The 70,669-nt window shown below is 45.9% G+C and overlaps 2 protein-coding genes and 1 non-coding gene across 5 annotated transcripts; 1 reads left to right on the top strand and 2 right to left on the bottom strand.

Annotated features, from left to right (window-relative positions):
• Window positions 1-8,732: 8,732 nt before the first annotated feature.
• Window positions 8,733-18,449, bottom strand: FTSJ1 (FtsJ RNA 2'-O-methyltransferase 1). 2 transcript variants are annotated; one of them, XM_058292320.2, is made up of 13 exons: window positions 18,201-18,449; window positions 16,669-16,825; window positions 16,322-16,391; window positions 16,150-16,240; window positions 15,733-15,811; window positions 13,927-13,979; window positions 13,787-13,840; window positions 13,598-13,700; window positions 13,411-13,494; window positions 12,592-12,695; window positions 12,301-12,498; window positions 12,039-12,080; window positions 8,733-9,336 (listed from the first exon to the last, which is right to left on the bottom strand). In XM_058292320.2, exons 2-12 carry the CDS (start codon window positions 16,787-16,789, stop codon window positions 12,048-12,050), a joined length of 990 nt encoding a protein of 329 aa, XP_058148303.1. In that variant the 5' UTR covers window positions 16,790-16,825; window positions 18,201-18,449; the 3' UTR covers window positions 8,733-9,336; window positions 12,039-12,047. The 2 variants fall into 2 exon arrangements, with proteins under 2 accessions (XP_058148303.1, XP_058148302.1); XM_058292319.2 differs by having other exon boundaries at window positions 18,084-18,447.
• Window positions 18,450-23,994: 5,545 nt separating this feature from the next.
• On the top strand, window positions 23,995-42,582 carry SLC38A5 (solute carrier family 38 member 5). 2 transcript variants are annotated; one of them, XM_058291248.2, is made up of 16 exons: window positions 23,995-24,088; window positions 25,448-25,501; window positions 25,583-25,658; window positions 26,265-26,380; window positions 26,473-26,546; window positions 27,233-27,325; window positions 27,467-27,545; window positions 31,545-31,627; window positions 31,955-32,013; window positions 32,892-33,029; window positions 33,241-33,320; window positions 34,156-34,256; window positions 34,480-34,595; window positions 41,371-41,515; window positions 41,603-41,706; window positions 42,191-42,582. In XM_058291248.2, the coding sequence occupies exons 2-16, from the start codon at window positions 25,449-25,451 to the stop codon at window positions 42,290-42,292; spliced, it is 1,419 nt and encodes a 472-aa protein (XP_058147231.1). In that variant the 5' UTR covers window positions 23,995-24,088; window position 25,448; the 3' UTR covers window positions 42,293-42,582. The 2 variants fall into 2 exon arrangements, with proteins under 2 accessions (XP_058147231.1, XP_071069374.1); XM_071213273.1 differs by lacking the exon at window positions 23,995-24,088 and adding an exon at window positions 25,013-25,076.
• An 8,584-nt stretch (window positions 42,583-51,166) lies between these two features.
• LOC111763406 (U6 spliceosomal RNA) lies at window positions 51,167-51,273 on the bottom strand. Its single transcript, XR_002796284.1, has one exon. It is a non-coding gene; the product is annotated as a U6 spliceosomal RNA (small nuclear RNA).
• Between the last annotated feature and the right edge of the window lie 19,396 nt (window positions 51,274-70,669).

Below are 70,669 nucleotides of genomic sequence, written 5' to 3'. Positions count from 1 at the left end.
CCCATGTGGTAGGCACCCAACTGATTGAGCTACATCTGCTTCCCCAAATTAACTTTTTCTTTCTTTTTTTATCTTTTGAGTTTTAAAATTTTTTTGGCTTTCTAAATTTTCTTGTTTTTTAAAAAAATATTTATTTTTACTTTTAAAAAAAAGTATTCTTTAACTTCTACCCCAAATTAACTTTTAATATGTCATGGGAGGCAGATGAGAAAGACAGGGTAACTTTAAGGCATAAACTTAAGGCCTGCCAAATGATAGACTGAGAGAGACTAAAGCTCCCAAGGATTTTACTTCAGGATTCAGCAGTGGTCCACTGAAATAGTCCTCGCATTCCTTTTGTCAACTCAGCACCCATGCCCTCTTCCATTAAACACCACCCACTGTTTTTTTCTTTTTTGGAGGTACCAGGGATTGAACCTGGGACCTCATACATACATGGGAAGCAGACTCTCAATCACGGAGATACACCTGCTCCCACCCTCCATTTTCTTTTGACAACATACTCCACCCCAGCCCACCTCAGTACCGGTGGTTCTTGTGTGGCTAAACAGGAATGGATCCCATGACTAGCCCAGCCAATCGGAGCAAGCCATCACCCTGATTACAAGGATTGGTTCAGGAGTGGGTATGGGACCCAAGCCAGGTCCCAGGGACTTAAAACGAGGACTAAAGGAAAAGGAGTCTCCCCTGTCAGTTGGGGCTCCTAAAACGTATTCGGGAGGAGAGCCTCCTGAGGGTGCAGCTGTGTTACATGTGTGTGCCTTCCTGTTTTGCCAGTTTGGATGCAGAATGTGGTTACACACACAGGTCCACGGGTCCCTGGAATAGGCAGTTTAAGCCCAAGAAGATACTCAGGGTTCCAGGAGCCATGGGGAACTAGCGCCAACTGCAGCCCCTTCCTGGCTTTCCATAGTCTCCACTGTCAAATGGCCTCCCTGTTGGCGGCACAGGCCCAGAGAAGCACGTGGCCCGAGAGAGCAGCCCAGGGCAGTGCGGGGGGCCCTCCTATTTCTTGCTCTCCTCTGAGTCCTCATGCTCTGCTCCCAGGGACAAGACTTGGGGGAGCCAGTTGGCCTGTCAGCTTGGCAGAGGCTGGGCCTGGCAGGGATGCCACCCTGGGCTGGGAGGGGGCACCTCCACAGTTAGCTCTGCTCCCTCACGGCCCCACTCAGGCGTGTCAAGAGAGGCACAGGGACCCCAATCTTCCTCTTGGCCCTAGTTGGGGAAAGGCTGGCTGCTACTCTCTGAATTTTAAGTCTGGCCCAGATGTAGAGCAAATCTAGAGAGGGCAGAGGGACCTCCCCTTCCAGCCTCAGGCTGTTCTGGGGACTGTGCTTTGCATGGGGTGTGGAATGGGAGGAGGCCTGTGGCACACCCTGGCCCTGGCTGGATGTGGAATGACCCTCTGGGCTGAGGGCCCCCCCTGTTGCTTTCACCTCCTTCTACCACCACCCCCAACCCTGCCTGGCTGGCAATCTTTCCCAGCTACTGAATCTGCCAGAACATTCTTGGGAGGAGCAGGCTGTGACCCATGAGTCATTCCAGCTTTCTCCAGCCCCCGTGTCATCTACCAAGGCTCAGGCATTTGTTCCTTGTTCTGGGCTTGCTACCAGGCCTGAAATTACACCATAACAGCCAACTTCCTGAACCGAGGCATCGTGGCTCTAAAAACTGCCTATGTGTTCTATGCCAGGAACAATCTGGCCTGAACCATTTGGGTGGGGCTTTAGAGAGAGGTGGGGTAGTTCTGAAAGTGCCCCAAACAATTATTACTCATCTTGTAATGGCGGAGGGTGTTCTAAGGACACAGCTCTCAGAAGCTGAGGGAGTGCTACAGATTTTGTGTCTGGGTTCCACTGGGCCAATTGTCCCCTTGCTGGGCTCCAGAGCCCCCTCCAAGTAGACAAGGAGGCTGTGCCTGAATTTTCCTTCCTATCTCTCAACACTGGCTCCCCTCACGCAGGATCAAGATGAGTCTCCTTAAATCAGCTCTGAAACTGAAAGGCAACAGAATGCTTCCAGGAGTAGCTGCAGGATGCTCACTGCCCAGACTCACCCTTCTTCTCAGGATGTGTTCCTGAGTTGTGCCCGTGCAAAAAGCACATGCAGAGGAATAGCAAGCACTAGCGTAACAACTCTCCCTCCGTGTAGACACATCATTATTTATTGCTTACAAAGTGCTTCACATTCAAATGTTTTTTTAAAATTCCTGTAACATATATAATATGCAAGATTTCCCATTTTAACCATTTTCAAGTGTACCATTCAGTGGTGTTAAGTGTATTCTCAATGTTATGCAACCCTATCTACTTCCCAAAAGTTTTCATGACCCCAAAAAAGAAACTCTGCTCATTAAGCAACAACTCCCCAATCCCCCTCCCTCCTGCCCTGAGTAACCTCTAATTTACTTTGTCTCTGTGGGTTTGCTTATTATTTCACGTTAATGGAATCATACAATAGCTGTTCCTTTGTGTCTGGCTTATCTCACGCAACATGACGTCTTCAAGGTTCACCCATGTCGTCGCATACATCAGAACTTTATTCCTTTTTATGACTGAAGAATATTCCATTGTATGTATGTACCATATTTGGTTTATCCATTTATGTTGATAAGACACTTGTTATTGCCATCATTGCACTTTTTTAAAAAAATCGTTTTGGTGGTATAATTAATGTACAGTAAAATTCAACCTTTTTATAGTTCTGAGTTACTGACAAAAACAGTTGGATAAAACACCACCATCATTAAGACACAGAACTGTTCTCTTACCTCAAAATATTCCTTTGGGTGGCCACTTTGTAGTCACTGGCGACCACTGATCTGTTTGCTATTCCCAGTTTTACTTTTTCCATAATGTCATGTAACTGGAATCCTACAGCAGGCAGCCTTTTTATTCTGGATTCTTTCAATTAACATAGTGCATTTGAGATTCATTCATGTTGCTGTATATATCAGTAGTTTGTTCCTTTTAATGGCTGAGTAATAAGTAAGGATATACTGGCTTGTTCTCTCTTTCACCAGTTGAAAGACATTTGAGTTGTTTCCAGTTTGGGGGGTGTAGCAGTTTGATATAGTTATGAATTCCAAAAATAGATATTGAATTATGTCTGTAAACTGGTCTGTATCTGGCATGATTAAATTATGATTTGGGCCCTGATTGGGCCATGTCAGTAGGGTGTTGAGTCCCCACCCACCAAGGGACAGATAAAAGACATGGGAAAGGACAGAGTTGGAGATTTTGATGTTGGAGTTTTGATTTGGAGTTTGATGCTGGAATCTTGAGCTGGAGTCCTGGTTTATTAGCCAGCCAAAGGGGTGCTGATGCAAAATACCAGAAATCTGCTGACTGTTATAAAGAGTATTTATTTGGGGTAGGAGCTTACAGATACTAGGCCGTACATCGTAAGTTACTTCCCTCACCAAAGTCTATTTTCATGTGTTAGAACAAGATGGCTGTCGATATCCGCGAGGGTTCAGGCTTCCTGGGTTCCTTCCTTCCAAGGTCTTGCTTCTCTCTAGGTTCAGGGTTCCTTTCTTCCCAGGGCTTGCTTCCTCCTGGGCTCAGGGTTCCTCTCTTCCTGGGGCTTTCTTCTCTTTCCTCTGTGAGCTTATTTCCCGGGGCTCCAGCTTAAGGCTTCAGCATGAAACTCCAACATCAAAAACCCTCCAACTCTGTCCTTTGCTGTGCCTTTTATCTGTGAGCCCCCACCAACCAAGGGGTGGGGACTCAACACTCTACAGACCCAAGAGGTTTACTTGATTACTTATATGAAAATCTAATATAATTTCATATACCCAGAGGAAAAGACCAGTTTGTTGTGGGAAATTGACTTACCTGTTTGTTATTGTAAATGTTACACCTGTTAAATGTAGCAGTTGTTAGATGTTGCAGTTGTTCCCTGTTATTGTAAATGATGTTGCAGTTCAGATAGCAAACAGCTGCTTGGTAGTTTCCCAATAAATGTGATGGGAAAACTAGGGTTGAGGCTCTCAGTTCAGAAGCTGTGGGTCCCCTGGTCCCAGGTTTGTCTCCCCTCTTGTGTCTCTTCCTTTATTTCTGCATTGCCTTCCCTTTGAGCCAACCTATTGTAAGCTGAATGCAACACCAGTTTACAAACATAATCCAATTTTTTTTTAAATTCATCAATAATATCAAACTGCTACACCCGGGAAGTAAGCACAAAGGAAAGAGAAGCAAGCCCCAGGAAGAGAGGACCTGACTGAGAAGAACACAGAGGAACAGAAATGGCTCCTCAGACACGGCAGAAGCCCGGGGAGAAAGACAGCACCATTTGCCTGACCTTGTGGAGAGAGGCAAAGCCTAGAGAGCCTCATAGTCTTCAGCTGACCTTGTGGAGAAAACAGAGGACCTGAGCCCAGAGTGAAGCAGGACCTGGGAAGAGAGGAACTCTGGAAGCCTGAACCCTGGCAGACGTCAGCAGCCATCTTGCTCAAAGTCACTTGGAAGTGGACTTGGTGAGGGAAGTAACTTATGCATCATGGTTTGGTATCTGTAAGCTCCTAACCCAAATAAATACCCTGTATAAAAACCCACCAATTTCTGGTATTTTGCATCAGCGCCCCTTTGGCTAATACAGGGGGATTACGAATAAAGCTGCTACAAAGATTTGCATACAGGTTTTTGTGCAAACATATTTTCATTTCCCTTGATTAGATACCTACAAGTGCAATTGCTGGGTCATGTGATAAATGTATGTTTAACTTTATGGGAAATGACCAACTGTTTTCCAAAGTGACTGTCCCGTTAGCATTTCTATCAGCAGTTTCTGAGAGTTTCAGTTCCTCCACATCCTTGCCAATACTTGATATATCCGGTCTTTTCAAATTTTAGTCATTCTAATAGGTATGAAATGATATCTCATTGTGGTTTTAATTTGCATTTCCCTAATGACTAATGATGTTGGGCATCTTTTCAGGTGCTTGTCTGCCACCTGTTTCTTCCTTGATGAAGTGTACAAATCTTTTGTCCACTTGTTAATTGTGTTGCTGGTTTTCTTATTATTGAAATATATGTTCTGAATACTGGTCCTTTACCAGACAATGTGGTTTACAAATATTTTCTTTCCCCAGCCTGTGGCATGGCCTTTCATTTTTGCATTTCTACCTTATTATTTGGCTCATTTATTCTCCCAACAAATGTTTATGAAGAACCAACCATGTGCTGGGCACTGCACCATGCACTAGAAACAGAAAGGAACACAGCAGACAAAAATCCCTGTGTTCAGAGACCTCAAATGCTCAATATTGCTAGACAGACAATGGAAAAATACCAAACAAACGTGTTAGCTTTTTTCTGTTCCCCCCAATTCTATCTGCCTCTTCCCTGCCCTGCCCTGCCCTCTTCTGGGTCCCAAGAGGTTGATGCTGTGGACATCACCTGGACCCTGTCCCACTCTGGCTTTCAGTTGGGTTTGGTCAATGAGTATCCATTCATAGCTCACTCCCTCGCTGCTTCAGTGTGTGGTTCTGGAAGTGGGTGGGCTCAGCTTCCTCTGGATTCTGGGAATATTGGTCCCTTCCTTGCCCCTTCAGGCAGCAATAACAGCTCCCAACTGTTGCCAGTACCTGAGTATCCTTTTTTTGGTTTACTGAATCCTCCCTGTATCCCTCTAAATGGTTCCTTTGCTCAAGTCTCTTCAAAATTCCAGTTGAGGGAAGCAGATGTGGTTCAAGCATTTGGGTGTCTGCCTACCACATGGGAGGTACTGGGTTCGGTTTCCGGTGCCTTCTAGAGAAGACGAGCCAGACAGTTAGCTGGCGCGGCGAGCTGATGCAACAAGGAGACACAGGAGGAAACACAATGAGAGACACAACAAAGCAGGGAGCAGAGGTGGCTCAAGCAATTGAGTGACTCTTTCCCACATGGCAGGCCCCAGGTTTGGTTCCTGGTGCCTCCTAGAGAAGACAAACAGATACAGAGAGTGCACAACAAATGAACACAGAGAGGAAACAGCAAGCACAAACAATTGGTGGGGGGTGGGGGGGTGGATAAACAAAATAAATCTTAAAAAAAAAGTTGAGGTGTGACTTGTGTCCCCCCACCCCCACTCCAGTCCCTGGTCCAACAAATAAGGTACTACCAGGAAATGCTGAGTGCTATGAAGGAAAGCAAAGCAGGACACAGGGATAGTGCGTGATAGGGTGTTATTTGGGATAGAGGTGTCAGGAAAGGCTTCTTGAGGAGTTCCTCTTTAAGCAGCGAAAAGAAGAAAATGAAGGGGGTAGCCATGTAAATATGACCTATGCACATTTCTTGGGAGGAGTGTCCAAGTAGGTGCAAAGGCCCTGAGGTGGGGTAATGCTTGGTGTGTTTGAGGAACATCAATGGGGCTGGTGTGGTTGGAGAATGGAGTGAGGAGAGAAGGCTTGAGGGGTTGGCAGGGCAGGGATTATACTCATCTGATGAGCAGGGAAAACTGGTGCCCAGAGAAAAGCAGGGCTGGCCTGAGGTCCTGAGGTGATGTCACCTTGATTCCCCATGTGTTTCTGGGGGGACAGGAGGAGGGCCAGAACCCCACCATCTGCCCCAGACAGTCCCTTAGGGAAGTCAGTTGAGGGCCTACACTGCTGGCCCTATTGTGCTGGGCTGGGATTCCTGCCCTCCACAGGTCAGCCTAATCCCTGACCATTCATGAACTTCAGTCTGTTTTCACCATGCAGCCAATGGGATCCTGTGACAACCCAAGTTGCATGGCCCTCCACTCAGAACCCTCTCCTGGTTTTCTGAGCTCCCATCTCAGAGCCCATGAGGCCCTATAGGATCTGGTCCCCACTACCTGTCTGACCTCACCTCCAACCACTATCCCCTAGCTCTCTCTGCTTCAGCCGCAGTGACCTCCTCCTCCTCCCTGTTCGGACACGTCAAGCGCACTCCCACCTCAGGGGTTCCACACTGGCCGTTCCCTGTGCCTGGAATGCTCTTCCCCCCAGGCAGACCCTGCCTGGGTGCATGCTGACTGGGAAGAGGACCCTCCTGGGTTCACTGACTGGTGTAGACCTTCTTAGGGTCAAGCAGTCTGGGGTGTGTACTCCACTGGGGATGCACGGTGTGGGGTGTGGACACTCCTGGTGTGACAGACTGGCATGTGAGGTCATAGACACTGGGATGGGAACACACCTATGGCTATCAACAGCGAGGTCACACAGACTGGGGGGTACAACATGGCTTCCACCAGAGACTTGGATATGTAAGCTTCTGGAGTCCCAAGACTGGGGGTGACACAAGTAGGTTCACACAGCAGCATACACTGCTGGGGTCAAGATAGGTAGGTTCATACTCCCAGGGTCACACAGAATGGGGCATGAATGCTCTGTGGTCACACAGACTTTGATGAGTCCACTTCTGGGGTTAAACAAACTAGGGTGTGGGCACCCCATTGGTCATAGAGGCCAGGATCTGCACATCCCTGGGGTCCAGTGGGATACTCTTGAACTTGCACTGTAATGGGTGTATATACTCCTGGGGACTGGCCTTTCCTGTCTTCAGAAGGCAGTAGGGACCCTCCTGCAGTCACACTGACTGTGGCATAGATCCCCTGGTGGCCATGCTTACTTGGGTTAGAAGACTCCTGGGTTCAAAGCACTGTAGTGCAGAGCTTCCTGGGGTTATAGACATGGTATACATACTCCTTAGCCCCTAGTCTAGGGTGTGGCCTTTTCTGGTGTCACACTGAATATGGTACAGTGATTCTTATAAGTCAGAGACTGCAGTGTAGAATCATCGTGACCAATACTCTGGAGTTTAAATACCACTTGAGGGAAGCAAACTTGGCTCAATGAATAGAGCATCTGCTTACCACATGGGAGGTCCAAGGCTCAAATCCAGGGCCTCCTGACCCATGTGGCGAAGCTGGCCCACACACAGCGCTAATGCGCACAAGGAGTGCCATGCCATAAAGGGGTGTCCCCATGCACAAGGAGTGCACCCCGTAAGAAGAGCTGCCCCAAGCGACAAAAGTACAGCCTGCCCAGGAATGGGGCCACACAGAGAGCTGGCGCAACAAGATGATGCAACAAAAAGAAAGAGATTCCCGGTGTTGCTGACAAGAATCCAAGTGGACACAGAACACACAGCGAATGGACAGAGAGCAGACAATTGGGGGTGGGAAGAGGAAAGAACTAAAAAAAAAAAAAAAAAATCATAAAATAAAATAAATACCACTTGAATCCGACTGGGGACTGGACACTGCTTCTGTCACAGATACGTAAGTGTGGATACATCTGGGGTCACAGAATGGGGTGTGGTCACTCATCGGGCCACATGTGTGCAGTAAGTAGGTATGGAAACATCTGGGGTCACAGAGACTAGGGTGTGGCTACTCCTAAGGTCACTAGATTGGGGCAAGGGCACCTCTATGGTCACACTGTTTAGGATATGGATAATCCTGGGGTCACAAAGACCAGGGTGTGGATATTCCTTGGGTCAGAGAACGTGAAATTCTAAAGATAGAGGATTAAGCTGCAGAAAACTGTTGTCCTTGTAGCTGGTGAGTTTGTTAGCTCCTGTTTGCTAAATCGTAGACATTCAGGACTACAGCCAAGGCAGACTTGCTGATATGTCTAAAATAGAGGAGTTTAACCTAAAAAATTTGTACTGGCAAACCTTTTGGCATCTGGTGAAATCTGTGGAGGACCCTTTCACGGGATATTTCTAAAAGTGTGCACATGTGTGTGTCCATGTGCACACACACACGATTACAATGGAAACCAATTAAATTGAAATACACATATATATTAAAATGAAAATTGGGATACAGTAATACAAGTACTTTTTAAATTAGTACATCAAATTGCAAGATCTATGATTCAAAGTGGTAGCTGTGAACATTATTTCAAGATACTTGTAAAAACTGTAATGTAACATAAAAAATAACTGTAATTTGTATTGGTGAGAAAGTCATACGTATTGCTTTTACTGTTGTGATTCATTGCCAGCATTCATAATAGGGAGTAAAGCTAAATTTCAGTTATATTAATGAAAATAAAGATGCAACATTTTCCTCCATTAAGTTCACAGATACTCCTGCCTTCTATCCAGGTTATGAACCCCTGCCTGAGAGGTAAATTCAGGACACCCCTGGAAAGGTTTACTTAGAGAAGAGGCCAGACCTTGTTCTAGAATTTCCACTGCAGTGCAGATGGACATTCTTGCAATGTTTCTTTCCTTGTTGTTTTCATGGTGGTTGTAGTAGATTCTCACTTGGGGCTTGGATGTTTGGGCCATGTGGATAAAATGATGATACCTGAAAACAAGTTCATCAACTCAAGTTCCAGCTTTCCCGATGGCCTCTGAGTTGTACCAGCTTGCCAGAAAACTGAAGGCCAAAGAAAAAGAAGAAAATTTTACACAAAAACCTATTTCCCCACTTTCTTCTACTATAATCACCATTCACTAAATAACATTTTTGTGAAGGTTTTCCCTTTTATTGTGAACTATAGCTTACATAAAAATGCATAAAACAGATTTGTCCAGTTTAATGAATAACTATAAGGTAAACAATACATCTGTTATATTGTATAATTGTAGGATGCTTGCTGTCATTGGGGTGTAGCTCTCCACTGTGAATATACTGTGATTTAATTACCCAATGTACAGTTGGTAGATGTTTGGGTTGTTTCTGGTTTTAGGGGTACTACAAATAGTGATGCTATGAACATTCCATTCGTTTTTTAGGAGCGGAAATGGCATATACACAGCTTTATTTATAGTTTTGAAAACTAAATAGAATACATGCTTTATTCAGTGCTGCGTACTTAAATTGACCTACAATCAATGTTAAAACGGAACTCCCTTAGTGAACTGGGAAAACACTATCTTGATTAGTTTTGAAAACTAAGGAAAATACATGCTTTATTCAGTGCTAATTACTGATACTGACTCACAATCAATGTTAAAACACAGGGCTCACAGAGTGAACTGTGAAAACATTATCTTGATTAGTTTTTTTAATATACTTTTTTTAAAAAAAGATACTTAGATTACATAAATGTTACATAAAAAATATAGGGGATTCCCATATGCCCGGTTCCCTAGCCCTCCCACATTAACAACATCCTTCATTAGTGTGATACATTTGTTACAATTAATGAACACAGTTTGGAGCACTGCCCCTAAGCATGGATTACAGTTTACACTGTAGTTTACACTCTCTACTGCACACTTTTGTAAATTATTACAAAATATATAATGGCCTCTATCTGTCATTGCAATGTCATTCAGGACAATTCCCAAGTCCCGAAAACGCCCCCAAATTATACCTATTTTCTCCCCTGCCTTCCCTATAGACAGCTTTAATAGATCATGCCTAAGTTTTCCACAGCGATGTATCATTTTTACACTCCCATCAGCACTGTATGAGGGTTCCAACCATCACATATTCGTCCAAATATTTAGTATTGTCAATCGTTTTAGTTTTAGCTTGCATTGCCGATGAGCACTTTTTTCATATGTATATGGACCATTCTTATTTCTTCTCTTTTTGATTTGTAGAAGCTTTTTCAATTAAGGATACTATACATAGGGATTGAAAATATCTTCTCCCACTGATTTTCCATTTCACTTTTTCAAAGATGTCTTTTTTTCCTTTTTTTTTTAATGGAAGGCTTAGTCCGAATAACCTGCTAAACTGCTGTCAGAAAAGGACATCCTCTACCATTACATCCTGAGGATAAGAATCTCTCCAGTACTGACGGATTTAGCCCACTCTACTATACAGGCAAACTGGCCCTCTCGCTGTTCCTTAAAACACACCCCAGGCACAGTTCCACCTCACGGCTTTTGTGCTTGCTCTTTCTCTACCTGGAACACTCTTCCCCTAGGTAAACACAGGGACTCATTCCACCATCTTCAGGTCTTTGTTCAAATGCTACTTCCTCAATGAAGAGTTCTATGACCACGCTTTTAAAAACTGCAAACTGCCAACCTTAGTATTCCCGATTCTTTTTACACTGTTTTGTTATTTTTCATATTCCACTTTACCTTACATCTCTCTCTCTCTCACACACACATAGCAAAATGCTTTATATAAATATGTAGTGAAATGCAAGCACAGGGAAGCAGATGTGGCTCAAGCAGTTAGGTGCCTGCCTCCCCCCACAAGGGAGGTCCCAGGTTTGGTTCCCAGTGCCTCCTAAAGATGAGCTGACACAACAAGCTGATGCAATAAGCAGGGAGTGGATGTGGCTCAAGCAGTTGGGCACCTGCCTCCCACATGGAAGTTCCCCACTTCAGTTCCTGGTGCTTCCTAAAGAAGACGAGCAGACAATAAGTGAACACAATGAGCAATGAGCAGAAAGATGAGGGAGCCACCTGGAGGTGTGGAATGCAAACATATGCCCTCTCATATATATAGATTGTGTGGAAACTTGCATTCACATGGAGACTATTTTATTGTTTTATTTAAATTTTTTAAAAGATCTAATTTATTTACCGCCCCCCCCATTGTTTGTGGTTGCTGTCTGCTCTCTGTGCTCATTTGTGGTGTGCTGTGTCTGCTTGTCTTCTCTTTACAGACACCATGAACCCAGGACCTCCTATGTGGAAGAGTGGTGCTCAGTCACCTGAGCCACCTTAGCTCCCTGGTTTGCTGTTTCTCTCAGTCTTTCTACTTTGTTTCTCTTTTGTTGTATCATCTTGCCATGCCTGCCTGCCTGTCATACCAGCTCACCTTCTCCAGGAGGCACAGGGAACTGAACCCAGGACCTCTCATGTGGTAGGTGGAAGCCCAATCGCTTGAGCCACATCTGCTTCCCTTGTTTTATTGTTTATTATCTCTTTCCCAAACCTTCATGAGGGTCAGAATATTTGTCTGCTTTGTTCCCTGCTATTTCTCCAAATGTAGGACAATGTCTAATATGCAATATGTGTCCATTAAAAATGTTTACTGAATGCCTGAACATGTTACATATAAAATGCTTAAAGCAGTTCCAGGCATGCAACAATAGGTACTTAATAAGTTTGTTGAGTGAATCTTAACAGGTGATATACTGCAAGCTCTTAGATAAAATGCAAACTTACCTTAATGTGTTAAAGTGAACAATTCATATCATTGTCTTCAACCTATCAAAGAAAAACAAAAGTGATACTTGGCTAAGCTTTTCCATTCAATATGCCCCAGAAAGCATATGAGCTGAGAGAAGAAAGAGGTATGAGAACAAAAATAAATTAAAAAAAAAAACAAAAAAACAAAAAAACAAAACAAGAAAAGAGGTACACCAGGAGGGGGTCACTGTGGGCTCAGAGAGAGGGCACTGAGGACCCTGGCCATAAGTTTCCAGACCTCAGAGGTCATTAGAGCGCGGCACTGTGGGATGTCCATGGGCTGGGGCAATGCGTTCATGATGGTGATGGGGCAGTCCTGAGGACGGATCTCCTTGGCCAGCCGCCCCTTCTTCTTCAGTGTGCAGGCCTCCTGGTACGGCGGAGAGATGGGGGGCTGCGTGGGTGGAGTGTACTTGTACTCAGAGCCGTCTTCTAGCTGCGGGGACATGTGAGATGGGATGGTGAAGACCTGGGAACCTGGGACAGGCTCTCTTCCCACCACCCTGCCCACTGTTGCTGGGGCACGCACGTCAAGTGGGTAACTGCGGTCTGAATCGTAGGAGCTCAGGTCCCCACAGGTCACAAATGGCACAATGATGCGGGTAGGACCATCCAGCTGGTTGAAATCTGGGTCTGAGGAGCAGGGAGACAGAATACTGAGGGTGGGGCTGGGATGCCTGAGACCAGTCATGACTCAGGGCACAGCTTGGCAATCACCTTCTTCCAAGAGGATCCCTGACCAGTTCTCCCCAAATAGCCACCAGCTGCTCTCACACTGCTGTACCAGCAGGCCTTTGTTTTGTTTGTATCACCTCCTCAGGGAGGTCTTCTAGAAAACCCTCCTAAAACATGGGGCCCCCTGCTCTATTTTCTTTCCCAGCAATTATCTCCACCTGGCTTTCTATCATATACTATTTGTATCTTTTCTCACTCATGCCATCTCCACAGGGTAGGCTCGTTGTCTTTTTCAACCAGGGGTGAGGGAAAAGACCCTCATGGCACAAAATCTCCATATGGGTGTGGCTGAGCATTCCTAGGATAGAATTTCCTTAAGCAGGTGGAAGCCCCACTGGGGCAGGGCTCAGGATCCTCCTGGGACAGAATCTTTACCAGGTCGAAGAGTTACTACTAGGGGACTGGGCTGAAGAGCCTCCTGGGACAAAATAGCCATAAAGGGTACAACTTTCTCCAGAGGGTGGGGCTAAGGATCCTCCTGAGATAGAATTCCCATAAGAAGGCTGAGTCGCCACCAGGGATATCTCATGAGGTAGCTGAGGGCCCTCATGAGATATGATTCCATGAAGGGGCTGAGTTTCCCCAGGGACAGGCCCAAGCCTCCAGTTCTCACCATAAGAGTGGTCCAGCAGGGGTTTGGTCAGGTCTGGCACGAAGCCCTCAGGGGGATCATAACCCTGACAGACAGCGAAAGCCTCTGTGGATAGAAACTGGAGTAAGGGATGACTGTCACCTCTGCCCATGTGGGCTGAATCCCCCGAGATACCCATATATCTACCCGGCCCATCTGCCCCACTGACCAATGCTGGAGTTTCGGCTGCTTCTGGGCTTGGCACAGACCACATTAGAGAAGAAGACGCGTAGCTGGCTATAGATCAGTGTCACGTCACGGCCTCGGAATATCTGCAGGACAGGGAGTCAAAGGTGCAAGGGTGAGGGAAGTCTTCAGGGGCCCCTCTTTGTACTCTCCCAACCTCCTCAAGACTCACCTTGGCCACGAAGCAACCCCCAGGCTTCAAAACGTGTGTAGCAATGTTCAGAGCCTGCGGGCAGGACAGATGCGCTAAGGCTGTGATGGAGATAGCCAGGAGGGGGCCAAACCAGGGCAGGGGCAGCCAGGGTTACTCACAGCTAGGAGGAGCTGGGCCTGCATGTACTCGTCGACATCATGGAGGCCAGTTACTGCAGAGAGAGGAACAGTATTGGGGTGGGAGTACGGGCATCAAGTCCTATGTTTCCTCTTGCACCAGAGAGGTTAGAAAGCTAAAAACAACATTCCCCAGACTCTCCTGCTGTTAAAGTTCTGGATGCAAATGAAATCTCTGCCAACTGGATGCATATTCTGAGCTCCTAATCCTTAGGAGCTCATTTTAAGTCTCAAAACAAACTCATGCAAAAGTCTTATTACCAAGGTTTCCATCTCCAGCCCAGACTACTCCCCCGCACTCGACTCAAACTGGACAGCGGACTCCATGTGTCCAAAAACCAAACTTCCCACATTCCTTCCCAAACCTGCTCCTTCCACCACCTTCCCCATCTACATGTGAGCCTTCCAGTTGTTCAAGGCCAAAAACTTTTGTTACCCTGGAACTGCCCCTCTCTTGCCTCACACCCGTGTTCAAGTCATGAGCAAACACTGTCAGCTCTGCTTTTAAGAAATATCCGGAATCCACTCTCTTCTCATCTCCACCACTGCTACCACTGTCACCACTCACTTGGACTTTTACTGTAGCCTCCTCCTCACTGGTCCCCTCTCTGCTTCCACCCTCACCCCTTCTGCTGCTCACAGAAGCCAGAGGGATCCTGTTACAACCCAAGCCAGGCACGGCCCTTCTCTGCTCAGAACCTTACCCTTTTCTCCGAGCTCCCATTTCAGAGAAAGAACCTTACTTACCCTTTTCTCCGAGCTCCCATTTCAGAGAAAGAGCCAAAGTCCTCAACATAGCACCCACAGGATCAGGCCGGCCAGCTCTCTGACCTCATCACCCATCATTCTCCCCCTCCCTGTTCTAACCACATTGGGTTCCTTGTTGTTCCTCATACATGCCAAGCACACTTCCACCTCAGGGCTTTTGTGCTGGCTATTCCTGTGCCTAGGCTAGTCTTCCTCTAGATATACCCTGGGTTCAGTCCCTCACTTCCTTTAGAACTCTGTTCTGAACTCAGCAAGGCCTTCCCTCTCCACTTTATTTAAAATTCCAATGTGGACTCCCGCCTCCCTCCCTGCTTCATTGAGTTCCCCAAAGTACTATCATCTTTTAACATGTTACATACAGTTCAATTTACTTTGTTTCTTTTCCATCTACTCCCACTAGAGCAGGGGTTCTTAACATTGTTTGCTCCATCCCTTTGCCAGTCAGGTGAAAACCACGGACCCCTTATAAAGTTTACACTATACTGTGTATTATTTAATAAATATATCACACCTGCACCAACACGTCCCACAAGAATTTTTTTAAAATTTCAATTCACGCTCATGGACCCCCTTGTTAAGAACCCCTGCACTAGAACATCAGCTCCATGAGGTCAGGGATTAGTGGTATTTTCTTCACTATTGTTTCCCAATGCCTAGAATAGTGCCTGACATAGTAGGTGTTCACTAAATGTGTGCTGAACAGATGGGTGACTGAATGAATGAGGAAATGCATGAACAGTAAAATGGAATTGGACCATTGCAGAGAGAGATAAGAGGGAAGGGTGGACAACAGACACAAAACAGAAAGCGGGAGGTGGGGCAGGGAGAGGGAGGAAGAAGACAGAGGCAAAGAGCAGACAGAGAGAGGTGGGAGAAGTTGCCAGATGTGGGGAGAGGCTGAGAGTTGAGGGAAGATGCAGGAAGAAGTTGAAGAGGTCAAAGAAGTCAACAGAGGTGGGAGATACAGAGAAGGACATACACGGGGGGCCCCTGCCTGGCCTCCCAGCCCCTGCTGCTTACCATCAGGAGCCCCATCGCACACCACTAGGTCCGCGGGGCAGCCCTCAAAGTGCTGGATGATCTCCTGGGCAGTGGACAGCTATGGAGAAGGGGAGAATGAGTGGCCCCAGTACCTCTGGTTGCTGCCTTTGAAGCCCGCCTGCCTGAGGCCCAGGTCCACTGTTCCTGAAGCAGCCAAATTCTCAGGCTTGGCCCATCTAAGAACGGGCTCCACCTCTGAGCCCAGTTTCATTTTCTGCTGTCTCTACCATGATGGCTGGCTGGCTCTGTTTCTCCTGTTACATTATCTAGTTACTGTATCTTATCTCTGTCACTGTCTTTCTCAGTCTCTGCTTCTCCCCCCACTTCCTCTGTGTTCTGTAGTCCCCAGGGGCCTTCGCTCAGGATACATCCCAACTACCCCAGCCATGGACTCACCTGGGTGATGTCCCCCTGGATCTGTAACACACCTGGCAGTGGAGCCATAGCCTGCAGGTCCACGGCCACCACATGGCCAGAACCCAAGCTCCTGTGGACAATACAGTCCATGTCAGTCTAATCTTTACCCCCTGGGACCCCACCCAGCCTGCTCTCTGGCCCCCACACTTACCCAAGCTTCTGGCTCAGGACCTGACTCCAGCTGCCTGGGGCTGCACACAGGTCAACTGCCCGTGTCACGCCTGGTCACAGAGAGGAAGGTGTACTTGTCAGCTGTGTCTGCCTCTTCAACTGTGGACCCTGCAGAGTTCACCCCTCTCTCCTGGGGAATACCCACATCTAGCCACTGCCCACGTACCCAATTCCTCTCAGGGATTCTGCCCATTTTCCCGCCTGCCTCCCTGTCCCAGTGACCCTCCAAGTCAGCCCACCTACCACAGGGAGCCCTTTAGTCCTAGCCCACTTGTCTCTCCCCTTGGCTTTTCTGTACCCCAAATGACTCGCCCACCAGGTGGAGACCTTGGAAGAGGTGGAATTCCTCATTGAGCTGGAGCAGTTTGAAGGCGCTGCGGGCACGCCAGCCACTCTCCTTGGCCAAACGGTAGTAGACATCGCGTTTGTCCTTTGATGTCCGACCCATCTCAAACACTCTGTTCAGGGACCTGCTGACAGAAAGCTGACACCACCCTGTGTCAGTACCCGGGTGGGAAGGCCACCACCTTCCTCTGCCGGGCAGTGAGAACCAAACCAAACTGGGTTCATCTGACCCACATGAGAGCCGATGGGAAGACTGAAGCCTAGTCACAGATCCTCACAGATCCTGAAAGACCCCATCTCTCAGCCCTTAAGCTCTGTCACTCATGGCACAGATTCCTCATCACTGACTCCACAGATCCCACAAAAGGACTCACAGTCCCTCTAACACTTACCTCACAGGTGACCCATTAGTGTCCCTGTCACCACACACCACTGTTATCCATATGCCACACATGAAACCCTGTGACTCCAATCATCAACCCTGCTCTGACCATCTCATCTCCACTAACATCTCACTGACTATGTGCCCCAACTGTCTTCATTGCCTCTATTAGTCCCCCATTAATCTGTCACTTTCACCCATTATGCTAATATTGCCTCATTGCACTCCCCATTCCCTTAATCTCTCTGCCCATCCCATTCCCTCAAATGATTAAGCCTCGAGTAACTTTTTTTATTACTACATCCTTATCATTCCCCATCAATGCCTATTAGCTCCCCACAAAGCACTCAATTACTATGATTTATCTATGATTTATCAGTCCCCACCATCGATCCCTCGGATCACAGCCCCATCAGCTTGCAATCAACCATTCAATGACTATGCCTCGTGGACTCCCCATTAACCCCTCCGCTACCACACACTGACCATTCCCCTATGATCACACTCTCATCAGCTCCCCTGTACCCCACTAATCACTCGATGATCACATCCCAACAACCTACTATTACTTTCTCATTGCTCACTCTGTTCCTGTTAATCCGTCGGGGATCATGCCAGGCTTGCCCGCCATTAACCCTTTGACCATGACATGCCCCATCAGCCGCTCACCTCTCTGATCGCCGCCCCCATCAGACCCTTGATCATCACATCCCACCGGCCCCCACAAATCCTGTCGACTAACACATTCCTATTAGCGCCCAGGAATTCCGGGATAAAGACCCCCCACAGACGTCCAAAACCCTCACGCTGCCCACCCCACCCTCTCCCGTTAACCTCTGACCACACCGTCAGTCCTCTCTGATACATCAAAGACCATGCACCCTCAGGATCACCAGGACGCCCCTGAAGGCGGCTCCGCCGACATCCGGACTCCCGTCCCACCCCACTGCACCCCCCTCCCTCCCGAACGGACCCCTGAACCAACTCAGAAAGAGGTCCCCTTCCGTAGACACACCTTGGGTCTGGAGCGCACCCAGTGCTAGCTTCCCGGACTATGCAGGGCAGCGACAAGGGCGGACCTCGGCTCCCCGCGCCGGCGGAACAGCGCAGGCGCGCCTCAGTGACTGCCTACCTCAGCTTTCCGAGCGGGGAGAAGCGGGAGGAAGGAGGCTGCACCGCAAGCAGCCCCAGCCTCGGCGAGAGCGCAAAGGGTGGGAAACCAGAGGACCTCTTTGTGTCCTTAGTTGACCCCAATGCCTGTCGCGCATGCCTAAGGGCTAAAGCGGCGTGGCATGCTTGGCACTGTGGGACGCTGGGGCTCAGGTGAAGTCTGGACCCGAACTGAAAATACAACGTGAACCCCGTCATCTTGCGCCGACGTGGCTAGTCATGCGATTGTCGTTTCCCAGCATGCAACGCGCACTCCGTTAGCTGAAACCTCGCGAGGCATGGGAACTAGCTCTTTGTTCTTTTGTGCTAAAGCGAAGACGTATTTACTCTCCCATTCTTCCCTTCTTGGACAGAAGTGTTCATTGCGATTGTGGACTACATTTCCCAGGATGCAACGGACTCTACGGTATTCGAGCGTTTTAGGAGTGTTGCGAAGCAGAGTTATCATTAGGTTTGGGAACATTAGGGTGCGGGAGAAGTGTGCGAATCTGGTCAAGCTGCACTGTTTGATTCTCATCTCTGCTGGTTGTTGACGCTGCCTGGATTTTGCCATCTCAGAACTTCCAAGTTCCCCATCTGTAAAATGGAATAATAAATATTATAAACTTTTGCAGGGTTCGGGGAGGACTAAATAGGTGTAGTTTAGCACAGTGTTTGGCCTTTAGTTATTGTTTTTCCAACATTTTTGAATCCAACCCCCAAATACTAAAAGATGTACATCGCGACCCAGCGCACAAACAGAAATATAATAAATGGAAATATTTATTATGGCGTTTACCATATCCCAGGCACTTGCGCTAAGTGCTTTCAGTGGCACGTGGGTAAATGGTTACCGGCTGGGAGCAGGGGTGGGGTGGGGTGGGGTGAGGGGTAAAGGGTTACCGGCTGGGAGCAGGGGTGGGGTGGGGGATGGTTTCTAACAGTTGTTTCCGTGGCTTACAAACTCTCATCTTGGCAGATTTCAAGGTACTACCGTGTAGTCACTGAACACGGAGTTGGGAAGAGATGCAGTAGTGCACTATTATCTAATATTTCCGCCATACAGTTAGAATAGAGGTAAACAACTTCAAGAGCAGAGATAATAGTGAAATGTAGTAAAGTGATTACGAAGCGACAAGTTTCGAGTTATCACCTTTTAAGAATATAATTTATTTAATTGTAAATTTATTTCATTTAACTTTTATTAGTAATACCTGTGTTTAACAACCAGTTTGCAAAATTCCTGAAAAAAAAATTTTTTTTTTAAAAACAAAGTGCCTTCCCTCAGTGGTGCGGTCCGCGTTTATGTGGGGCCCCTGTGAGAAGGCAGTGAGACCCCAGGAAGGAGGTATACACAACAGACAGACTCAGAGCACCTTCCTGGAGCAGTCGCTGAGGGCCAAGGAGGAAGACAGAGCTCGCAGCGGAGAGAACAGGGGCGTATCGGGGTTGGGGTCCCGGGGGCGGTGGGAACGTGGCGCCCCTGCAGAAGTGAGCCAGTGTGGGAAAGGAAGAGTTCAAGCTGTCAGGTCACCGCTCCACAGAGAGGAGGGAGCACCAGACATTGAGGGCCCATGTTCAGCCTGTGGGACGTTTCCCACGTCCTGTTTTCTTGCCGCTCACGGAGAGGATGTTGAATGTTGAGCAAAGAAACTTGCTTCCTCCATCAGGGCCTGGGGCTTGGGGGACAGGAGCCTATCTCTGAACTCCCCAGGCTCTTCCGGAAGCAGGTTGTCGGCCTGCAGCTCCCACCCAGCACCCCACTGGGTGTAAACGTCTCCTCCCCTCAACCTCTGGAAGAGGTCCAGGAGGGGGGCCAGCTCTTTACTGAAGGGCAGCTTCACAGTGAGGGAGAGAGGGGGGATCCATGACTCAGGAAGCTTTGCTTTGAGGGGTGGAAGGCACTCAAAGAGTTAGTCATTGGGGAGTCTTCGTGAAAGGAGAGAGAAGGAAAGCATGGGCGCTTGCTTTAAGGAACAAAGAATAATTCGTTAATTCCTTGAACAAATATTTGTTGAGCAATCACCCTGTATCAGGCATTGTTTGAAGTGCTTTACCTGTAGTCATTCCTCACTCTTCCCAATAACCCCATGAGGTGGGCAGTTTTATGCCCTTGAGGGAAGCTGAGGCACAGTGAGGCTTAGTGACTTGCTCATGGTCACACAGCTAATAAGTGGCAGAGTTGGGAAAGCTTGTGCTGGTAACTGCTTGGCTAGGTGGTCCCTTCCCCTGAAGGCTGCTGAGCAGTGACCTGTTTTAGTGAAAACAGAAGCTCAAGTTTGCCATGGAACAGGAGGCTGCTTAAAAGGACTGATACGAACCCCAAATGACTCTTCATTTAATTTTAAAAATTTATTATTATTTTTAAGATTCAGACAGGACTTTATTAGGTCGCCAGCATGGCAGGGGTCTGAAGCGAGATTTCAGCCCCTATTATTTTTTTATGTAGATGTTATACCAAATGACTTTTAATTAAACTGGGTATGGATCCAAAATGTCACACAGGGCCTGCTTTAATGAACCAGCAGAACCTTTTGGCACCAAGAAGTGGCCCAACTTTGATGATCGAACAAAGTGTTCTTACCCCTGGCACAACCTCAAGGCCTCTGTCCAACTTAAAGACATCTGTTGCTTCTGAAGCAGGCTGCCCTACACAGCCAGAAGCCAGATGTCACTTTCCCTTTATTTTTCCTTCTACCAGTGATGTTGAGCACCGGCTACTTGCAGTGCCCAGGAATTTGGCTGTGCATGTGGGCTACAGAGCTGGATAAAGTTTCATCCCTCTCCTAGAAGAGGTCACTTGGCAGAAATAAAAAACCAGACTGATGAGGGCATGACAATCAATAAGTGGCATTTATTGACCCCTTGCTGTGTGCCTGGTGGCCCTAGGCTGGGCCACGTGGAAGGGCCCCAGGAAGGCCCTGGGAGGGGAGGGGAATGGTCAGAGCAGGAAGCTGCTGCCTGGAGGTGGCAGGTGGGAGGGCATCTATTTTTTGTCTAAGGTACACTAGTTCTTTGGACAGAACACTTCAGACTTTTCTTGAAATCTAGACACCTACCCAGTTCTCCCCCTCCCCAGCCACCTAGATCAAGGGCTTTGCTAACAGGTGTCTCTTTCCCTGGCCAGCCTGTACCACAGTGTGCGTGGGGGGAGTGTGCAGGGGTGGGTAGTGTAAGAGAAGAGAGAAGTTGAAGTAGGCCAAGATAGGCAGGGCAAGAGAAAGTGGTTGGAATGGGTGAGGAGGAGTGTATGCGTGCATGTGTGTGTGAATACCCTGAGTATAGTTCATCATCAACCTGTACATGTCCTCTGTCACAACCACGTGGGTGTGAGCTGCCCTGGTGTCTTCCTATGCAACTTGGCTGGTTGTTTCTTCTGTCGATGGCCTCCTGTCCTTTCTGGCAACTCAGTGTGTGTCAGTTCTGTCTGCTTGGGCAGTTCATTTCTATGGGGTTGTGTGTGTGTGTGTGTGGCTTCTTTGTAATGCTTGTGGGTGGTGAGTGTGTTGGGGTATTCCTCTCTCTCCCATGGGTGTGTCTTCTATGGATGTGTGCCTTTCTTCTCTGTGAGTCTGCCACCGTGTCTGTATCTGCCTGGTGAGTGGCTGTAGGTGTGTGTGCCCTGTGGATGTTTCTTTTGGTACCACGGTATATGCGCTGTCTGGTTCCCCTGTTTCCTCTTTAGGCAACTTTAAGTATATTTTCCGTATTTCCTTTTTGCAGCGATGGTAAGTGTACTCTCTGTATTCCTGTGTCCCCTCATTGTGCACCCACAGTGGCTTTCTCTGTGCATTTCTTTGCCATCTCGACTTGTGAATAGTTGTGTGTGGTTGTCTGCTTGAATGCAGTTGAGGATGTGTCTTTGACTGTGACTTCTCTATCAATAGTTATGTTTACCTGTGAGGGCCTCTCTCTCTGTGACCAGAGTTCTATGTGTGGTTACGTGTGATCCCCACACAGACATGCAAAGTCCTAGTGCACAGAGATATCATCAAAAAGCCTGAATTTGGAAGTTAGCCCTTCAGGGCTATCTGGACCTGCAATCATATGTGTGGGAGAGACCCAGGGCCCATATGTGATGTTGACAGCTGTGCACAATCATATCTGTCTGTGGTATGGCTGTGAGTCAGTGAGGCGTGGTGTCCGTGAGTTGGGCATGTCTGTAAACCTGTGACTGTCCTCTTCGCAGCTCTGAGTCTGCATCACTCTGTGTGGCTGGGAGCGTGTGTGGCTGTGCCATGAACCTGGCCTCTCCATGTGCCATGGTGAGTATGTGTGTGTGTTGGAGCTGTCTCTCTGTGTGGGGCTGTGGGGCTGTGTACACATTTGTGCTTGTTTGAACCTCTGCGGGTAATGGTGAGCCTGTCCTCGTGGTCTCTCTCTCTCTGCCTCTGGATGGGGCTGTGAGGGGGGGTTGCTGTGTCGCTGTGATCCCTGATTGTGCAGGAGTCTCTGTCCTGCTGTGGGGCAATAAACGCCCTCTCCTTCCCCCTCCTCCACTGCTGGTGGGGTGGGGGCACCTACACTGGCTTTGAAGCCCTAGCCAGCTCTGGGCCTTTCCGGGAATTCTCATTCCCTGTGGGGGGTGGGCAGGAGGGCAGAGGGACCTGGACAGAGGCCTTTCATCCACCTGGGCCTCACACAGCTCAGTCAAGGAAGACCTGGACCCCAACTCCACCCTGCCTGGCTCTGTGCTGGGGACACATGCTTGGATGGGGTGGACAGACAGTCAGACAGTGGGGGCTCCTTTGTTAGGTCCTGGACAGGCCTCTCTCCACGGCTGGGCTGGGGTTCAGGGCTCCTGGGCGTGCCCATTTGATGACAGTGTGTGTCCCCTCTCCACACCCGACCGCGGACTGCCTCCCTCCCTGGGCCTCCGAGATCTAGGGTTCCCTCCCAGCTTGCCTGGTGGCCTGAGGTTCGTCTATGGTTGCCTGCTTGAGGCTGCCGCACACCTGTTCCACTGCTGTCCCCAGGCCTGTGCATCCACCCTATCTGCTCCTCTGCCAGAATCTGACTTTCTCTGCCTGTCATTATCTGTCCCTCCAGGCATCTCTCTACCTCCACCGCTCTCTGTCCCCTTGTCTCTCTGGGCCGCTGTGTCTGTCCCCCACCTCTGAGTAAAGATGTATTTGGCTGTTGTCCACCTGTCCAGCCATCAGCCTGCATCTCCTGTTTATTACTGGGCCAGACTGCCGTCTTGCCTCCCTCCAGGTATTGGTGTGAACCTATCCCTGCCCGCCTGTCTGTTTCTCCCAGTAGCCGTCCTTCCACCTGTCAACCACGACTCCCCCACATCTGTTTTTCTGTCCCTGTGTTGTTTCTCCGTCTGACTCTTATCTGTGACTGCTTGTTTCTCTAATTCTCCCTCACTCTCTCCTCTCTGCATTTCTTCCCGCCAGCCGGGGACCCAGTGTCTGTCCGACCCTGGGTCTGTTCCCTGTCGGCCTGTTCCTTCTCTCTCTAGGTGTGCGTTTACAACTACTCCCTCCACCTTTGTGTCCGCCTCTTTCACCACTAAGACCCACACACAAACCTCGGTCTCCCCCCACGTGGGTCAGTTGGACTTGGCGGGCGGTGTGCGCCGTCCCCCTCTCCCCCGCCCGCCTCCCTCCTCCTGCTCCCCCCACTAGGGCCAGAAGGAGGGAAACGCAATTAATTTGAAAACTTCTTCCCAGAAAAAAAAAAATATCCGCGGCCCGAAGGGGCGCTGGCGGTTCTGATTGGCTGCGGAACAGGCGCGGGCTGAGCGGATTGGTCACAGGGCGGGGCGGGGGCAGGGCCGGGCCTGAGCGGGAGCTGCGCGGGTCTTGGGGTCCCAGAACCCTATTCGGAGTTGCGGACGCTTCTGGAGCTGAGGATAGCACTGAGGTGAGGGGGGGTGCGGGGCGTGGAGGTAGGGTCCCTGAAGACAAAAATGGGGCATCAATGGGGGTCCCTGGAGGGAGCTCAGGGGGTGTCTCGGAGACCTTTTTAGCAATAGCGGGGAATTGAACCGGGTGGGGTCCGGGAGGGGGGGGTCCTTTGGGTACCTTGATGCCAGGAAGTGAATTCAGGAGTGGGTGGCAGTGCCCCGAGGGTGCTCGCTCTTGGGAAGGCTCCTTGAGACCCCTCCCTTTCCCAAGTAGGGGCTTTAGGGCTTGGGGAGAGGGTTTTCTGGAGACAGTTTTAGCACTAATGGGGGGCCTTGAATGGCCGTTTCTGAGATACCTCCTTCTCAGAAAGAGAGCTCAAGGCTAGGGGAAGGGGGATGGTTTTTCAGAGCTGCTCCAACCGTAGGACAAGGGCTCCAGTCTTGGATGGGGATTGCAAACCGCCCCCCCCCCCCCCCCCCCCGGGAAACACATCAGGTCCTGGGAGGGGGGGTTTCGATGAACGGCTCATCTGGGAGGGGAAATCAGGTCTCCGGCCAGTTTCCTGAGACACCCCCAGCCCAGGAGGGTCTCAAGTCTGGGAGTGCCAACGAAGCCACTCCTGCCTGAAGAGAGGTGTTTAAGACTTGACAGGGTTCCGAGAAAATTCCTCTAGTCCCTGTAAGGGGAGTTCTGGAGTCACTTCTTTTCCGGGAAGGGGGCTTAGGTTTGGGGAATTGTCTTTAGCCTCCAGTGAGGATATCCGGAGTTATGGCAGAGGAGAGTTTGGGGGTATCCCAGGCTGTGGTCTCTGAAGGTTCATGGCCTGCTCCCCAGCTCCAGCCCCTTCCACAGATTGCATCAGCTCTGTGCCCAGATGAGGAGAAGGGGGGGGGGGGGCGCTAGGAGGGGTGGAGCAGCCGGCTGACACGTGTCCCTGCAAGAAGTGAGTGGCCACGTGGTGAGTGCAGAGAAGCTGGGGGCAGGGGACCAGGGAAAGAAAGAGAGTGAGTGTGGGGTCTGGGAGGGGAGGCTGTCCCAACTCCACATGTCCGTGTTATCTGCTCAGAGAGAAAGAGTTCTCTCTGTCTATATCTTTCTGCCTTTCTCTCTTCCCCTTTATCTCTCACTGCCCTCTTTTAACTGTCTCTCTCCCTCTTCTCTCTTCCCCTATCGCTGTCTCTGTCTACCTCTCTTGTCTCCAATTCTCTCTCCATCCATTTCTGTTCCTGTTCCCTTGGCCTCATCTCTTTCTCTCTGTTTCTATCTCTGGCTCTATCGGATCTTCTTCCCCCCCGCCCCGCCCCCCCCCCCCCCCCCCCCGCTCTCCTCACATTGTAGCCACCCCCCCACCCCCGCCCCATCTCTCTGCCCACAGGATGGAACTGCAGGATTCAAAGATGAACGGAGCCCTCCCTGCGGATGCTGTGGAGTAAGTTAAGGGCCCAAGGAGGCAGGGTCAGGGATCAGGGGTCCCCCCTCTTATCAGCTCCCATCCCCCTGTCCTATCCAGCTACAGCCAGGTACATGAGGGCTTCCTGCCCACCCATGGTTCTGCCCCTGCGAGGAAGCCAGCCCAGTTCATGGATGTGAGTGACTCTACAGGATCTAGCTCAGCTCCACCTTCTCCAGCTACTCTCCTCCCTGGCTATACCTCCTCCTTAGATAATCATCTCCCCAGCTGCCCCCATCTTCCCAGCTACATTCCCTCCCCAGCCATTCCCCTACTCCTTTCCCCTACAGCTATTCACTTCTCAGTTGTTGCTCTCCTCCCCAGATACTCCCCCTCCTCAGGAACTCCCTCTTCAGTTACCTCCCCTGCCCAGCGTCTCCCCTCCCTGGCTGGTTCCCCTGCTCAGTGATTTCCCTCTCCCTTGGTTCTCCTGCCCCAAGCGGTCCCCATCCTCAGCTGTTCTCCTTTCCCCAGCTGTTTTGCCTCTGGTAGCTGTTCCACCTTTCCCTGCGCCTCCTCAAAGTTTCCCCTCGGAGTTTTGCCTTTCCCAGAATTCCCTTTCCCAACTTCTTCCCATCTTCAACTCCTTTCCCTTCCCAGCTTCTCCCCTCCTCCAGTGGTCTTTCCTGGGCTTCTCCCCTCCCCAGCTGCTTCTCCCCCAGTCTTTCCCTGGCCCCAGCACTGGTCTCCTCGCCTGGTCCTCCCAGCCCATGTGTGCCTGGGTTGTGCCCCCTGCCCACAGTTCGAGGGGAAGACATCGTTTGGAATGTCAGTGTTCAACCTCAGCAACGCCATCATGGGCAGCGGCATCCTGGGACTGGCCTATGCCATGGCCCACACAGGGGTCCTCCTCTTCCTGTGAGTCTGTAGGCGGCCTGGGGTGTGGGCAGGATGTTATGGGGTAGGAGGGAGGCCAGGCAGCCAAGCCTGAGCTGTGCCATCCATCACAGGGCCCTGCTCCTGTGCATCGCACTTCTGTCTTCCTACTCCATCCATCTCCTGCTGACCTGTGCTGGTGTTGTAGGTGAGACCCCAGAGCCTGGACCCCACTCCCCACTTCCCTGATTTTAGACCCTGGCTCCCAGACCCTGGACCCATTCCCCTGACCTCAGACACCAGACCCAGGACCCCAAGACCTCCACTCTAACTCTGGACGCTGAATCTACCACCCTGACTCCCATGTCCCAGACCCCACACTCAACCCCCCGGACTCTAGACCCCAGGCTGCACCCTGGCCCTCAGACCTTTATCTGGACTCCCAGACTCCTAACCTCCAAGCCCCAGCCCCCAGCTGTCAGTCTGGTCATCTGACTCCCATCTCTCAGACCGTTCCCGCTCCACTCCATTCCACTTCTCACCCCTGCCCCTCAGACTCTACCCCACAGCCCTTGGTTCCTAGGCTCTGACTGCCCTGGATCTCAGACTTCCATCTCTCTCTGGTTTCATCCATATCCTAGCTCCAAGAACCCTCTCACCACCCTCAGCCCTTAACCTTCCAGGCCTTCAGTCTCTGGCCTCAGATCCCACTTCCCAGACTCCACCCCCAGGTCAACCCTCACCTCTTAACCCTCACCTCCAGCACCCATCAGTCAGACCTAATCCTTTCTTTCCCATCTCCCCAGCTACCAGACCCTTTGCCCCCCCCCCCCACTCCTCACCCCTGACCTGGCCTCCTAGACCCATAACCCGTTCCTTCTACCCTACCCCCAGGCATCCGAGCCTACGAGCAGCTGGGACAGAAGGCGTTTGGGCCTGCAGGGAAGGTAGTGGTGGTCGCGGTCATCTGTCTGCACAATATTGGGGGTGAGAACTCTGGGGGGGTGAGGAGTCAGCTTGGAAGAAGAGGGTGGGGTGCAGCAGGCTTCCCCAGGCTGGACTGGGGAAGAAGGGGCGGGGGGAGGATGAGGGGCATCCTTCTGCTTACACCTCCCCCCCACTTACCAGCCATGTCCAGTTACCTGTTCATCATCAAATCCGAACTCCCCCTGGTTATCGGCACCTTCCTTGACATGGACCCTGAGGGGTGAGTGAGCAACCCCCCACCCCCATGACTGGCCCCACAGTGCCTTCCCAGACCACTACTCCCTGGCTGTGAGGTGTGGGTGTGACCTTCGACTTTGTGTGGCCAGGTGTTCTAGTTTGAGACTCTTGGGCAGGCCAATTTGGTCAGACAGTGATTCCTGTATAGTTTAATGCCAACAGTATGTGCAGCTGTTACTCTGACTCTGAGTCCAGTAGACTCCACATGTTGATTTTCATGACTGTTGTTCTGACTGGTTCCATCTGGAGGCTAACTGTATGCCCACTGTATTCCAGTGCTGACCATACATGTGCAGCTGTAAGTATCTGGTAGACTGTAGGGTTGAGTCAGTGACTATTGTTATCAGCTAATTCTCTCTGGCTGGCTGATGGCTGATGACCAGTATATCCTGTATACTGTAACTCCAACTATATATGTTTGATGCTTGTTTTGACTTTACGTGTCCAACTGATTCTCTGAGTTTGATTCAGGGGTTATTGGGCTGGCCGTGAGTGTGTCATCGCTGATTCCAAGTGTGTATGTAGATGTGTATGCAGTGTACTGTGGTGCCAGCTGTGTGTGTGTGTGACTAGCTCTGACTGTACATGTTCAGCTGGCTTCATCTCTGTGTTCAATTGGATGACTATTGTTCTGGCTAATTCTCTCTGGCTGTATGTGTGTGTGTGTGTGCGTGCTACCTGACTATGACCATACATGTCTTCTGTATTCTAGCCCCAACCACACATGTTTGAGTAGTGTTCTGACTTTGTGTCCAGTCATGCTGGCTGAATCTGTCTGGTTGTATGTGTATGATGGCTGACTCCAGCTATGTATGCGCAGTGTCCTGTGGTGCTTTGGCTCCAGCGATCTATAATCGGTGCTCATTATTCACAGATTCCATATTTGTGTCATCTACTTGCTAAACTTTACTTGTCAGCCCCAAGTCAATACTCATGGTGCTTTCACAGTCATTTGCAGACATGTGCAGAACAGTAAAAAATTTGAGTCACCTGACATGCATATTTCCAGCTGAGATGGAACAAGGTGATACTCTGCCTTTTTGTTTCAGTGCTTATTCTGAAAGCAAGTGCCTTTTTTTTTCTTTTTTTTTTTTTTTTGAGGTACCAGGGATGGTTTTGAACCCTGGACCTCATATGTAGGAAGCCGGCCCTCAACCACTGAGCCACATCAGCTCCCCTGAGTTGGTTTTTTCATTTGTTTGCTTGTTTGTTTCTAGGAGGCACCGGGAACCAAACCTGGGACCTCCCTTGTAGAAAGCAGGTGCTCATCTGCTTGAGCCACATCCGCTCCCAAGTAAGTGTCCTTTTTGTGGTATATTGAGTGCCACGTGTTTTGCATTTTTGTGCTTTTTATTGGGGATTTTGCTCTTTAAAATGGCCCTCGAGCATAGTATTGAAGTGCTGTCTGGTGCTCCGAAGCACGAGGCTGTGATGTTCCTTATGGAGAAAATACATGCATTAGGCTTTATGAGGCATGCCTTGTAGTGCTGTTGGCTTTGGGTTCAGTGCTAACCAATTAGCAATATATGTAAAACAAGGTGTCTTTAAACAGAAACGTTGCATAAAACAATGTTACATATTGGTCGATTGGCTGAAATGTTGTGACCAGAGGCTCACAGGAACCCCACCCTGTATTTCCCCAGGAGCCACAGTTCAGTATTTGCTAATTCGGTGTTCATGGCCACTTTATAGGACATGCTACCATGAATAACAAGAATTGGCTGGTGGCGGACTTGGCCCAGTGGTTAGGGTGTCCGCCTACCACATGGGAGGTCCACGGTTCAAACCCCGGGCCTCCTTGACCCGTGTGCAGCTGGCCCATGTGCAGTGCTGATGCGCGCAAGGAGTGCCCTGCCACGCAGGGGTGTCCCCCACATAGGGGAGCCCCACGCGCAAGGAGTGTGCCCCGTAAGGAGAGCTGCCCAGAGCGAAAGAAAGTGCAGCCTGCCCAGGAATGGCACCGCACACACGGAGAGCTGACACAACAAGATGATGCAACAAAAAGAAACAGATTCCCGTGCCACTGACAACAACAGAATTGGACAAAGAAGACGCAGCAAATAGACACAGAGAACGGACAACCGGGGTGGGGCGGGGGGAAGGGGAGAGAAATAAATAAATCTTTAAAAAAAAAAAAAAGAATCGGCTATGTGTTCTGCTGACTGCATACGTGATGCACAGCTGTGCGTCTGGTGTCTGACCCTGACTGTGGGTCCCATGGACTGTGCCTGATGTGTATGTGTGTGTTTGGTTTGGCCAGCCTGACTGAGTTAGTCTACATGTCTGTCTGACAGTGTTAACTGAGAGCTAGGTATTTACTATCTGTGTGTGTGTTGTTAGAACTTGTCATTTGGTTCTGAGACCATGTAGGTAGCTGACAGTCCTTATGACTGCTTGTGCCTGATTATTATGATTAGCTTCAACTGTGTATCTGGTTAAGGGTGTTAAGGGTGCTTTGTGGGTTTATTTCTGGTGTAACTGTCCATATGAGATAAAGAGTAGTTGCTGATGACAGGGAGAGGGAAGAAAGATGAGATATGGGGGCATTTTCAGGACTTGGAGTTATCCTAAATGATATTGCAGGGACAGATGCTGGACATTATACATCCTGCCATAACCTACTGAATGGACTGGGGGAGAGTGTAAACTACAATATAAACTATTATCCATGTGGTGCAGCAGTGCTCCAAAATGTTTTCACCAAGTACAATGAATGTGCCACAATGATGAGAGATTGTTGATATGGTAGGAGTTGGGGGGGTGAGTGTGGGGTATATGGAAACCTCTTATTTTTTTAATGTAACCTTTTTTTTGTGATCCACATATCGTCAAAAAATACAGTATAAAAAACATTCAAAAACTTTAAAAAGCACTCAATAAAATTATTTTGAATGAATGAGCAGTTGTCCAACTGATTCTATTTATTTTTTTAAATTTTTAAATTTTTTAAAAAGATTTATTTTTATTTATTTATTTCTCTCCCCTTCCCCCCCGACCCTGGTTGTCTGTTCTCTGTGTCTATTTGCTGCATCTTCTTTGTCCGATTCTGTTGTTGTCAGTGGCACGGGAATCTGTTTCTTTTTGTTATGTCATCTTGTTGTGACAGCTCTCCGTGTGTGCGGCGCCATTCCTGGGCAGGCTGCACTTTCTTTCATGCTGGGCGGCTCTCCTTCCGGGGCTCATTCCTTGCGTGTGGGGTTCCCCTGCACGGGGACACCCTTGCAAGGCAGGGCACTCCTTGCACGCATCAGCACTACACATGGGCCAGCTGCACACGGGTCAAGGAGGCCTGGGGTTGGAACCATGGACCTCCCATGTGGTAGACAGACGCCCTAACCACTGGGCCAAGTCCACCGCCATGATTCTGTGTTTATTAACTTTTCTTAACCAGGCACCTCCTTCCAGTTATCTGTATAGATCCCCCTCTTCCTGGGAGCTGGGTTCTAATGGTATGGCCAGCTGGCTGATTGGGTTTCTATTTCCATCTTTCTCTGGCTCTGCGGCCAAACTTGCCCAGCTACTTCCAGGTGTTGAATAAACCTCTTACTGTTCAAACAATCGCACGTGTGTTTGGCACCTTTTGTCTAACTCTGCATCGTTGCCTGTCTGTCATTTCATCAAACCACTGTTCTACCCATCAAACATGCCAGGATCACGACTCTTTATTATATGAGTCTGACTGATTCTGGGTGCTTGACCATCTGATTTGATGTCCACTTTATGAGTCTGACAGTGCAATTTTGTCTGCCCATGCTGTATTCCATGACGGTGTCCCATTGACAGTCTGGTCATCAGTTCGTTTCTGTTTATCTGTTGTGCCATTTGTCACTGTCAGCACCTGAAGGACTTCTCACAGCTGGGGTGCTGGTTCATCTATTCTGTCTATGGGCAGAAATGTGGCTGGCTGGCTCTCGCCTGCGAGTGTCTGCCTGACAATTTTCTTTGGCTGGCGGCTAGTCACTATGTCTGTTTGTCTCCCTAGGTACTGGTTCTTGAAGGGAAACCTCCTCCTCATCATTGTCAGTGTGGTCATCATCCTTCCCCTGGCCCTCATGAAACACTTGGGTAAGAGGCTTCCTGGATTGACTGGTGGGTAGCAGGGTTAGAGAGGGGGAGCCAGCCTGATAAAAAGGCCCATTCTCAAGGGCTTTAGAACACCAGGGCAGAGCTCGTTTGATTTGGGTTTTAACAGATAAGCGGGAGTTTGCTATTGAAGGGAGGCTGCTCCAGGGGGAAATAAAAGTTTGTGCAAAGATATGGTATGCATAAAAGATTCAGATAGACCCATGTAATTGGGGTGAGGGACCTCGAAGGCCAGGCAAGGGGTTTGGACAAGTTTGTTGCTGGGGGAGATTCCCTGATTTTTGATGCTCTGTGTGTTGCCCCTTGCAGGCTACCTGGGGTATACCAGCGGTCTCTCTCTGACCTGCATGCTGTTTTTCCTCATTTCAGTGAGTCTGAGAGAGGGATGTGAAAAAGTGGGGAGACTACCCTTTTCAGCCACAATCTCATTTATAAATCAGCTGTGTTAGTACTACTGACTATAATGTGCTACCATCCACTCTGTACATTTCCACACTTTTTACAGTCAAGTTAATTAAAACTTCTAACATACATTAAGCATCAGTATCCCATCTCAGCCCTCCTCTTATATAGTCTAGGGATGTAAATGTCAATTGAAAGAAAGCTTGAGAATAACGTAGGGACTGAATAACACAGTGAAACCAGAGGTGGATGAGAATTATGGATAATAGTACAAATACAAGAATGCCCTCCTATGAACTAGAACAAATGTACATCACTATTGCAAGGTGGTAAGAATGTGGAGAAACATGGGAAAATACAATGATTGTAACCTTTGGATGATGGTTAACAGCAATACTGTAATATTCTTGCATCAATGCCAAAGATGTACTGTGTTAATAACAGGGGGGTAAAGGAGTGGATATAATGCAGTGGTTGAGTGCCTGCCTCTCATGTAGGAAGTCCTGGGTTCAATCTCCAGTACTGCCTAAAAATAAAAAATAATAGGGGGGTATGGAAAAAATATACCAAATGTATGCTATGGACCATAGTTAGTGGTAATGGGCTGATATATTACCTCATAATCTGTAATAAATGTTCCACAACAATGTTGAGTATTGGCGGAAAGGTGTATGGGAATTCCAAACATGTGAATGATTGCTTTGTAAGTTCACAACTTCTCTAATAAAAATATATTTTAAAAAATTCAATTAAGAACAATTAAAGAAAAAACTGGAAAAAAAACGTGGGGAGAGAGTTTGGGACACAGCCTCCTTCGTGACTCTGCTCTCTCCTCTTTCCTCAGGTCATCTATAAGAAGTTCCAGCTTGGTTGTGGCGTGGGCCGCAATGAGACAGCAGTGGAGAGTGGGGACCACCTGGGCCTCCCCACCCAGGGACTCAACGGAAGCTGCGAGGCCCAGATGTTCACCGTGGACTCTCAGGTGGGTGCACAGATGTAGAGGAGCCTGCACCATGCTTAGGCCCTCTGGCCCTGCCACATGATATACCCTACTCAGAATGGAGCCAGGTTATTGGACATTTGGGGCTTCCATGGTTCTGGTATGGGGGGCAATAGTGGGCCCAGGGAGATGGGAAGGAGGGCACGGACTCCCCATGGGCTCTAACCCTGTGTACTTGGGGCCATTTCCCCAGATGGCCTACACAGTGCCCATCATGGCTTTTGCCTTCGTCTGCCACCCTGAGGTGCTGCCCATCTACACAGAGCTCCGCCGGTGAGTGGGCAGGCATGTGGGCATACTTGGTGGGTTGGTAAGGAGGGCAACAGTCACAATTTTTGACTATTCCAAAGCTATAGCTTGGTCATAGGTAGGTTGGGTCAAAGGAGGGATTTGGGTGGCAAAGTGGCCTCAGGGGATTAAGGCAGTGACCATTTTACTGATTGGGGCTTAAGTATTCTATTATTTTAATATCTAGTACAAGTGTGGATGGCCAGAGTGGGGAGACAGGGATAGTCTGATGGAGGAGGGAAGTATGGATGGATGGGGGAAGGCATGGATGGTCAGAAGGGGGAGATATAGATAGACAGGAAGGAGGCATGGATGGTCAGATGGAAGAGGTAGGTAGGGAGGGAGGCAAGGTTGATTGGATAGACATAGGTGTTACAGGAGTAGACAGGGAAGAGAAGTTATGATGGGACAAAGGAGGAGACTTGGATGGCCAGACGGAGAGGGGAAGATGGGATGGTGAGACAGAGGATCAAGGTGTAGAGGGACGCATGGGGAGGTGGGGGTGCTAAGATGGGGGATGTGTGGATTGTCAGACAGAGGGGGAGGCATGGATCATCAGATGGAAAAGAGAGACACTGATAGCCAAATGGAGGGGAGAGGCAGAGATGGCCTGATAGGGGTGAGGGGCAATGGTCAGATGGGGTGAGATATAGATGGGTAGAAAGGGGAGGCTAGGCTAGTCACATGGGAGAGGCAGCAAAGGGCATCCCATGGTGTACTGGCCAAACATCAGCTCTGTGGGGTGGAGGGGTAGTTTTTGAGGGGTCTGGGCCAAGTTCAGGGTTCTGAACTTGATGGTTCCATGACCTCTACACCTCAGGCCCTCCCAGCGCAGGATGCAGGCGGTGGCCAATGTGTCCATTGGGGCAATGTTCTGCATGTATGCACTCACAGCAACCTTTGGATACCTCACCTTCTACGGTGAGTGGGGTTGGGTCCAGGATTGGGTGAGGGCTGGGCTGAAGGGTGGTGTCTCTGAATTCCTGCCCTCTGTGCCTGGGGCCCCATTGATTTCCAAAGAGGGTCTGCATCACGTGGGGAGATTTTGGTCACTCTGCATGTGGGTGAGTGTTTTGGGGCACTGATGCTGGTGCTCCAGCCACATCCTGCATCCCGTGTCCTTGTCCTGTGTCCCCTGGCCTAGATACCGTGGAGGCAGAGATGCTACACAAGTACAGTCAGAAGGACCTGCTCATCTTCTGTGTGCGCCTGGCGGTGCTGCTCGCGGTGATCCTCACTGTGCCTGTTGTGCTGTTCCCTGTGCGTGGAGGCGAGAGTGGGCTGATGGAGTTCAGGGATAGGGATGGATGGGTGGGAGGGCTAGGCATGGATGGTTGCCTGGAGGGTGGACATAGGAGTGGATGGATGGATGGAGGAGTCAGGGATGGACAGATAGGGAAAACAAAGTTGTCAGAGGGACAGGGAAGGCAAAAAATAGATGGTCAGACAGAAAGGGGAACCTAAACAGCAGATCAGGGGTGGTGGTGGACAGAGGCAGTCATTTGGAGGGAGGAGGCACAGATGGCTGGCTAGACAGAAGGGGGAGGGAGGAATGGTCAGAAAGGGCAGAGGCATAGATAGTCAGAGTGGAGAAACAGGGATAGATGTAAGGAAGATGGAGGCAGAAGTAGTGAGATGCACGAGGGGTGAGGATCTCAGATGGGGAGAGGGGGATGATTAGACAGAGGACAGAAGCAGAGGTAGTTAGGTGGAGGAGGAAGCAAGGATCTCAGACAGCGGTGGAGGCACAGATGGATGCTCAGACAGAAGGAAGAGACATGGATCATCAGACAGAGGGGAGGCAGGGACCTCATTCAGAAGGTGGAAGAGACAAATAGTCTCGGTAAAACCTGCAGCTCAGCTGCCAGCGGAGAGGGGAAAGGACAGATTCCTCCCAGGGAAGAGGGAGGGTGTGGCGGAGGGCTGACTGGTTTCTCTTCTGGTGAATGTAACTTCCGCAACTTGCTAACTCAGAACAGGTAGTGGAAATTGAAGGATTCATCTCTGTGGAAGGGTTTGCCAAGGAATGCCATTTGCTGGCCAGCCGGGAAAGTGAGGAAAGACAGACTGTTCCCTCTTGATTCTTTCCCAGGCGTGGTAGACCTGGTTGGGCCCCATTATTGGCTCCCTACCACAGTTTTGACTACTTCAACAGAACAATATTGAAGTTTTAGGAAAAATTAAACTGAAAATCAAAGAAGATCTGTGAAATAAGGCCATTGAACAAGAGAGAGAAATTGATCAACAGAGCATAATCATCGACATAAGCGGATGCCTAGGTATCAACAAAAGATAACAATCCACACTAGAAACAGAAAGGAACAAGCCAAGGATCTAGATGAGGCTCGGTATAATGATGTTCAAACAAAGCTCCTTGGGAAACGGACTTTGGCCCAGTGGTTAGGGCGTCCGTCTACCATATGGGAGGTCCCCGGTTCAAACCCCGGGCCTCCTTGACCCGTGTGGAGCTGGCCATGCGCAGCGCTGATGCGCGCAAGGAGTGCCGTGCCACGCAAGGGTGTCCCCCGCGTAGGGGAGCCCCACGCGCAAGGAGTGCGCCCGTGAGGAAAGCCGCCCAGCGTGAAAAGAAAGTGCAGCCTGCCCAGGAACGGCGCCGCCCACACTTCCGTTGCCACTGACGACAACAGAAGCGGACAAAGAGACAAGACGCAGCAAATAGACACCAAGAACAGACAACCAGGGGAGGGGGGGAAATTAAATAAATAAATCTTTAAAAAAACAAAAACAAAAACAAAGCTCCTTAATCAGTTTAAGGAAATGAATGAAAACATGACTAAAGAGATAAAGGATATTAAGGTGACACTGCGTAAACATAAAGAATAATTTTAAAGCTTGCAAAAAGAAGTAACAGAGCCTATGAGAATGAAAGACACAATGGATGAGATTAAAAATACATTAGAAGGGAACCGAGAGTGCCTACAACTGCAAGCAGGACAATCGCATCCATCAGCCATGTGGGATCGAAGCCCCTTCTCGATTTAGAGGTGGCGTGGACATTGCCATTCCAGGGTCCACAGGATGGAGGAATATAATATGAATTGGAGTGGATTTGCTGCTATTCTATTATAGAACTGTTGTGACTCTAGCAATGGAAGAAATTGTATCATTGATGTGGAGACAGTGGCCATGGGAGTTGCTGAGGGCAGGGAGAGGGAGGAAGAGGTGTGATATGGGGCATTTTCAGGACTTGGAGTTGTCGTCAATGATATTGGAGGGACACATGCCAGTACATTGTATATCCTGCCATAACCCACTGGATGGACTGGGGGAGAGTGTGAACTACAATGTAACCTATGGTCCATGCAGTGTGGCAGTGCTCTAGGGTGCATGTACCAAATGCAATGAATGTATCCTACTGATGAAAGGGAATGTTGATGTGGGAGGAGTGGGGGTGGGGTGGGGAGTGGGATATATGGGAACCTCATGTTTTTTAATGCAAAGTTTTATGTGATCTATTTATCTTTAAAAAAAAAGACAAAAAAAAAGAATAGAGGATTCCCATATGCCTAACATCCTCCCCCTTTTCCCCTTTCCCCTATTAATAACATTTTACATGTGGATGATACATTTGTTACAACTGATATACAAATATTGAAACATTGCTACTAGCCATAGTCAATGATTTGCATTATGGTTTACATTTTGGATCATACACTTTTATAAATTTTGTTGAAATTAAAAAAAATACATTAGAGGCATAATACAGCAGATTTGAAATATTCGAACAAATAAGTGAATTCGAGGATAGGACATTTGAAATTAAAATGAAAGAAGAATCAGGGAAAAGAATGCAAAAAAACTGAAGAGTATCAGGGAACCGAATGACAACATGAAATGCACAAACATGCATGTTATAGGTGTCCCAGAAGGAAAAGAAGCAGAAAAGGGGTAGAAAGAATATTTGAGGAAATACTGACTGAAAGTTTTCCAGTCCTTATGAAAGACAAAAACATCAATATTGAAAGGCTGGAAAAAGATATTCCACACTAGTAGCAATCAAAAAAGAGCTGGTGTAGTGATACTAATATTGGGTAATATAGATTTTAAATGCAAAATTGTTATACGAGATGAAGTAGGTTACTGTATATTAATAAAAGGGACCATTCACCAAGAAGAAATAAAAATAATAAATATTTATGCACCTAACATAGGTGCCCAAAATACATGAGACATGCACTGGCAAAGCTGTGGGAAGAAATAGATGTCTCAAAATAATAGTTGGAGACTTCAGCACTCCCTTCTAAGCAGTAGTTAGAACACCTGGACAGAGGATAAATGAGGGAACTTAGAGCTTGAAAAATATGATAAATAAACTAGATCTAATAGACATTTATAGAGCATTATACCCCAAAACATCAGGATATATATTCATCTCAAGTGCTCATGGATCTTTCTCTAGAATAGACCGTAGGTTGGGACATAAGTCAGAGCTCCATTAATTTAAAAACAGTTAAATTTTACAAAATATGTTCTGATCATAATGGAATTAAGTTAGAAATTAATAACAGGCGTAAAAAGGGAAAATCCACAATTATATGAAGATTAAACAGTGCACTCTTAAATAATCAGTGGGATAAAGAAGAAATTACAAGAGAAATCAGCAAATTCCTCAAAACAAATGAAAACAAGAACACAACCAAAACTTTTGGGATACAGCAGAGACAGTGCTGAGAAAGGGTAATTTATAGTCCTCAAAGCTTATATCAAAAAAAAAAAAAAAAAAAAGAGGAAAGCAGATGTGGCTGAAGTGATACGGCCTCCACCTACCATATGGGAGGACCCAGGTTCAATCCCTGGGGCCTCCTGGTGACACTGACCTTAGAAGAAATAGAAGACCTCAACAAACCAATCACAAGTAAAGAAACTGAAACAGTCATCAAAAAACTCCCCAAAATGAAAAGATGGCTTCACAGGTGAATTCTACCGATCATTTAAAGAAGATCTAATACCAATTTTGCTCAAACTCTTCAAAAAAATTGAATAGGAAGGAATACTACAAAACTCATTCTAAGAAGCTAATATCACTCTAATACCAAAACCAAATAAAGACATTATGAAAAAAGAAAGTTATAGACCAATTTCTTTAATGAATATCAATGCAAAAATCTTCAACAAAATACTTGCTAACCAAATCCAAAAACACATCAAAAAGCTTATACATCAGGATCAGGTGGGCTTTATACCAGGTATGCAAGGATGGTTCATCATAAGAAAATCAATCAGTGTAATACACCACATTAATAAATTGAAGAAGAAAAATCACGTGATCATTTTAATTACCTTTAAAAAGAAGACTAGGGAAGCGGATGTGGCTCAGCGGTTGAGCTCCCACCTGCCACATGGGAGGTCCTGGGTTCGGTTTCCGGTGGTGCCTCTTAAAGAGACAAGCAAGACAGTGAGCTGATGTGATGGGCTGGCATGATGTGGACTGGCTCAATGGGCTGGCACAGTGAGCTGACACAACAAGATGAAGCAACAGAGACACAAGGAGGAAAACTCAATGAGAGACCCAACAAAGCAGGAAACAGGTGGCTCAAGTGATTAGGTACTTCCTTCCCACATGGGAGGTTCCAGGTTCAGTTCCAGTGCCTCCTAAAAAGAAGATGAGCACACAACGAACAGACACAGTGAGCACAAAATAACGGGCAGTGGGGGGGCGGGATATATAAATAAATCCTTAAGAGAGAAGAAAAAACCTGGAGGACTCTAACTTCCAGACTTTAAAGCATATTATCTAGCTATAGTGGTAAAAACAGCATGGTACTGGCATAAAAATAAATTGACCAGTGGAACTGAATCAAGAGTTTGGAAATAGACCCTCATATCTATGGTCAAGTGATTTTGATAAGGCTGTCAAACCCACTTAGCTGGGTCACAATAGGCTATTCAACAAATGGTGCTGGGAAAACGAGATAACCATATCTAAAAGAAAGAAAGAGGAACTTTGTTTCACACCTTATACAAAAATTAATTCAAGATGGAGCAAGGACCTAAATATAAAAAACTAGAATCCTAAAACTCTTAGATGAATTACATTTGTAGGGAAATATCTTGAAGATCTTGTGCTTGGTGGTGGTTTCTTGGACCTTTCACCCAAAGCACAAGCAACAAAAGAAAAAATCGATAAATGGGACTGCTCAAAATTGAATACATTTGTTCTTCAAAAGACTTTATCAAGAAAGTAAAAAGGCATCCTACTCAATGAGAAAAAATATTAGAAAACCATATATCTGATAAGGGGTTGATCTCCGTGTTATATAGAGAGATCACACAACTTAATGACAATATGATAAGCCATTAAGAAATAGGCAAAAGAATTGAACAGACATTTTTCCAAAGTGGAAATACAAGTGGACAAAAGACACATGAAAAGATGTTCAATGTCATTAGTGGTTAGGAAAATGCAGATCAAAACTACGATGAGGGGAGTGGAAGTTGCTCAAGTGCTTGAGTGCCTGCTTCCCATGTATGAGGTCCCAGCTTCATTCCCTGGTACCTCCTAAAAACAAAACAAACAAACATAGAAATGAACCCAGGGGGGCCGGTGTAGCTCAGTGGTTGAGTGCTGACTTCCCACATAAGAAATCCTAGGTTCAGTCCCTGGCCTTGGTACCTAAAAAACAAAACCAAAACAACCAAAAAGATCTACAATGAGATATCATCTTACAACATGCGGAATGACCATTCATTTAAAAGAACAGAAAACTTCAAGTGCTGGAGGCTTTGTGGAGAAATAGGGACATTCCGTCATTATTGATGGCACTGTAAAATGGTGCAACCTCTGTGGAAGACGTTCTGCCAGTTTCTCAAGAAACTAAATATAGAACTGCCATATGATCCAGCAATCCTGCTACTAGGGATATATTCAGAAGAACTGAGGGGAAGAATGCAAACATTTTCACACTGATGTTCATAGCGGCATTATCACAATTGCTGAAAGATGAAATCAACCTAAGTGTCAACTGTCGAATGGATAAACAAGATGTGGTATACTCATACAGTGGAATATTACTCAACAGTAAGAAGAAATCAATTGGGGAAGCACATGACAACATGGAGGAACCTTGAGGATATTATGTTGAGTGAAATAAGCCAGACACATAAGGACAAATACTGTATAGTCTCACTGATGTGAACTAAACACAGTGAGTAGAGTTATGGAGTTGGACTGTTTAGGCTGGTTGGAGATGGAATGTGGGATGACAAGGGAAAGAAGATGCTGGGTGTGTGCAGAATGTTTAGTAAGGTCAAATGTAAAGATGTGGTAATGTTTGGATTTGTTTGTAATGCATTATAATGAATGTCACAAACACTGTTGACTCATGGATGTGATTGTGGCTTTTAATGAGTAGTCTAGGAAGATTAATGTTCGTTGGAGAACAGCTGGAGTGTAATATTGGGAATGTACAACAATGATTTTGGAAGTAGATGAGGATTGTGGTTAATACAAATACAAAAAAAAAACATTGAATACATTTATCCTTTACCTTGACTTTCAAAAAATATATATAAATACAGGAATGTTCTACTACAGGGTATTAAGAATGTGGTAGTACATGAGAAAATATAACTTATAATGTATGGACCATAGTTAACAATGTTGTAGTGCTTTTGTAGCAAAAGCAAAGTTGGTACTATATTAATTCTAAAGGTAAAAAAAAATGTGGGGTTTAATTTTGAGATATGAATACAATTAAGCATTTTTTTCTCTTAATTTTTCATTAGTAAGGAGACCTGACTATGCCATTTAACTAATCTGTGTTCATTTGTGTATCTTTCTAAACACTTGAGGAACAACTAAGTTAGAATTTGGAATAGATGAGATAAAATTGCCCGAGAAAGAACTTTTTAGGAGTAATGTTGCCATAACTTGTTGAGCTGCCTTTTTCTGTTCTTTTATTTTTGCGAATTCGAAATTAAGTTGTTAATAATAATAATAAAAAGACAGATGATCGCATGGAAGGGGAGGTGGCACTTGGGTCCTGACCGCTGTCCTATCGCCCCGTGGCCGCAGATCCGCCGGGCCCTGCAGCAGCTGCTCTTCCCAAGCAAGGCCTTCAGCTGGCCACGGCACATCGTCATCGCCCTGATCCTGCTCGTCCTGGTGAATGTCCTCGTCATCTGTGTGCCAACCATCCGGGATATCTTCGGGGTCATTGGTCAGTACCCCTCAAACCCAATCCCACACCCCCTTAGCTGGTACCCCAGACCTGGATTGACTTCTGTCCTTCCTTCTTTTCATCCAGGGTCCACCTCAGCTCCTAGCCTCATCTTCATCCTTCCCAGCATCTTCTACCTCCGCATCGTACTTCCTGAGGGGGAGCCCCTCTGTTCCCGGTCCAAGGTCCAGGTGAGCATTCCAGAGAACTGAGGAAAAAGGGAGCATTCTGAGGAGGAAGCACTCCAGGATGGTTGGAGATAGAGGAGGGGGCTGGAGGACAAGGGAACACCCAGGGAGGGGACAGATGGTCTGGAAGGATGGAGATTGTTTTAAGAAGGGACAAAGCAGGTAGAGCACCAGCCAAGTCTGGGCAGACAGAAGGCGCACTCAGGAAGGGGCTGCCTCTGAGCAATCAGGGCATTTAGGAGAATTGGGACGAGAGGGAGCGTTCTCCAGGTGGGTGGAAGGAGCATGATTGGGAAAAGGATCAGGAGCACTTTCAAGAGGGAGGATGAAAGAAAGCTCTTGAATGGGGGGCCTCGCGGGAAGGGGCTGGCTTTGAGGAAGGAGCGGGAGTACAGTGGAAGGGCAGGAATGAATGGAGCACTCTGTGCAGGAGGAGCTCGGGTGGGAAGGCCCAGCCAGTCCCACCTTTTCTCCCTTTTGCCCGCAGGCCCTGTGTTTTGGTGCTCTAGGAGTCCTCTTCATGGCAGTCAGTCTGGGCTTTATGTTTGCCAGTTGGGCCACAGGCCAGAGCCGTGTGTCTGGACACTGACCGCGCCCTGCCCTGCCCAGGGACCCTCATACGCGTGCGTGTGGAGGAGGCCTGGCTCCCATTAATGTGGGTGTCCAAAGGGGGCTGTGGGGGCTGTAGAGTGGCCCACTTCCCCCTCCCCAGGAATTCTGGGCTTGGTGCATGGCTCTGATCCCAATGCTGACCCTACAGGAGGAAGAGAAGGGCAGGTCTCCCTGCCCAGCTCAGACCTCTCTGCTTCATCCTGGCAGAAGCTGTTTGTCAGGCTTCCCCTCAGGCTCAAGGGGAAGAATAAAGATGCTGAATTCTAACTCTGGCCTCAGCCTTCCGATCTCTTTCTAAGACTTCCTGGGGGAGCCTGCCTAAGTCCAGGCAGGGGTAAACTGCCACCCTGGCTGTGGATCTGTGTCGACCGTCCTCTTCGCCCACATCTTCACACCTCCGGTAACTCCTTGTTTCACTCACTCACTCGGGAAACATTGATTGAGGGCCTCCTGGGTGCCAGGCGCTTTTCTGGGTGCTGGGGTAAACCAAGAAGTGCACCAAGCAGATCCTGTGAAGCTGATGTTCTAGCACAAGAGCCAGCAAACTCTGGCCCACGGGCCCAGTCCAGCGTGCTGCCGATTTTTCTACAGCCCTGAGCTAAGCCTGTTTTTCACATTTTTACATGGTTGGGGAGAAAATTAAAAAAGGGGTAATCTTTAGTGACATTTGAAAATTATATGAAGTTCAAATTTCAGAGTCCATAAAGCAAGTTTGATTGGAACATCGTCCCACCACTTGTTCATTTACGTAATACTTAATATGCTACGAGGGCGGAGTGGAGGAGTTGCAGCAGAGCTCTTATGGCACGCAAAACTTCAAATATTTCCTTTCTGGCCCTTTATAGAAAAAAATTTGCTGACCCCTGATCTAGTGGAGGAGACAGGAAAAGAGAGGAATCATTCTGGATAAAGATGAGCACAAAGGGAAATGCGTGATGTGACAGTGACATAGGGGTCATTCAGGAAGGCCTCATTTGAGGAGGGGAAGAGGAGCTGGGTCCGAGAATGGCTGGAAGGTGCAAGCCCCATGGTTATCTGAGCAAAAAGTATTCTAGGAAGAGGAAGCAGCCAGTAGAAAGGCCGTGAGGTAGGAATGAGCTTGGCAGGTTCAAGAAAGAGAAGGCTGGTGTGGCCATTTTGCACCCCCAAAATCAGCAATGTATGTGAGTGCTGATTTCACAACGACCACACTGACAGTGTTGAGTTAGGAACCTTTTGGATTTTTGTCAACCTAAACGGGTGAGAAATAGTTGTTAAAATTCCTGTGTCTCTTTTTCTTGAACATTTTCAGAGGTTTAAGAGACACTTGTTTATCTTCCCACGCAATTTGTATGCATATAAACCAATGCAGATACATAGTCTCCATATTTGCAAATACCACGTGCTTCCTGTTTCACCATTCTTCACTTCTCACCCACTCACTGCCACTAAACTTAAGCTCAACAAGCCTGCTTTTTAATAATAATATTAACTGTTCCAGTGCCTGCCTGAAAAAATGCAAGTCTTTATAGTTAGAGGGCAGAGGTCGAGAACTTCCTGTTTCTTAAAACTTGATTCAAGAACCTGTCTTGCTGTGATGTTCAAGTGAACACTTTCACAAGCATTTCCATCCTTTTTTCCCATGCCGCATGGAGACCTGATTTTGGTCATAACATCTTACATTAGTGTGGTGCATTTGTTCTCTAGTGTAATAGAAATGGTGATAACTTGCTCTGTTCTCTGTTAGTGTAAATCTCTCTTAGGAGTCTGCAGGTTTTAGGAATTGACGTCATGGGGGGGAAATGCTGAACTTCACTTCGAATATTATCCTGGCGCCTTACTAGTACTTTCAGTACATTGCACGAAGAACTTCCTCGCCTCTTTTTTTTGAAAAAAATTTTGAGATCTAATTCACATACCGTAAAAGTCATGATTTTAAAAACATACGATTCGTGGTTTTTAGTGTATTCACAAGGTTGTGCAACCATCACCACTATCTAATTATAGAACCTTTTCATCCCTCCCCCAAAATCTACATACCCATTAGCGGTCACTTCCCTTTTCCCCTTTCCTCCATTCCTGGGCAGCTAACTTACTTTCTGTCTGATGGAATTGCCTATTTGGGACATTCGTATAAATGGAATCATACAATTTGTAGCCTTTTGTGTCTGACTTTCACTTGATATAATGTTTTCAGTGTTCACATGTTGTCACATGTATCAGTACTTCATTTCTATTTATGACTGAATATTATTCCATTATATGGGTATACCACATTCAGTTTACAATTTGGGGCTAATATGAATAATGCTGCTATGAACATTGGAATACAATAAACTTTATATAAGAAACTTTATTTTTAGAAAAGTTTTGGATTGCAGAAAAGTTACATTGAAAATGTAGGGGATTCCCATATACCCCACCCCTCCCCTCTCATATTTTCTGCTATTAATAACATCTTACATTAGTGTGGTACATTTGTTACAATTGATGAACAATATTGAAGCATTGCTACTAGCCAAGGTCTGTAATTTACATTATGGTTTACACTTTGCACTGTAACATTTTATAAATTTTGACAAAATGTATAATGGCCAGCATGTGTCATTGCAAGATCACGCAGAACAATTCAAATGCCCTAAAAATGCCCTAAATTCCACATATTCTTCCCTTCCCATCCCCTCAGAACCTCTGGTAACCGCTATATTTATATCAGTGTTTTAGAAAAAAATGCCTAAAGAGGTTTTAATACAGACAAATCTGATAGCAACCTATAAGCCTACAAATGGCCCCAGGACAAGATGAAAGAGATAAGGCTGCATCAATCTCATTCCAATTATCAGCATTTTGATTTGACATCCAGTTTATTAGCAAACATGCAGGAGGGACTTAAATGATGTGTACTCCTACGGTAATTTTTTTTTTTAAAGTAGGTACCGGGGATCAAACCCGAGACCTTGTACATGGGAAGCAGGCGCTCAACCACTTGAGTTACATCTGCTCCACCTGTAGTAATTTATATACTAAATTTCACACACAGGCTTTTGTGAGGACAGGTGTTTTTAAAATTTCTCTTGGTATATACTTAGGAGAGGAATTGCTGACTATGTATGGTAACTCTCTGTTTAACTTTTTTTTTTTTTAAGATTTATTTATTTATTTAATTTCCCCCCCTCCCCTGGTTGTCTGTTCTTGGTGTCTATTTGCTGCGTCTTGTTTCTTTGTCCGCTTCTGTTGTCGTCAGCGGCACGGGAAGTGTGGGCGGCGCCATTCCTGGGCAGGCTGCTCTTTCTTTTCACGCGGGGCGGCTTTCCTCACGGGCGCACTCCTTGCGCGTGGGGCTCCCCCATGCGGGGGACACCCTTGCGTGGCAGGGCACTCCTTGCGCGCATCAGCACTGCGCATGGCCAGCTCCACACGGGTCAAGGAGGCCCGGGGTTTGAACCGCGGACCTCCCATATGGTAGACGGACGCCCTAACAACTGGGCCAAAGTCTGTTTCCCTGTTTAACATTTTGAGGTGCTGCCAAACTTTTCCAAAGTGACTGCCCAAATTTACTTTCCCACAAGCAGGGTATGAAGATGATGATTTCTCCACATCCTCACCAGAAGTTATTTTCTGTTTATTGTTATTATTGCCACCCTACTAAGTGTGGTTTGGTATCTCATTGTGTTGGTTTTTATTCCTTTTAAATTATTTATTTTGAAATACGTTCAAACTTACAGGACAGTTAAAAAAATGATACAGGGAAGCAGATGTGACTCAAGTGAATGAGCGCCTGCCTATCACATGGGAGGTCCATCATTTGGTTCCTGGTGCCTCCTAAAGAAGACAGCAAGCTGCCATGGTGGGCAAGCAACAAGATGACTCAACAAGAGACACAAGAAGAAAAACATAATGAGAGACACAACAAAAACGGAGCAGAGGTTCCTGGTGCCTCCTAAAGAAACAAAGAAAGACAGCAAGCTGTTGTGACAGGCAATTGCAGCCAGCTGACACAACAAGCTGATGCAACAAGAGACACAAGAAGAAAAAACATAATGAGAGACCCAACAAAGCAGGGAATGGAAGTGGCTCAAGTGGTTAGGTGCCTCCCTCCCTCATCAGAGGTCAAGCTGATGCAACAAGAGACACAAGAAGAAAAAACATAATGAGAGACACAACAAAGCAGGGAATGGAAGTGGCTCAAGTGGTTAGGTGCCTCCCTCCCTCATCAGAGGTCCTGAGTTTAGTTCTTAGTGCCTCCTAAAGACATAGCACACAGAAATTGCAAACAGTGAGGGGGTGGGGAGAAATAAATAATCCAAAGGGAAGCAGATGTGGTTCAGGCAACTGGGCTCCCACCTACCACATGGGAGGTCGCTGGTTTGAATCCCAGTGCCTCCTAAAGAAGACAGTGAGCTGGCGCAACAGGCAGGTGCGGCAAGCTGACACAACAAGAGACATAAGAAGAAAAAACGTGATGACACAACAAAACAGGGAGCAGAGGTTCCTGGTGCCTCCTAAAGTAGACAGTGAGCTGACTCGACGGGCAGGTGCAGTAAGCTGACACAACAAGATGATGAAACAAGAGATGCAGGGAGGAAAAACAATGAGAGACACAACGAAAGCAGGGAGCCGAGGTGGCTCAAGTGATTAGGCACCTCCCTCCCACATCAGAGGTCCCAGGACTGGCTCCCAGAGCCTCCTAAAGAAACAAGGAAAATGAACAGACACAGCAAGTGAAAAACAACAAGGGGATGGGGAGAAATAAATATTTAATTAAAAAAAAAAACTTAAAAAAAATACAAACCCCATTCAGAGAACTCTGTTTTACCCGTACCTCCCCAGATGCTCAAATCTACCAATATTAGCATTTTGCCACATTTGCCATATTATTATATCTCTCTATCAATCTTTCTGTCTAGCATGCTATTCTCTGAACACTTGAGTGTAGATTGTATACCTCATCCTTGAACACTGAATTCTGCCAGGTACATTTCCTAAGAACAAGGGTAGGGAAGTGGACTTGGCCCAGTGGTTAGGGCATCCGTCTACCACATGGGAGGTCTGCGGTTCAAACCCCGGGCCTTGACCCGTGTGGAGCTGGCCCATGCACAATGCTGATACGCGCAAGGAGTGCCGTGACACGCAGGGGTGCCCCCTGCATAGGAGAGCCCCACGCGCAAGGAGTGCACCCCCTAAGAAGAGCCGCCCAGTGTGAAAGAAAGTGCAGCCTGCCCAGGAATGGCACCGCACACACAGAGAGCACAACAAGATGATGCAACAAAAAGAAACACAATTCCCAGGGCCGCCTGATAAGGATAGAAGCGGTCACAGAAGAACACACAGCGAATGGACATAGAGAGCAGACAACTGGGGGGGAGGAGGGGAGAGAAATAAATAAATCTTTAAAAAAAAAAAAACAAGGTATTCACTTATGTAACAACCTTAAGTGCTGTTATCAAGTTTGAGAACATTATTATGTCAATATAAAGCTTAGTCTATATTCCAATTTTTTTTTCATTTATCTCAGTAATATCATTTTGAGTCTTTCTCCCTCCTTCTTAGATCCTATCCAGGGACATATATTGCATTTAACTGTCACTGTCTCTTTAGTTGCTCTTTATTTTAAATGTGGGTATGAGGGCAAGCATGCAAAAGTTTGGCTCTCAGAACTGGCTGCCTCCGAGGTCTGAGGCACGAAATGCGCCTCCCTTGGCTGGCCCCTCGGGACGAGGTATGCACTTACGCCTCCCCGCAGGGGAAACTCACGCAAGCCCCCTCACACCACCTCCGTCTGGGCCAATCTCAGGGCCTCCTACCTCGTAAAGACACGCCTGCTCTCTTCCACCTGTCAGCGAGCTCTCCAGCTCAGCCCTCTTAAATTTAAGCTCTCCCTAGTAACTACTGACCAGCCTAGTAGACGAGTTCTGCTTCTATGCCCTTATAAGGTAACAACAGCTAATCTAGCCTATCAGAACCCAATCACCCTCCGCGGGCAGCGGCGGGCCTCCGGGAGGGTCGGCAGTTGGCCGGGCGGGCTCTCCGGAAGGGGGCTGCCCCGCGGTCGAAGGAGAGGAGGGGGGTCGGCACGAAGCCGTTGGGCCCTCGCTCTCTCCGCTCAGGCACGGGGGACGCGCGGTGCAAGCAAGAACACCACAGAGACAAGGTCTGGGCACAAGTCTGCTTTATTGTTGAAGGGGACATGGTTTTATAGGGTCTAGGGATACGTAAAGGGACTTGATTGGTGCCGGCGGGTGCTGTTGCTTGCGTAGACGGTTACTGGGCAGTAGGCGGTTACTGGACAGTAGGCGGTTACTGGACAGTAGGCGGTTACTGGACAGTAAGCTGGCTAAGGGGTTAGGAGCAAGGGAGGGGAAGGGGAAAGTGTGGGCTGTCTAGATAACGGCTAGGCGGAAGATGGAGAAGGAGAGAAGGAGGGGCAGCGCCGGCTGCCAATACTGGGCGGGAAGGAGACGGGGACAACCTTCCACCAATCCCCTCTCTTCATACTCTATAAAACTGCTTGTACTTCCTCAATAAAGTAGACCTGCGCCATCCGCCTCGTCTCTGCAGTTGTCCTTAGAGTCACTGTGCGTCCTCTCACGCCTGCGCCTCCCCACCCCAAGCCCCCTGTCTAGAGAAGCGGGGGCTCCTCACCTCATGGGTATATATATATATAATAAATTTTCCCATCTCAACCATTCTCGAGCATGCCATTTAGTGGGATTAACCACATTCACAACATTGTGGTACCCTCATCACCTCCCATTACTAAAACTTGCCCAACTCCTTAAACAGAAACTCTATAGCCATTTTACATTAACTCCCTAATCTCTCCGCCACCCCCACCCCTCTCATCCCTGGCAACCTGTACTCAGTTTTCAGTCTCTATGAGCTTGAATATTCTTTGATATATTACCATGGGACTTAAATTTAACATCCTAAATCTATAACAATCTCATTTGCTTTGATACTGACTTAACTAAAATACTACATACAAACTATTCTTATACCCTCAGTCCTCCCACTTTGATGTGTTCTACTCACAAATTACATGTTTGTACATCATGAGTCAAAACCACTGATTCCTCACTACATTTTATGCATTTGCTTTTTAGATCCTGTAGGAAGGAAAAAGTGGAGTTAAAAAACAAAAATACAATAGTACTGGCATTTATATTTACCCATATTGTTCTTGCTGGAGATCTTTATTTCTGATGTGGCTTTGCTCTATTGTCCATTTTCCTTTCCTTTCAACCTGCAGAACTCTCTTTAGCATCTCTTGTAGAGCTGGTCTAGTGGTGATGAACTCCCTGAACTTTTGTTTAATTAGAGATGTCTTAATCTCTCCCTTGTTTTTTGTTTTTTCTCCCCCCCCCCCCGACTTTGTGGCTTTTTGCTTGCTGTCTGTTCTCTGTGTACATTCTCTGTGCATTCTTCGGTGTCTGTATTTTATTTTTATTTATTCCCCCCCCCCTTGCTGCTTGCTTGTTGTCTGCTCTCTGTGTCCATTCACTGCGTGTTCTTCTGTGTCTACTTGTATTCTCATTAGGCAGCTCTGGGAACCGATCCTGGGACCCTCTGGAGTGGGAGAGAGGTGATCACCACCACAGCTCTCTGGTTTTGCTAAGTCTCTTATTTTCTCTCCTCTCTGTCTCTTTCTGTTGTATCATCTTGCTGCATCAGCTCTCCATGTTGGCCAGCATTCCTGCATGGGCTGGCACTCCACATGGGCCAGCTCACCATGTGGGCCAGTTTGCCTTCACCAGGAGGCCTTGGGTATCAAACCCCGGACCTCATATATGGTAGATGGGAGCCCAATTGCTTGAGCCACATCTACTTCCCATTGATAGTTTCTAATGTTTTAATCTTCTCTATTGCTTGGGTCATTGCTTCCTGTTTCTTGTTATATTTTGTAATCTTTTGTTGAATCCTGGACATTTCAATATTTTATTGTGTTATCAATGGAATTTAGACTTTGTTCTTTATCCAGCTAGTGTTATGGCAGATCTTTCCTTGATTGCCAGGAGCTAACAGCAGCAACAACAAAAAGAACAAAGGGAAAACACTTTCCAGTCTTTGCAGATTGACCTGTGTGAACCTTTCCTTCAGAGCTTATCCTTATGAGTTTAGCTCAAGGGCAAAGTGTAGGGTCCTCCCTAATCCTTTCTTGTTTTGGACATGTACCTGGGATTTCCTCATTTACACAGATATGACTGTCCCCTCTTCCCTAGGAAACAGTTTCCTGCCCTGATTAGTGCATTTTATGTCTTACAACCAGCAGTCTCTTGCCCCAGGCAGTACTACCTGATTGCCCTTCCACTGCATTCTGTAGGAGAGCTCTGTGAACAGTCTTTTACATGCAGGACAAGTTCTGGGATCATGAGCCTGTCGTGTGTTCTTTAGTCTGCCTCAAGACAGGTTGGGCTAGACATACATGTTTCCAGTATGTGCATGAGAGTTACTCTGCTCCTTCCAGAATTGGAACAAGGGATCCACACTGGCTCCACACTTAGCTGGTGAGGGGGAGGGGCCAGCCAGGGTGCCACAAGATCCTACCGCTTTTTTTTTTAGGAGGTGCTGGGGATCCAACCTTGGACGTCATACATGGGAAGCAGGTGCTCAACCACTTGAGCTGCATCAGCTTTTTAAAAAAGATTTATTTTATTTATTTCTCCCCCCGCCTCTTTTTTTTTTGTGCTCGCTGTCTGCTCTCTGTGTCTGTTTGTTTTGTGCTCTCTGTTTGCTCATCTTCTTTGTAGGAGACACTGGGAACCAAACCCGGAACCTCCCATGTGGTAGGTGTGCACCCAACTGTTTGAGCCACATCTGCTTCCAGATCCTACCCCTTTTAAGTTGGCTTTTTCTTTTTCTTTTTTTTTCTTTTTTTAATATGGAACGCTTCACGAATTTGCGTGTCATCCTTGGGCAGGGGCCATGCTAATCTTCTTTGTATCGTTCCAATTTTAGTATATGTGCTGCTGAAGTGAGCACAAGTTGGCTTTTTCTTGATTCAGTACTTGCCCTGTTATTGAAGTCCTTTAACTGTTTTCTGGAACTTTTTTTTTTTTTTTATTTCATTGAGATATGTTCGTATATCATACAATCCATCCCAAGTGTACATTCAGTGGGTTTTAGTATAATCACAGAGTTGTGCATTCATCACCACAATCAGTATTAGAGCATTTTCATTACTTCAAAAAGAAGCTCCCCACCACAGAGCAGTTACCTTTCAATCTCTCTTCTATCCCATCATACATATCCCTAATCTAATTCTATTTTTATAAATTTATTTGTATTTACAATTTATATAAATGGAGTCAAGCAATATTCAGTACTTTGTCTGGTTTCTGTCACTTATGATAACAATCTTTAAAAAAATAATGGAAAAAATATCAATATATTACAATTCACTGCAGTCCATAGTTTGCTTTAGGTGCCTTTTAGCTCAGATACCACACTATTATTAATGTCTTGTAATATTAATGAGCATTTATTCAGATTCATTGGAGAACATTCTTATATTTGTACTATTAAACAAATTAATTGTCTGCGACAGGGTTCACTATACTATTCAGTCCCATGGCACAGCCTTTAGCTTTTCTTCTAGTGACATACACAACCCTCAACTTTCTCTTTCAACCACAATCATACTCCCATTCTGGCACTGCTAATTACATTCACTCTAAAGTGCTATCATCACCTCTATTCAATTCCAAGTATTTACAATCAAACATATTACCAATTCTGCACAAATTAAACCACTACTTTCCATTCTCTATCCTAATTCTGTCTTCTAGTGACTAATCTTATAGCTATTAACTCCATGACTTTGCTCATTATAGTTAGTTCATATTAGTGAGATCATAAAATATTTGTCCTTTTGTGTCTGGCTTATGAGGAAACAGCCATGATGCCACAAGATCCTATTGCTTTTTTATTTTTTATTTATTTATTTTTAAAGATTTATTTATTTATTTAATTTACCCCCCTCCCCTGGTTGTCTGTTCTTGGTGTCTATTTGCTGCGTCTTGTTTCTTTGTCCGCTTCTGTTGTCCTCAGCGGCACGGGAAGTGTGGGCGGCGCCATTCCTGGGCAGGCTGCACTTTCCTTCGCGCTGGGCAGCTCTCCTTACGGGTGCACTCCTTGTGCGTGGGGCTTCCCTACGCGGGGGACACCCCTGCGTGGCAGGGCACTCCTTGTGCGCATCAGCACTGAGCATGGGCAGCTCCACACGGGTCAAGGAGGCCCGGGGTTTGAACCGCGGACCTCCCATGTGGTAGACGGACGCCCTAACCACTGGGCCAAAGTCCGTTTCCCCCCCTATTGCTTTTTTAAAGATTTATTTATTTCTCTCCCCTTCCCCACCCCCCGCCCCAGTTGTCTGTTCTCTGTGTCTATTTGCTGCGTGTCCTTCTTTTGTCTGCTTCTTTTGTGTTTTCAGTGGCATGTTTCTTTTCCTTACGTTATCTTGCTGCATCAGCTCTCCGTGTGGGTGGCGCCATTCCTGGGCAGGCTGCACTTTCTTTTGCGCTGGGCGGCTCTCCTTACGGGGTGCACTCCTTGTGCATGGGGCCCCCCTACGCGGGGGACACCCCTGTGTGGCAGGGCACTCCTTGCGCGCATCAGCACTGCATGTGGGCCAGCTCCACACGGGTCAAGGAGGCCCGGGGTTTGAACCGCGGACCTCCCATGTGGTAGGTGGACGCCCTATGCACTGGGCCAAGTCTGCATCCCCCTATTGTTTTTAAGTTGCCTTTTTCTTGATTTGGCATTTACCCTGTTATTGAAATCTTTTTTTTTTTTTAAACAGGTATGTATTATTCAGTTAAAAGCATGTTTTATTTTTATTTATTTTTTAAGATTTATTTATTTATTTAATTTCCCCCCTCCCCTGGTTGTCTGTTCTTGGTGTCCACTCGCTGCGTCTTGTTTCTTTGTCCGCCTCTGTTGTCGTCAGCGGCACGGGAAGTGTGGGCGGCGCCATTCCTGGGCAGGCTGCTCTTTCTTTTCACGCTGGGCGGCTTTCCTCACGGGCGCACTCCTTGCGCGTGGGGCTCCCCCACGCGGGGGACACCCTTGCGTGGCACGGCACTCCTTGCGCGCATCAGCACTGCGCATGGCCAGCTCCACACGGGTCAAGGAGGCCCGGGGCTTGAACCGCGGACCTCCCATATGGTAGACGGACGCCCTAACCACTGGGCCAAAGTCCGTTTCCCTTGAAATCTTTTAACTGTTCTTTTGGACCTTTGAGAAAGAGGTTTATGCTGGTTCTTGCTGGTTTTGGGGGGATGGAGCCCTAAATCTTCTCACTCCACCATCTTGATCAGGACCTCATTGTGGTTTTATTTTTGTTTCCGTTTTTTAAGATTTATTTTATTTAGCTATCCCCTCCCCCCCCATTGTTTGTACTTGCTGTCTGTTCTTTGTATTCATTTGCTTTGCGCTGTGTCTACTCTTTAGGAGGCACTGGGAATCGAACCTGGGACCTCCCATGTGGGAGAAAAGTGCTCAACTGCTTGAGTTACCTCTGTTCCCTGCTTTGTCATGTATCTCATTGTGTTTCCTCTTTGTGTTTCCTTGTTGCTTCATCTTACTGCGTCAGCTCACCACACCAGCCCATCACAGCAGCTTGCTGTTTTGCTCATCTTCTCCAGAAGGCACCAAGAACTTAACCTGGGACCTCCCATGAGGTAGGCAGGAGCTCAATCGCTTGGGCAACATCCATGTCCCTCATTGTGGTTTTGGTTTGCATTTCCCTGATGACTAATGATGCTGAGCATTGTTTCATGTGCTTATTGGCTATTGGTTTATCTTCTTTGCAGAAATGTATGTTTAAGTCCTTTGCCTATGTTAAAACTGGGTTGTTTGTCTTTTTTGTAGTTCAGTTATAAGAGTCCTTTATATACTCTAATAGAAGTCCCTTATCAATTATATGATTTGCAAATATTTTCTCCCATTCCAGGTGTTGTCTCTTAACTTTCTTGATATTGTCCTTAGATGTACAAAAGTTTTTAATTTTGGTGAAGTCCAATTTATTTATTTTTTCTTTGGTTGCTTTTGGTTTCAATGTCATATCTACAAAACAGTTATGTAATCCAACATCACAAAGATTTATACCTATTTCTTCTAAGATCCTACAGTTTTGGTTCTTACATTTATATCTTTGATCCATTTTGAGTTAATTTTATTCATTTTTTTATTATCTTTTTTCAAAGATACATAGATGACACAAAATGTTACATTAAAAAATATAAGAGGGAAGCGGACTTGGCCCAATGGATAGGGCATCCGTCTATCACATGGGAGGTCCGCAGTTCAAACCCCAGGCCTCCTTGACCTGTGTGGAGCTGGCCCACGTGCAGTGCTGATGCATGCAAGGAGTGCCCTGCCACACAGGGGTGTCCCCCACGTAGGGGAGCCCCACGCGCAAGGAGTGTGCCCTGTAAGGAGAGCCACCCAGTGCGAAAGAAAGTGCAGCCTGCCCAGGAATGGCGCCGCACGCACGGAGAGCTGAACACATGGAGAGCTGACACAACAAGAGGACGCAAGAAAAAGAAACACAGATTCCCAAGCCGCTGATAAGGATAGAAGCGGTCACAGAAAAAACAGCAAGTGGACAGAGAGCAGACAACTGGGGGGGGGGGGGGGGAGGGAGGGAGAGAAATAAATTTAAAAAATAAATCTTAAAAAAAAAAAGAATTAAAAAAAGAATTCAGTAAGTGACGTAGGCACAAAATAAATATCCAGAAATCAGTTTGTGGTCCTATATGTCAGCAATAACCAGATGGAAATTATAATGGGGAAATATATCCCATTTACAATGGCAACAAAAATGATTTTTTTAAAACCTCACAGGAATAAACTGAAGAAGAAATATGCATGACTGAAGCAACAAAACTATAAGGCGGAACTCAAGAATATAAGAGAAGATAAGAATAAACTTGCAGAAATACTCCGTTTCCAGATAGGAAGACTCAATATGACACAGATGTCATTTATGACATCTATTTTATGCATTTTCTATTTTGTGTAATGTCTATTTAACTCCATTTTTTTTTTTTTGAGGTACTGGGGATTGAACCTGGGACATTGTTTGTGGGAAGCCCCACTCAACCACTGAGTCACATTGACTCCTGAGTTGGTTTTTTCATTTGTTTTGCTTGGTTTTTTTCAGGAGGCACCAGCAACCAAACCCAGGACATCCCATGTGGGAGGCCAGTGCTCAATCTCTTTAACCACATCCGCTCCCCTTAATTCCATTTCTAAACAACATCCAGGTGAAATTTTTTTTTTAAAGATTTATTTATGTAGTTATTTCTCTCCCCTTCCCCCCCACCCACCCTGGTTGTCTGTTCTCTGTATCTATTTGCTGCGTCTTCTTTGTCCCCTTCTGTTGTTGTCAGCAGCACAGGAATCTGTGTTTCTTTTCGTTGCGTCATCTTGCTGCATCAGCTCTTCGTGTGTGCAGTGCCATTTCTGGCAGGCTGCACTTTCTCTCACACTGGGCGGCTCTCCTTACGGGGCGCACTCCTTGTGCGTGGGGCTCCCCTATGTGGGGGACACCCCTGCGTGGCAGGGCACTCCTTGCGTGTATCAGCTCTGCGCGTGGGCCAGCTCCACACGGGTCAAGGAGGCCCGGGGTTTGATCTGCGGACCTCCCATGTGGTAGACGGACGCCCTAACCACTGGGCCAAGTCCGCCGCCCTCCAGGTGGAATTTTTTAGGGGATTATGACATATCCAAAGTTTGCCAATGGAAAACTGAGTTGCAGCAGAATAAATCTAACTAGAATAGTCAGGAATTTTTTTTTGAAAACACACACACACGAACAACTGTTATTCTAACAAATACTGAAATGTACTTTAAAGTCAAAATAATGGGGCTGGCATAGTGTGGTAGGCAGACTATTGTTCCCCTGAAGATATCCACTTCCTAACTCCTGGAACCTGTGACTATGTTAGGTTACATGCCAGAGTGGCATTAAAGTTGCAGGTGGAATTAGAGTTGCTCTTCAACTGACATTAAAATAGGGAGATTATCCTGGATTATCTGGGTGGGTCCAATGTAATTGCCAGGGTGTAATCCTGAGGGTAGGAGGGAGGCAGAAGATAGAGTCAGAGAAAGATATGATGATGGAAGCAGGGCCAAAGAGATGCTACATTGTTGGCTTTGAAGATGGAGGAAGGGGACCAGAAAAGAAGTCATGTGAGTGGGCTCTATAAGCCAAACCAGCAAGGAAATAGTTTCTTCCCTAGAGGCTCTGGAAAGGAATGCAGTCCTGCCAACACCTTGATTTTAGCCCTTGGAGACTCATGTTGGACTTCTGATGAAGCAGAAATGCCAGATAATGAACTTGTATTGTTTTAAGCCACTACATTTGTGGGGATTTGTAATAACAACAACCGATCAATCAGTGAAACAAAAAAGAAAGTCAAGAAACAGACCAACCTACATATAAAGCTTTAGCATGATTTTCCAAACCGTGCGCAAAAGATGGATCAGATGGATCACCTCAGTTGATCCTCCATATGTGGCCTCTCTAGGCCATGTCATCTCCCATTGGGGACCGAACTATGAAGAGTTTTGTTGCTGGGAACTGTTCTGAAATCCAGCAACCTCCTCACCGCTTCTGTGGCCTCTGCAGGGTTGGGTCTCGGGAAGGAAGTCAGCATTGTACACCATCTTTCTCCGGAACCAGATATATGTTAACATTTTAATGGGCATTTTAAGTCAATAACAATAATAATAATAACAGCAGCAACTAAAATATATGTAGCTCTTATACCATGTGATTGCTGCTGGCCTAAGTGCTTTACATGTATTATCTCATTTTATCATTATAGCAATCATATGAGTTAGATATTGCAGTTGTCCCCAGGACACTCTTGGGAAGACTGAAGCTCAGAAAGGTTATGTGACTTACACGAGGCCAAAAAGCTAGTAAAAGCATGCTTCCCATGTACAAGGTCCCAGGTTCAATCTCCAGTACCTCTTAAGAACAAAAACAAACAAAAAACCCAACTCTTATTGGGGAGCAGATGTAGCTCAGTGGTTGAACACCTGCTTCCTACTTGAACTACATCTCCCCTAAGACATTTTTTTAAAAGATTTATTTATTTACCCCACCCTCCACAGTTGTTTGCTCTTTGCGTCCATTCACTGTGTATTCTTCTGTGTCCACTTGTCTTCTCTTTAGGCGCCACCAGGAACTGATCCTGGGACCTTCCAGAGTGGGAGTGAGGTGCTCAATCTCTTGCGCCACCTCAGCTCCCTGGTCTGCTGAGCTTCTTATTGTCTCTTCTCTGTGTCTCTTTTTGTTGTGTCATCTCTGGTGTAGGCCAGTACTCTTGTGTGGGCCAACACTACGCACTGGCCAGCTTGTCGCGTGGACCAGCTTGCCTTCGCCAGGAAGCCCCGGAAATCGAACCCTGAACCATCTATATGGTAGATGGGAGCCTGATGGCTTGAGCCACATCTGCTTCCCCTAAGACACGTTTTAAAGAAAGTGCAAGCAATAAAGACAACAGTGAAATTAATGTGTGATGAAAGAGAATTTTTGTGCATTGCTAGTCAGGAATCTGCTTTAATTAACCACTCATCATTGCTATGACATATTTAGAGGTTTTCGTCCAAGGGAAATGATATACTGAATTTTAAAATTCACCCTGTTGTAATTCTGATATTTTATTATAGACTTGCTGGTTATTTAGATGGCTACCTAAAAAAGACAGAAAAGGCACTAGAGATAGACAATTGTAGTGCTGCTATAAAAAAGCAACAGAAGGGGAAAATCATAAGCGTAAATAAAAGTAAAATTGAACTGAAAATGGGAGGATTGCATCCAGCATCCAGGTGGAATCTGAGCCTCCTCTTGACATAAAGGTGCAATGGACACAACCAATCCAGTGTCCACATAGAAGAGGTGGCATTGGATTGGGAAAAGTGGACATAATGGACAAAGGGTATGGGGAAAGGCAGGAAGAGATGAGAGGTGGAGGCATCTTCGGGACATGGAGCTGCCCTGGATGGTGCTTCAGAGGTAATCACCGGACATTGTAAATCCTCACAGGGCCTACATGATGGAATAGAGGAGAGTATGGGACATGATGTGAACCAATGTATATGAGGTGCAGAGGTGCCCAAAGATGTACTTACCAAATCCAATGGATGTGTCATGATGATGGGAACGAGTGTTGTTGGGGGGGGGGAGAGGGGGGGTGGGGGGGTGGGGTTGAATGGGACCTCACATATATATTTTTAATGTAATATTATTACAAAGTCAATAAAAAATAAAAAAATTAAAAAAAAAAAAAAAAAAAAAGGAAAAAAAAAAAAAAAATAAAAGTAAAATTGAATTTTCCCTGTTGCTAAATGGGAATGTGATTGTCACCCCCCCTTCCCTTTTCTTATAGCATTTCCTTAAGAAACCTAGTCTTTTATATTATTTATTTCTCTTCCCTCCCCAGCCCCCCCCCCCCTCCGTTGTCTGCTCTCTGTGTTGACTCTCTGTGTGTTCTTCTGTGTCCGCTTGCACCCTTGGTGGCACCAGGAAACTACGTCATCTTGCTGCATCAGCTCTCCGTGTGTGTGGCACCACTCCTGGGCGGGCTGCGCTTTTTTCACATGGGGCGGCTCTCCTTGCAGAACGCACTCCTTGCCCATGGGGCACATCCACATGGGGGCGCCCCTGCGTGGCATGGCACTTCTGGCACACGGCAGCTCTGTGCATGGGCCAGCTCACCACATAGGTCAGGAGGGCCTGGGTATTGAACACTGGACCCTCCCATATGGTAGGTGGATGCTCTATCAGCTGAGCCACATCCGCTTCCTGAGAAACCTAGTCTTTGTAAATCCCTTTGATATAGACGTAAATCTTTCTAAAAAGTTAAATAAGCCTCTTGCCATCCTTATGTAACTGAGGAATGTCTTTCTTAAGGGCCTGGAAGCCATCTCTGAAATGTAAACATCAAGGAAGAAAGCACCCAATCTCCAGGTCACTGTGAGAGTTTAGACTAGACCCGTTGTTCCAAGCTATATGCACCTGCTTGTCTTAGAAATAAGAGTTTTATTTTTCCTTCAGGTAAAGGCAATTAATGAGCACAGATGGCTGCTCCAATTACCAGGTGAATTTAGGTGGGTCTGCAAAATAATGTATAGGAAATGGTGCTGTCAATGCTCTTACATGAAACTAATTACCAGTAATCATAAGAACATGCATATAATGGATTGGCTCAGCTATATAAGAAGGGTGAGATTTTGTTCTGTGTTTGCAGTCTCAGTAGCAGATTGCCTGTGATGCATCACAGTCTGTTTTAATGCTTATTCAATAATACTTATTATGTTCTTTATTCAACAAATAAGCATTTGTTCTCTCATCTACATTTTTGAAGAGGATTTCTGGCCTAGCAGGAGATTTTATTTTAAAAATTTCCCTAACAATATCCACAACTTTCTGGAATGAAACTATGGTCCAATATTGAGTGTGGACAGGGAACAGAAGGAGGAGTAAAGTTTAAGGTTCTTTACTTGTTTAAGGGAAAAGAGATTAGATAGATGATAGATAGATAGATAGATAGATAGATAGATAGATAGATAGATAGATAAATTTTGAGACATTGATATGGAAAAGTATATGTAGTGGATTTTGAATTTTAGGGGTAATCACCAGAACAATAAAAATAGAATATAGGGTACTGTATTTCAATGATTCTAAGGCGCCTACTTTTCCATATTTTAACATCTCTGAATTAAGATGCATCTTACAATCATCGATATAGATTAGTTGGCAGTGTCTTTTCTTTCCTAGTGGTACATACAAGAATTTTGTGTTTTATAAGTGATAGTGATGTGTGCTCTGGGTGGGAGGCTGTTCGTCCCTTCGTAGATAACCTAAGCGGTCTGTGACTTGTGGGTGTGGGAGGGTAAGAGGCTGCAGTCCTGCCCTTGGTGACCATGGCAACGACTCCGTCCAGAGAAACAGTTTAGCAATGTGCAAACTCTATAAACTATAAATATTTAGGGAAAATGCAAACCAAATGTGCTAAAAGCTTATCTAGAATGTATGAAGTCCATGCTAAAAGCTTACCTAAGATGTGGAAGATATATGCTAATTCAAGCCTATTGAGCACTGAAAGAAAGAACAATTTAGCCCTTACCCTGTATAAAAGGAATTTGATAATCTTGTTCAAGGTTCGGGTTTGAAACAGAAAGCTCCCGAGTCCAGCTGGCCGTCAATAAATCATTTTTCCTTCTCAAAATCATTCCTGAGTCCTGGCCTTTCTATATGCAAATAATTGAACCTCTCTCAACTTCTACAACATTTTTGGGGGCTCTCCCAGGATTGCAAATGAAGGCCAGAGAGGGTAGCATTTTGCTGCCCCTTCCAAATTCCCGAGGAAGCCGGGAGGACTCAGGTGAACCCCAAATCTGGGCATCCCTGGATTAAATTTAATCCAGAAAAGATGTGGGCTCCACCACAATCTTCCCGACGAAAATTGAGGGCAATGGAAGGTCTGAAGAGAAGGAGTCTGGGAACAAAAAAGAACTCCGAATATGGAAGAAGGTAAGACTTCCTGGGAGAGCACAGTATGGAGAATCCTAGCTTTAATTGCTGGGGAGGGAGGCTGATCACCTCCCGAGAGAACCCCAGTAGCCCCAGAAAATTGGGGGGTGGGGGTGGGAGCCATTCTCTCTAAAGTCTGGAAAAAGGAGAAAAACAGGGAAAAAGTCTGGTGTTTTGGGTTTTTCTAACTGCATGTTGGAACCTGGTACTGGTCTTATATCCACTAAAGGAGAGGAGGCTTGATTATAATAGGAAGGAATATTTATAGGTTCGAGTCCTAACGTCCTGGAAATTGGTCTGGATTTTTTAAAAACTTGGTTACAGGGAAATGGATCGGCTTTTCTAGTGAAGCTTGGTCTGGGTGTAAAGTTAAACAGTGAAAAAGGTCTAGCTGGAATCTTTTTTTTTTTTAAAGATTTATTTTTATTTATTTAATTCCCCTCCCCTCCCCCGGTTGTCTGTTCTCTGTGTCTTTCTGCTGCGTCTTGTTTCTTTGTCTGCTTCTGTTGTCGTCAGCGGCAAGGGAAGTGTGGGCGGCGCCATTCCTGGGCAGGCTGCTCTTTCTTTTCATGCTGGGCGGCTCTCCTTACGGGCGCACTCCCTGCGCGTGGGGCTCCCCTACGCCGGGGACACCCCTGCGTGGCGCGGCACTCCTTGCGCGCATCAGCACTGCGCATGGCCAGCTCCACACGGGTCAAGGAGGCCCAGGGTTTGAACCGCAGACCTCCCATGTGGTAGACGGAAGCCCTAACCACTGGGCCAAAGTCCGTTTTCCTAGCTGGAATCTTTTGTTATGGTGCTGAATTGCGAATGAAATGTCTTTATACCAGATGTTAACGTTAAGCGTTCTCTCTAAGGTTTGTGATGGCTGTGGGGGCAGCCATGCTGAAAAAAACATATATATAGAACTTGTGGGTCAGATTAGTGACCTTTGTGCTTCTGCCTGTGTCAGCTCAATGCTGGTGTAGGAGTTGTGTGGTTATGTAAAGTGGTGGAATTATTTGAGCTGGCAAGGGGGTGAATTGATTATGGGGCAAAACTGAGGAGTCTGGATGTTTGCAGAGTCTAGATGTTTGTGCATGCTCTGCTGTCTCATCTCTGGTCTGCCCCTTTGCCGGGGCTTGGAGGCTGTCTGTGTTGGCGCCACACACCTGGGTTTGTTGGGGCTGCCCCAGTCAGGGTGGCTGAGTCCCCAGAGGGGGTGCTGAATTTGAGTAAGTTCTGTCTGCCCATTTTGGCAGAAAGTTGGAAAGGGGGGAGCGGCTTGCCCCTTTCCAGTGAGTTGACACCTTCTAATCTTAAGCCACATTCCTTTTTGATTGTTATGCAGCCAGACTGACTGGAAGGGGGGAGGTGAAGGGGATGAAAAGCAGAATCAAAATAAATTCAGTTAAGTTCCCTCCCTAGGGTGTCAAAGGTCAAAGTACATTTATATTCTGTCCAGGTTCTTCTACTTTTCCAAATCTCTCTGTGAGACTGTAGAAATACTTTAAAATGTTTTAGAACTGTAAACTTGTCTGAAGAAAAGAGGCTATCCGTCGAAACAATAGACCTCTAATGACTTGATAGCCTTTTTAATGGTCTGGCTGGGAACTTCAGGGTTGTGAAACTACAGAGAAAGAAAAAAAAAGGGAATGAAACTCCGCTCTAAAAATCTGTTTGGCTTTTGTCAGTTGCTGGTGCCTAAGAATTCACGGTAAAAAAGTAGTTTAAAAATGAATCTTTAAATGCCATTACACTCTTGCTGGTGAATTAAATGCATAACTCACAAATGAGAATTTGTTCCAGTACTAGGAAAAGGCAGAACTTCACAGAATTGTTACTAATAAAATTCTTGTAGATTAAATAATGAAAGTATCCAATTCACCTTAAGGTTAAAACTTAATGAAAACTGTAACTAAGAGTTAAGATCATTTATAGATGCATTTATATTGTAAAACAGCAGAAAAACAATAACAGAAATTATAACTGGGTGAATTTAGCCTGAAAATATTACTGTAAGTGTTAATTCTAAACTAACCTTACCTTGGTTTATGGTTACTTTAAGTCTAGCCTCACCCCTTGCCTTTGCCTATGGTTATTTCATAACAGCTTCTGCCCCTACAGTCCAGGGCAGAGCTGGGACATCCCTGTCTCCTGTCCTACTGGTATTAGTAACCCTGATTTCTCTCATGGTTCCAGGTGTGAACTAAATCACTGCCTGGTGAAATTCTTAGCCCTCAGGGTTGAACGACCACTGGAGTTTTATTATCTCCAAGGACTGGGGAAAAAAAAGTCTCCTGCCTTGACTGTCAGTGTTCCTAAGAATGGCAATTCATGAAAAAAAAAAAAAAGTCTCCCTGAGGCTTCAATTGCCTCAGTAAATATACATAGAATTAGTCTTGTTGCTCATCCAAAATTCTGCTAAATTCGAAGTAAAATATAAAGTTCTGAAACAAAAGAGAATTGTGTTAAAACATTGGGAACATTTTGGTTACAAGCCATTAGTTAAGAAACAAAATTCTTGTGTAAAACTGCATGGTCATAGTGCAAACTAAGAAAAAGTTTCAAGAGTCTTTGAAATGTTTTGCAGTCACACTTATTTTGTAAAAAAATAAGTTTTAAGTAACTAAGTTATGTTTTTGTGTCAAACTATTCATGTCTGCCTATTTGCTCAAATTGTTGATGTTAAATATGCAGTTATATAAGTAATATATATTTCTGGAACCCATGTTAAGCTAAACAGTATATAAAATATTGCAAATTATAGGTAATATTAAAGAGTTGTGTTTCTGTGTCTAACTCTATTTGTATCTGCCCATTTGCTCAGTGTATGTCTTAATACATCAGGATGATAATATCAAATTAACAAATGAAAATTCTTAAAAGAGCTCTATTCAAATTGTTAAAAATTAAATATGCAGTTATATATGTGAATAAATATTCCTGGAACCCAAATTAGACTAAGCAGGATGGAAAGGTCACATAGAAATCTGATTAGGGGAAACAGACTTGGCTCAGTGGTTAGGGCGTCCGTCTACCACATGGGAGGTCCGCGGTTCAAACCCCGGGCCTCCTTGACCCGTGTGGAGCTGGCCATGCGCAGTGCTGATGCGCGCAAGGAGTGCCGTGCCACGCAAGGGTGTCCCCCGTGTAGGGGAGCCCCACGCGCAAGGAGTGCGCCTGTGAGGAAAGCCGCCCAGCGCGAAAGAAAGTGCAGCCTGCCCAGGAATGGCGCCGCCCACACTGCCGTGCTGCTGATGACAACAGAAGCGGACAAAGAAACAAGATGCAGCAAATAGACACAGAGAATGGACACCGGGGGTGGGGGTGGGGATTAAATAAATAAATAAATCTTTAAAAAAATATTATAAAAAGGTTGTAAAAACATTTTCCAAACTGAAAACGTTTAAATGGTTCTAGTTCTAAAAGTCATTATTAACTAAAAACCTGGATTGATATTGATAGCAAAGAATAACTTTATGATAATAAAACCTGTCTGAAGGCCACCGCAAAGTGCATATTTAAGTAAATAGTAATGAAAAGTTATCTTGATTGTACTAGAAATCTTCCATTTTCATTTTAACAATGAAAAATAGTTTTTTTTTTCTCTATTACTAAAGTAAAATACCTGCTATTATCTCCGTGGTAAAAAAAAAAATTGTATAAGCAAACAAAGTCACTTGATATATGCTGTATTGAATTAAAATGTTTAAAAAATATATAAAAACAAGAAATAAACTTTAATATTGTCAAACTCTCTTGTGCATTCAAACCAGGTCTTGAATACATTGCAGGTGGCCTCTCCATGTGAGTTATTGGCAAGGCTGGTCACTGACCCCTCAATTAGAAATATTTGCTATATCAGCCTTTGGTTATGCTCCTGAAGTCGATGGAAACTACGTTATAGTTTCAAGCTCCTGCAACAGCCAATGATGACTCGGTACAGCCAAGTGTACAATGGATATCGCCTCCAGACTGGCACTGTTCCATAGTGCCAGAGAGCACTATGCACCAGGCTGGTAGAATACTGGAAACTCTCTCTAGGATCAACGATGCTGCGACTTGCTCACTGTGTGAAAAACATGCTAAGTAGAGTCATGATTACCAAAATACTGTAAATAAAACTTAAACACAAATGGCATTATGGCCTGCTCCCATGGAGAGATAACATGTAAAGTATTACAAACCTGAAACTTAAAACTATTAATTGCAACTCTGAATCCTTATGCATTAAGTAATACATTAATTAAGTGCTGTACTTTTATCCTGTACTAAATATATGCCTGATAATTATAATGTTATCTTTTCTATTTTGGATCAAGTACAAAAGTATATTAGACATGTTACATTCCTGGTAAATTCATTTTCTAAACAGTTAATAAACATGTCTATAGAATAAGGTGGCAGTCTCAGCCAGGCTCAGTCAACAGTAAAATTACTGTACTCTACTGTGTAGCAAAAATGAGGCTTGCTTGCTAATAATGGGTCACCTATTGAACAGTCAAAATTACCAGAAATTGTACAATTAAAACCAAAATGTAAAAAACTTTATTCTGTAGTTCTGATCACTTCCACAGCTAAAAACTAAAAATTTCCAACTTGGTGCACTAATCCTGAATGAAACCAACTGCTGAAAGGGTGCCAGTTCACCAAGAGCATCTGACAGAGCACATGAGTGCCAATCATTAAACAGCCTGAAATGCATCTTCAAAACAAAGTTAAGTATCTGTTGCAATCCCTCTCTGAAAATAAAAAACTTAAAATATATATATATATATATATATGCTGTTCCCACCAGCTTTTAAAAGGAGGTGCCATCTTTATAGGCACCTAACCTTGTCTACCTCTGTAAGCCAATGTCCTCTTTTAAAACGGGTATTCCAAAATTTTGATTGTTTGTTTCTTTCAGAATGAACATCTTATTAACCATATGAAAACTTCATCCAGCTTCATACAGAATGCCAGATCCATCTTCCTCCAGTTAAAATAAAAGTTTTACACCTTGTTAGGCAATGACTACAGCTCATGGCCAGCAGGAAGCAGTTATAGAAAAGAGATCATCTCCCTTCAGCATCCCTTTAAGATTAAAGGTATAAACTCTTTAAGGGTAAAATAAAATTAATAGATGGATTTGGAGCCTAACTAGAAATCCGTGTGAGGGCCGGTGGTCCCAAAATGACTGCAGGGGGCCCTGCCCCAGGATTCTGCTGTCCAGAATAAAAACTTCTAAACTTCTAAAAACAGGATCCTGGATGGTACACTGAAAATTGATAAGTAAAGTGACCAATCAAAACAACAAACAGCCACCCACCTCATAGCTCCAACAATAATTATGCCAAAGCTTAGCAAGTTAAGCTTTGGCATAAGGGAGGAAATTGATGTGGGCTCTGGGTGGGAGGCTGTTCGTCCCTTCGTAGATAACCTAAGCGGTCTGTGTCCTGACTTGTGGGTGTGGGACAGTAAGAGGCTGCAGCCCTGCCCTTGGTGACCATGGCAATGACTCCAGTCCTGGGAAACAATTAAGCAATGCAAACTCTATAAACTTTAAATATTCAGGGAAAATGCAAACCAAATGTGCTAAAAGCTTATCTAGAATGTATGAAGTCCATGCTAAAAGCTTACCTAGGATGTGGATGATATATGCTAATTCAAGCCTATTGAGCACTGAAAGAAAGAACGATTTAGCCCTTACCCTGTATAAAAGGAACTTGAAAATCTTGTTCGAGGCTCGGGTTTGAAGCAGAAAGCTCCCGAGTCCAGCCGGCCATCAATAAATCATTTTTCCTTCTCAAAATCATTCCTGAGTCCTGGCCCTTCTATATGCAAATAATTGAACCTCTCTCAACTTCTACAACAATAGCATCTTAGAGTCTATAAAATATAGAATAGCTTTTAAATCAGCAAAAGACATTTCCACATATCTAAAGGAAGCTAGGAAAAGAGGTGAGAGGCTAAAAGAAGTATAGGAAGTAGAAAACATGAACTAGTACGGCAGATATAAAACTGAATGTTGCAGTAATTAGAATAAATTTAATGGGTCAAACTCATCAGTTAGAACAGAAAAACTCAGATTGCATTAAAATAGGTGAAAATAAGAATGAACAATATGTTCTTTATAAGAGACACATTTGAAATTAAAGGATAGTGCTTCTGGTTAAATATGGCAGATTAAATTCATGTGTTCATTTTGTGACAAACAAAGCATTGAGACTCAGAATAGCAACAGACTTCTCGATTCCACCATTGGAAGGTACAAAAGAATGATAGAATGCCTTTGAAATCATGAAGTAAAATGACTTCTGATCTAGATTGAAATCCTTACCTTAAATTGAAAGCTCATTTAAGCTTTCAATTAAGAATGATTGTAGAATAAAGACATTTTCACAGTTTCAAAGTATCAAAAATGTCCCTTCCCTCTCAGGAAGCAGTTTGAAGATATATTCTAGGAAGATTAAAAAGTAAATTATGGGAAAGGACTTGGCCCAGTGGTTAGGGCATCCGTCTACCACATGGGAGGTCCACGGTTCAAACCCTGGGCCTCCTTGACCCGTGTGGAGCTGGCCCACGCGCAGTGCTGATGCGCGCAAAGAGTGCCGTGCCATGCAGAGGTGTCCCCCGCGTAGGGGAGCCCCACGCGCAAGGAGTGCGCCCGTAAGGAGAGCTGTCCAGCGTGTAAGAGAGAGCAGCCTGCCCAGGAATGGCGCCGCCCACACTTCCCGTGCTGCTGCCGCCAACAAAAGTGGACAAAGAAACAAGATGCAACAAATAGACACAGAGAACAGACAACTGGGCGGGGGGGGGGGGGGCGGAATAAATAAATAAATAAATAAATCTTTAAAAAAATGAAAAGTAAATTATGGGAATTGTGGGAAGATGGCACAATAGGAAGTCCCAGAAATGAGTCTCTCCACCAGAACTATTAAATAGCCAGGAGCTGACTGAATTTGCCATTTTGAAACTCCAGAGTCTAGTAGAACACTGTGCACATCCAGGGAAGAGCAGAAGAGGCTGGTAAACTGGGTACATATATGTGAATTGCACTATCCATGCAGCAGCTTCCATTGCCTATTCCCTAGTTTCACGTCAGGCAGCAGTGAGATCCTCAATCCTGGCCCCTGGTGCAGGTTGCTAGTGCCAGGGTGGGATATGAAGACCTAGTCCCCCAGATCTGGGAGTGTGTGGTCTGATCACTGTTGACTGCTATTGATCAGCTACTTCAAATTGCTGAAGGCAGTCATTGTTCCAATCTGCTTTGAACAAAAGCAGCCGAGGAATCTTAAAGACAGTACCCTTACTCAAAACTATGGAAATTCAGCTTCAAAGAGCCATAGGAGAAGCTCCTGGTACCCTTACTGGCCCATCATTCTCTCCCTCCCAAGGGTAGGGTGGAGCCAGCAGGTGCTCCCTTTGTTGGTTCCTGGCCTCCTTCCAGCTGGGAAAGACTGACCTAAGAAATGCCTTTCCAGCTCATCCCTCCTCCCAGGATTTGCCCTCCAGGCAAAAGCAGCTCGGGACACCTAAGACTGTGTAAGAAACAATTGAGTTGGGCAGCCTGGAACAAAGGTTTACTTGCCATAAGTCCTGTGAGGAAAGGGAGAAGTTCTGTTTCCTAGGGAGTAGAGGGGGCATTCAAATTCCTGTAAACAGGGGAACACCAAAGACCACTAGCAAGCAAAAGCCCAGGACAAGACACAGAATCAGAAAAGACATGGAGGCCCCTGAACTTTGCATTTTCCTTGGGATAGTCTTTTTGATGGGAGAGTTAAACACTAAAGGAGAGCAACAGCAAATGCAAAGTCAAATTGCAAAGATTGAAAGGTGTTTTTTTTTTGCATTGGTTTGATTTTGTTAGTTCCTAGCACTCAAGAAAATCTTCCTATCATTAGCTGAATCCAAACTCAAGAAACAGGCAGCTCAGGGACAAAATGCTAATTCATATTTTAAAATATTAAAATGTACAGTGTGCAATAAAGATCACAAGACAAAGAAACAGGAGATGATGACTCATCCAAAGGAAGAGGCAAAAAATCCAGAAAACGTCAACGAAGAAGACTAGACTATGAATATACTGGACAATGACTTTAAAAAAAAGATCTTCAGTATGCTAAAGGAGATGAAGGAAAATACAGAGAAAGAACTAAAGGATATCATGAAAACAATGAATGAAGACTTAAATGATACTTTAAACCAACTAGACCTACCAGACATATATAAAACAATTCACCCAATAGCAGAATACACATTACTTGCTAGGGCATATGGATCATTCTGTAGTATAGACCATATGCTAGTTCACAAAACAAAGTTTCAATAAATTTTAAAAAAATACTGAAATCATACAATGTATCTTCTCCAACTACAATGGAACGAAACTAGAAATAAATAACAGAGGGAGAAAAGGAAAATCCACAAATATGTGGAAATTAAACAACACGTGCTTTAACAACAAATGGGTCAAAGAAGAAATTAAAATGGAAATTAGGAAATATCTCAAGGCAAAAGAAAATGAAAACACAACATACCAAGACTTATGGCACACAGCAAAGGCAGCACTGAGAGGGAAACTGGTAGCACTAAATGCTGACATTGAAAAAGAGGAAAGATCTCAAATCAGAGACCTAACCATAAAACTGGAGGATTTAGAAAAAGAAGAGCAAACTAAACCCAAAGCAAGTCACAGGAAGGATACAATAAAGATTAGGGCAGAGATAAACGAAATACGTAAGAAAAAACAATAGATTCAACAAAACCAAAACTTGGTTCTTTGAAAAGACCAATAAAATTAACAAACCTTTAGATAGACTGACAAAGAAAAGAAAACGACATATAACTAAAATCATAAATGAAAATGGGGTTATTACTACTGACCCCACAGATATCAAAGGACTATAAGAGAATACTATGAACAACTAACTGTGTGCAAACAAATTCGATAACCTAGGTGAAATGGACATTTCCTAGAAACAAATGAACAACCAACACTGACACTAGAAGAAATAGAAGACCTTAACAACCAAATACAAGTAAAGAGATAGAATTGTAGAATTTGAGAGAAGTTCAATTGTTTGAGTATAGAGAGGCCAGGACTCAGGAATGATTTTGAGAAGGAAAAATGGTTTATTGACGGACGGCCGGACTCGGGAGCTTTCTGTTTGAATCCCGAGCCCTGAACAAGATTTTCAAACGTCTTTTATACAGAGAGGAAAGGCCAAATGGTCCCTTTGTTTCAGTTCTCAATAGGCTTCAATTAGCATATATATCTTCTACATCTTAGGTAAGCTTTTAGCATGGACTCCAGATATTCTAGAAAAGCTTTTAGCATATTTGGTTTTTGCATTTCCCCTAAATACTTAAAGTTTATAGCCCTTGCATAGTTAAACTGTTTCCTGGGACTGGAGCCCGTTGCATTGTCCCTAAGGGCAGGACTGCAGCCTCTTACCGTTCCACACCCACAGCCTTCAGTTTAGGTTATCTCTGAAGAGACAAAGAGCCTTCCACCCATAGCCCACATCAGAATCAGTAATCGAAAACCTCCCAACTAAGAAGTTCAGGACCAGATGGCTTCACAGGTGAATTTTACCAAACATTCTAAAGAACTAACACCAATCCTGCTCAAATTCTGCCAAAAATTGAATAGAAAGGCACACTTTAACTCATTCTATGAGGCCAACTTCACCTAATACCAAAGCCAGATAAAGATGTCACAAGAAAATAAAACTACAGACCAATATCCCTTATGAACATAGATGCAAAAATACTGAACCAAACACTATCAAAATGAATCCAACAGCACATTAAAAGAATTACACATCAAGATCAAGTGGTATTTATTCCAGGTATGCA

Source organism: Dasypus novemcinctus, chromosome X, assembly GCF_030445035.2.
Source record: "Dasypus novemcinctus isolate mDasNov1 chromosome X, mDasNov1.1.hap2, whole genome shotgun sequence".
NCBI classification, from domain to species: domain Eukaryota; kingdom Metazoa; phylum Chordata; class Mammalia; order Cingulata; family Dasypodidae; genus Dasypus; species Dasypus novemcinctus.
This window is presented reverse-complemented; position numbering and strand designations above follow the sequence as displayed.

Excerpts from the sequence above, each read along its gene's own strand:
- SLC38A5 (XM_058291248.2), top strand. The coding sequence starts at position 25,449 with ATGGAACTGCAGGATTCAAAGATGAACGGAGCCCTCCCTGCGGATGCT. Across the intron at positions 31,628-31,954 it reads GGCCCTCATGAAACACTTGG|GCTACCTGGGGTATACCAGC; the intron begins GTAAGAGGCTTC and ends TGCCCCTTGCAG. Across the intron at positions 34,257-34,479 it reads TGGATACCTCACCTTCTACG|ATACCGTGGAGGCAGAGATG; the intron begins GTGAGTGGGGTT and ends CCCCTGGCCTAG.
- FTSJ1 (XM_058292320.2), bottom strand. The coding sequence starts at position 16,789 with ATGGGTCGGACATCAAAGGACAAACGCGATGTCTACTACCGTTTGGCC. Across the intron at positions 13,980-15,732 it reads GTGCGATGGGGCTCCTGATG|TAACTGGCCTCCATGATGTC; the intron begins GTAAGCAGCAGG and ends CTCTCTCTGCAG. Across the intron at positions 13,495-13,597 it reads CAGCCGAAACTCCAGCATTG|AGGCTTTCGCTGTCTGTCAG; the intron begins GTCAGTGGGGCA and ends TTCTATCCACAG.